Source organism: Phoenix dactylifera, unplaced genomic scaffold, assembly GCF_009389715.1.
Source record: "Phoenix dactylifera cultivar Barhee BC4 unplaced genomic scaffold, palm_55x_up_171113_PBpolish2nd_filt_p 000538F, whole genome shotgun sequence".
NCBI lineage: Eukaryota > Viridiplantae > Streptophyta > Magnoliopsida > Arecales > Arecaceae > Phoenix > Phoenix dactylifera.
Genome location: NW_024067947.1, coordinates 149,440 through 221,528, shown reverse-complemented (window position 1 = coordinate 221,528; position 72,089 = coordinate 149,440). Strand labels below are relative to the sequence as shown.

The window sequence follows — 72,089 nt, the reverse complement described above, 5'->3', positions numbered from 1 at the left end:
TAGTCCTCTATTAAATGCTTAATATCAATACTCTTTCCTTTTTCATCTTTGTCTAGCTTACTAGTAGGATTCATGGAGTGCCTACTCCCTTATATTTTCATTTCCAAACTTCTTTAGTATTTCCTTTGTATACTTAGTTTGATGAATGAAATACCTTCTTTAGTTTGTTTGATTTGTAATCCTAGAAAGAAACTTAGTTCTTCCATCAAACTCATTTCAAATTCTCCATGCATTAAATCAGCAAATTCTTTGCAAAGAGTATCATTTGTGGCACCAAAGATTATGTCATCTACATATATTTGTACCACTAATAGATTTTCGTCCTTTCTTTTGAGAAACAGTGTTTTATCTACATTTCCTCTACTAAAGTCATTATTAAGCAGAAATTTGCTTAATCGATCATACCAAGCCCTAGGTGCTTGCTTCAATCCATATAATGCCTTATGTAATCTAAATACATGATTTGGCAATTCATGATTCTCAAACCAGGAGGTTGCTCTACATATACTTCTTCTTCTATAAAACCATTTAAGAATGCACTTTTTACATCCATTTGATACAATTTGAAATCCATGAAATATGCAAAGCTAGAAGTAATCTAATAGCCTCTAATCTAGCTACAGGAGCAAATGTTTCATCAAAATCTATCCTTCTTCTTGATTGTATCCCTTAGCTACAAGTCTAGCTTTATTTCTTATAACTAACCCATTTTCATCTAATTTATTTCTAAAGATCCATTTTGTTCCAATTACAGAGTTATGCTTTGGTCTTTCAGTTAATGTCCATACATTACTTCTTTTGAATTGATTTAATTCTTCTTGCATAGCATTTATCCAATTGGTATCTTTTTCAGCTTCTTCATAAGTCTTAGTTCTAATGTGAAACAAAAGCAAGATAATCATTTAATTTCTAGAGAGGATCAAGTTCTTACCCTTGAGATGGATCACCAATGATTAAGTCTTTAGGGTGTCCATATGCATACCTCCATTCCTTTGGCAAGTTTTGAGATTGTGGTGGCACGCAATCATCTCCCTTATCTTGAATTGGCACGTCATCAATATTCAACTTTTCAAAGTTAATAATTTCTGTATCATCATCAAGAATATTTTCTTTCCTAGCAGACTCACTATCAGACTCATCAAATATGATATTAACTGACTCTTCGACTACAAGAGTTCTTTTATTGAATACTCTTGTATGCCCTGCTAGATGTGGAGTATCCTAAGAAGATACCTTCATCTGACTGTTGGCATCAAATTTAACTTAAGATCCTCCTTGCCATCGTTTAAATGAAACATCTACATCCAAATACTCTAAGATATTTAGCGGTTGGTTTCTATTTCTTTCAAAGTTCATAAGAGTTTTCTTGGTTATTGGTCATATTAAAACCCGATTTAGAATATAGCAAGCAGTGCTTATTAGCTTCAGCCCAAAAGTACTTTGGAAGATTTTGACTCGAACACATCGTGCGTGCCATTTCTGCCAAGGTCCTGTTTTTCCTTTCAAACAACTCCATTTGTTGAGGCATTCTAGGTGCTTGAAAATTGATTGAGATACCGTTTTATTACAAAATTCTTCAAAGTGTTGATTTTCAAATTCAGTTCCATGATCACTTCGAATTGCTACTAAGGTGAGCTTCTTTTCATTTATGATATAATTATAATGTTTCAAGAATTCTGAAAATGCTTCATTCTTATGTGCCAAAAATAAAACCCATGTATATCTTGAAAATCATCTACTATAACTAGTCCATACTTCTTCCCTCCTAGACTCGCAGTTCTAGTGGGTCCAAATAGATCCATTGTATGAGTTCAAAAGGCCTAGTTGTTGATACTATATTCTTTGATTTGAAGGATGATTTAGTTTATTTTTCTAATGAGCATGGTCCACAAATTTTGTCCTTTTCAAAAATCAATTTTGGCACATCTTTTATTAATTCCTTCTTGACTAATTTTGATATTAATTCCATACTAGCATGTCCTAGTCTACGATGCCAAAGCCAACTTGTTTCATTTTTCTTTTCTTCATTAGTAATTAAGCATAATCCATTTTTCTTGCCTAAATCATGAAGATCTACCATGTAAATATTTCTTTGCCTTTGTCCTACAAGTACAATGCTATTATCTTTAGGATTTGTGATTATGCATACAGATGCTTCAAATGTGACTTTAAATCCTTTATCACAAAATTGACTTATGCTAGTAGGTTATGTTTCAAACCTTAACTAATAAGACATTTTCTATGAAAGTAAATGGAGTAATGAAAATTTTATCCTTTCCAATGATATACCCTTTTCCATTGTCTCCATAGGTTGCTACTCCACCCTTCTTAGATTCCAAGGTGACAAATTGATCTACGTCACCGGTCATGTGTCTGAACAGCCGCTATCTAGATACCATCATTTTTCCACTTTATTAGCTGCAAGACCCCTGCAATAAAGATCAAGAAAGAGCTTTAGGTACCCAAACTATGTTGGGTCCTTTAGGGTTAGTATTGATGTTCCTTTTGGAACCCAAACTTTCTTGAATTTAAGCTTATAATTATTACTCAATTTGTTTTGACTGGACTTTCTATAGTTACATTCATATGCTTTATGTCCTAATTTATTGCAGCAATGACAAGTAATATTTTCATTTTTAGCTTTTACAAAAATGTTCTTTAAGTATTTTTGTATCCTATTTGTTTTATCCTAATCCAGCTTATCATATACAGCTTTTTGACTATTCAAGAATCATATTTAATTTGGTAGAACTAAGTGTAAACTTATCTACTAAGGATTTATATTTTTCAGCATCTTCTTTTAACTTGACATTTTCAGCAATTAGATTCTTGGTTTCATTTGTGAGTTTCCTACTTAATGTTTCATAGTTATGAGATAGTTTTAACTTATCTTTGATAAGAGATTGATTTTCTTCTTTTAGAACTTTATTTTTATTGATTAGTTTTTTTATGTTCTTCCATGAGTTCTAAAAATGCATCATGTAATTCATCAACAGTAAAATCACATTCAAGTTCAGAATCTACCTCATCGTCATTGCCATATGACATATTTGGGCCGTCTCTTGATGATCTTCCTCTTGCCGAACTTGACTCCTCACTTTCACTCCATTCAGCATGAAGTTCTTCTTTTTTAGTTTTCTTGCCATCCACTTTAATTCCGGGCAATCTATCTTATAATGCCGGTTTTGTTACACTCATAACAAATAGGCAGTTTCTTTTTCTTTTCTTTGTCCTTACCCTTTTCTTGCTTGAGCTATCTTTGAAGAAGGGTTTCTTTTTATGAAATCTACTTCTTACCCCTCATGAATTTTCTGAATTTTCTTCCAAGCATAGCCATTCTTTCTTCATCAAATTCATCATCATCATCTGAATCTTCCGGACTCAGTTTGTTGTTTAGGGTGGTAGACTTTAGGGCAATGGTCTTTCTTCTCTTGACCTCATTCTTCTGAATTTTGCCTCATGGGTCAACTCAGGGTCATGAGTGATCCTAGAAGTTCCTCTAATTGCAGTGTGTTGAGGTCCTTTAGCTTCCTGAATTGCAGTTACCTTGGCCTCCCCAAACTCTTGTAGAGATCTGAGAATTTTTCGCACCAATTCAGAGTTAGTATAAGACTTTCCTAAACTCTTAAGCCCATTTATAATTTCAGTTAAAATGAGTAAAACATATCAGTTATGGACTCAGTGGATTCCATTTTAAACAATTCATACTTATGTACTAATAGTTTATTTTGACTCCTTACTTGATTAGTCCCTTCATGAGTGACCTCAAGTTTGTCCCCAAATTTCTTTTGCAAGGGGGGGGGAAGGGGAAGGGATGCATGTAGATATTCATTAAATTCACTTACATCTAATGACAGTAAAGTACATTAATTGCTTTTGCATTTAATTGTGCTAATCTTCTATTACTTTCATTCCAATCCATTTCTGGTTTGGTATGATAGTGCCTCTATATTAAGTGTGGGTGTGTGAGGTCCTCTAGTAATAAGTACCATAATTTATAGTCTAAAGCTTGAATGAATATCCTCATCCTAGCTTCCAGTATGTGTAATTTGTGCCATTAAATAGAGGAGGTCTATTTGTGGATTGCCCTCATCATAGAATATCCCACTTGGGTTGTCATGATCTTTAACTCTTGATGTGAGATCAATAAGTACTATTGTGAGCACCTTACTCTGATACCACTTGTTGCCCAAGGTGACAAGCCAAGAGGGGGGGGGGGAATTGGTTTCTCTAATTTTAACTATCTTACTTATGTTAATTGATGAGTTAGTAGAATTAAATAATGATCACAATACAAACAACAAGAAGTATAGTGGTTCGTGCTTCTCCTAAGCACCTAGTCCACTCCCCAAGCGACCCCTTGGGAATTCATATAATCCCGCAGATTACAGTTGATTGTTTTTCGGGCTCACAATCCCAAAAAACCTTTACACTTTGGTTTTCCGGGTTCACCAAAACTATGTTGGTTTTACGGGGCTCACCAACGAACCTATGTTGGTTTTTGGGCTCACCCAACGAACCTTTACAATTGTGTTTACGGGTTCACCCAATCAACCGTATACCGTTGGTTTTGCGGGCTAAACCAACTAACCTTTACAAGGAGTTTAATAACCAAAGTAAGAAGATTTAAGCTCCTAGATGAGCAGAATTACTAACAAATATAATTACAAAGAAGAGTTTAGAGAATAGTTATCGCTTGATGTGACTTCTCTCTTCTTTGTCAAGGATACTTCACTCTTCAAGGATGATGGAGCTCTTAATGACTCTTTGAATCTGCTCAACCACTTTCTTTTGACTCTTGAAATGAAGCACTTGGATGAAGAAGATTAGGGCACTTTGTCTTTCTTGTGTACTCTTTGATATTTTGCAAAAGGATGTTCTCTCTGAATGAATAGTAACGCACTTTAAATAGTTTCCTTCATCCATTGGACAAGCCCCAATGGTTAGAATTCAAAAACTAGCCGTTACTCACTGTTGGAAGGACAAAAGTACTTCTGCAGAAACTAGCCGTTATGCTTCTGCCCTGTGTTTGGGTCGGCTCAACCTGTCCTTGGGTCGACCCAACTTTCACTTGGGTCGACTCAACCTTTCCTTGGGTCGACCCTCTCAGAACCACAGAAACTTGCATTCAGCCTTCCTTCACTTGGGTCGAGCTCAACATTTCTTTGGGTCGACTCAAGGTTCAGTTGGGGTCGACTCAACTTCCACTTGGGTCGACCCTCTCAGGATTTCCAGAGAACCTTTTCTGTCATGTATTCTGTCATTGCCTTTGGGGTCGACCCTCTCAGTGTTTGGGTCGACTCAAGCTTGGGTCGACTCAACTTCCTCTTGGGCGACCCTCTCAGTGTTTTCAGAGAACTGTTTTCTTGAGTCTTTTGAGAGGCTTGAGGGTTTGGTCGACTCATGCTTTCCTTGGGTCGACCCAACTTACTTGTCATCTGGTGCCATTTTTTGCAGAAGTGTGCCAAATACTTTCTTGATGTGCCAGAGTTGACCCAATCATCCTTGGGATCGACTCAATCCACACTTTGCTGCAACTCAAGGTTAGATTCATCCAAATAAACAATGAAATGCATTTATACAAATATACTGAGAGTAACAGACTTATAAATGAAGTATCGAATTACTTGTAGCCATACTCTTGATTATTGCTTGTTAATCATCAAAATAACACTATCATCCCTCAGAAGCCCTCTCCTCTTCCAACTCGGTGCCACCCTTCTCCCCTCTTGGTTTCAGCCCGCCATCAGCAAAAAGGTGGATAAAGAAGAAGCTTGGCGGCAGCCTCCTCCTCCTCTCTTGGCTTCATTCCAACGCAGGGGAAAGAAAAGGGCTGCAAGGTGCTTTGATTCTTCTTCAAGATCCCTCCTTCTTCTTCCTCCTCCCAAAGCACAATCAAGAGTTGATTGAAAGGGAGGTGATTAGCCATCAAAAACATATCTCTGCAAGGGAGCTAGCTGTTGTCCGGCGCCCGCACCGGAACCCACTCACCACCAGCGCCGCCCACCGACGTCGGACAAGCAAGAGAGATACAAACGGATAAGCACTCTCTCGCTCCCTCGACTCCGGACTCAAGGATCACCCTCTTCGCTCCGCCTTACGAGGGCAAAAGATTACCCCGTGGTATCAGTAGGATAAAACACTTGAGCACCGCAACGGATTATCAAAGATCAAAGGAAGAAGAAGGAAGAAATAGCAAAGCAAACACAAAAATGTAACGAGGTTCGGCTACAAATAGCCTACGTCCTTCCACCGCTCCAAATCTCAATAAGGGATGAACTGATTACAGAGATAGCACACACCCGAACGATCACAAGCGATCGATCTACAAGAGATTCACACAGAATCCCTTTGCACAAGAAGTAGGATCCCAATCCTCTTCTTCTCTAGAACCCTAGCCTCACAAACAAGAGTCTCTCTCAAATATACGGCCAATAATCTTACCCTAGGGCTCTCATGAGTCCTATATATAGTGTCAAGACCTTCAGATGATCATAGCCGTCGAAACGCCACCAAAAACACCAAAAGAAAATCGTCCGTACGATTTTTTGCGAGCCCGAGTCGACTCGGCTGAAGTCCGAGTCGACTCTGGCACGTCTGAACAACTTCCAGTTTAACTGGCACGGATCTCGAGTCGACTCCACTGTTATCTCGAGTCGACTCGATGATGCTCCGAGTCGACTCGACTGTAGTTCGAGTCGACTCTGACAGTCCAGACAGAAACATGGTTTTTGCGGCTTTCTCCTCTCGGGTCGACTCGACAGACCTCGAGTCGACTCGACTGTTCCCGAGTCGACTCGACTGAAGCTCGAGTCGACTCCGACAGTCCGCCAGACAGAAAACTATGCAGAATTGATTTTCCTTCAATTCTCTTCATCACCAAAGGTCTCCACATACCCCAACAATCTCCCACTTGGAGACCTTGGGTATATCCTCTTGTTACTTGGCTCTCCTCTGTGCTCCCACTGAAACTAAATCATCCTAGTGAAATAGGTACGATGCCTCCTCAACGTCTTCAAGCATGAAGACCAGCAGAAGCTGAACAACTCCTCAGCTTCTCCACCGTGACGACCTTCGTCAACATATCTGCAGGATTCTGACTTGTATGAATCTTCTCCAACTTGACGAGTCCCTGCTCGAGCAATGACCTCACGAAGTGGTACCGTATGTCAATATGCTTCGTCCTTGAATGGAAAGCTGAATTCTTTGCCAGATGAATTGCACTTTGACTATCTGAATATAACATGCAATCCTTCTGTTCCTTCCCAAGCTCCTTCATCAAGACTTGAAGCCATATTAGTTCCTTGCACGCCTCTGTGGCTGCCACATACTCCGCCTCCGTAGTCGACAATGCAACAACTGGTTGCAACCTGGAAATCCAACTGACGGCTTCACTGCCCAAGGTGAACAAGTACCCTGTCGTGCTTCTCCTGCCGTCCAAGTCCCCTGCCATGTCTGAGTCCACATAGCCCTGTAACCGGATCTCAGAACCTCCATAGCACAATGACATGTGCTTAGTGCCTTTCAGATACCTCAGTATCCATTTGACTGCGCGCCAATGCTCCAAGCCTGGGCAGCTCATGAAGCGACTCACAACTCCCACTGCTTGAGCAATGTCTGGTCTCGTACACACCATAGCGTACATCAAGCTCCCCACTGCCGATGCATACGGGATTTTTGACATATTGAGCTCCTCCACCCGCGTCTTCGGACTTTGCCCTTTTGAGAGCTTAAAATGGGCACCCAGCGGTGTGCCAACAGGTTTGGCACCCTCCATGCAGAATCTCCTGAGTACTCGGCTGATGTACTCCGCCTGAGATAGTCTGAGGATATGTTTAGACCTATCTCTACTGATCCGCATCCCAAGGATCTGTTTTGCTGCTCCTAGATCCTTCATTGCAAATTTTCTTGACAGCTTCAGCTTCAATTTTGCAATCTCATGCATGCTAGCTCCTGCAACTAACATGTCATCAACATACAATAGCAAGATAATGTAAGATGTACCGAAGTCCCGGAAGTAGCAACAGTGATCTTCCTGACATCTCCTGTATCCTATCTCAAGCATGTAACTATCGAACTTGAGATACCATTGTCTGGGTGCCTGTTTCAAACCATAGAGGCTTTTCTTTAGTTTGCAGACTAAGTCACCCGTGCCAGCTGCAATGTATCCCTCCGGCTACTGCATATATATCTCCTCATCGAGATCTCCGTGGAGAAAGGCCGTCTTCACATCAAGCTGCTCTAAGTGAAGATCCTCTACTGCCACCATGCTCAGCACCGCTCGAATAGTACTCATCTTGACTACAGGAGAAAAGATCTCTGTGAAGTCGATACCTGCTCTCTGCTGAAATCCTTTTACAACCAGCCTGGCCTTGTATCGCTTCTTCCCGCCTTGCTCTTCCTTCAGCCTGTAAACCCATTTGTTTGACAGTGCTTTCTTCCCCTTGGGCAGATCCACCAAATCCCACGTTTGATTCTGCTCCAATGACTTCATCTCATCATCCATGGCTAACTCCCACTCCTTCCTGGTATCAACCTCCAATGCCTCCGTGAAGCATTCAGGTTCGCCATTATCTGTGAGCAGCAAATAACTAAGAGTCCCATCATACCTTTGAGGAGGCTTCCCATGAGTACTACGAGTGGACCTTCTTAGTTGTGGAGGGGGTGCCAATGCTTCAGGTTCTTGCTCTGACTGAGTCTTCTGACCAGAATTTGTAGACTCCTCTTCAGGATCCACAAAACACGGCTCAACAGGTTTTGTTTCTGATTCAGTGCTCTGCTGCATTTTCTCATTGAATACCACATCATTACTACGAATGATCTTCTTGTGTTCGGGATCCCAAAGCCGGTACCCAAACTGTTGACCTCCGTATCCAACGAAAATACACTTCTTTGATTTGGCGTCTAGTTTGCTTCTTTGACTGGAATCAACATGGACATAACTGGTACAACCGAATACTCGTAAGTGCGCCAAATCAATCTTCTTCGCTGTCCATGCTTCCTCAGGAATCCCAAATTCAAGTTTCTTTGATGGCCCTCTGTTGATCAAGTAGGCAGCAGTGTTAACTGCTTCCGCCCAAAACTGCTGTGGCAATCCAGCATGTATCCTCATACTCCTGGCACGCTCATTAATTGTTCTGTTCATCCTTTCAGCAACTCCATTTTGTTGTGGTGTTCCTGGAACTGTCCTTTGCCTGACGATCCCAGCATCTGCACAGTAGTCCTCAAACTCCCTGCTACAATACTCACCACCGTTGTCCGATCTCAGGCATTTCAACCTCTTTCCTGTCTCGAGTTCTACCATCGCCTGCCATCTCCTGAAGAACCCAAATACCTCTGACTTGTGCTTCAAGAAGAACACCCAAAGCTTCCTGGTAGCATCATCAATAAAAGTAACATAGTACTGAGATCCACCAATGGAAGAAACTGGTGCAGGCCCCCACACGTCCGTGTGCACGAGATCTAGCTTTTCTTGCTTCCGAGGTTTACCTTCTTTGTTGAATGAAACACGCTTCTCCTTTCCGAGAACACAATCCTCACAGAAGTCCATCTCAACACTCCTGAGACCCTGCAGCTTTCCCAACTGGTGCATCACCTCCAGTCCCTGATAACTCATGTGCCCAAGTCTACCATGCCATAACTTGGTGTCCACATCTGCTGCAACAACTCCAATAGAGTTCTCCGTGCCGTTGGTGACATAAAGTGTCCCAACCTTCTTGCCACTAGCCACCGTCAACGAACCTCTGGATATCTTCCACTGATCAGCTGTGAAAGTAGCCTTGTACCCCTGGCTCGCCAACTGTCCAACAGAAATCAGATTCCTCTGCAGTTGAGGTACGTGCCGTACGTCCTCAAGCTCAAGTGAAGATCCAGAAACCAACTTCACTTCCGCGCTTCCCCTTCCTTGTATGGTGCAAGGCTCTCCATCCCCTAGGTAGACTTTGCCAAAGTCTCCCTTCTCATATCCTTCAAGAAGCTTCCGTTGGGATGTAGCATGGAAAGACGCGCCCGAGTCTATCACCCAAGACTCGTCACAGATAGACAAAGATAGAACGAGGGCATCCATATCACCGTCTTCAGCAAGATTTGCCAGATCCTTGCTGACTCCTTCGGTGTGGTCGCCTTGCTTCCCTTTAGGAGATTTGCAATCCCTCCTAAAGTGCCCCGTCTTCCCGCAGTTCCAGCACTTCGCTCCCTTGTTCTGAGGTGCTCGAGACCTGCTGGATCTCGACTTCGAGTCGCTTCGAAATCGACCGTCCTTCTTTTGTCTTCCCCGGTCAGAGGTGTTTAGTGCACTTCCAGACGACTCCGTAGCTCCAGAAGATTTCCTTCTTGCTTCTTCACTCAGAAGCACTCCCACAACGTCATCAAAAATCAACTTTCCCGTTGCCGAAGAGTTGCTCACCGCCATCACCAGGCCCTCCCAGCTATCAGGCAATCCGGAGAGGATTAGCAATGCCCGAATCTCATCGTCAAAACTAATCTCCACTGACTCCAACTGGGCCGTGAGTCCATTGAACTCGTTGAGGTATTCTGCTACGCTGCCGCCATTTTTCATACGAAGATTAAACAACCTCTTCATGAGAAATACCTTGTTTGATGCTGAGGGTTTCTCGTACATCCGCGACAATGTTGCCATCAACTCCATCGTCGTCTTCTCGTTTTTGATGTTGAATGCCACTTGGGATGCAAGTGACAATCTGATGGTGCCGAGCGTCTTCCGATCGAGGACCTCCCAGTCTTCATCGGACATCTTCTCTGGTTTCTTTGCTCTACCTCCAAGAGGTAAATAGAGATCCTTCTGGTAAAGGTAATCTTCTATTTGCTTCTTCCAAAACCCGAAGTTCGTGCCATTGAACTTCTCAATTTGCAACTTCCCTTCATCCGCCATTGCAGAATAACCAATAGCTCTGATACCAATTGTTGTCGGCGCCCCGCACCGGAACCCACTCACACCAGCGCCGCCACCGACGTCGGACAAGCAAGAGAGATACAAACGGATAAGCACTCTCTCGCTCCCTCGACTCCGGACTCAAGGATCACCTCTTCGCTCCGCCTACGAAGGGCAAAAGATTACCCCGTGGTATCAGTAGGATAAAACACTTGAGCACCGCAACGGATTATCAAAGATCAAAGAAAGAAGAAGGAAGAAAATAGCAAAGCAAACACAAAAATGTAACGAGGTTCGGCTACAAATAGCCTACGTCCTCCACCGCTCCAAATCTCAATAAGGATGAACTGATTACAGAGATAGCACACACCCGAACGATCACAAGCGATCGATCTACAAGAGATTCACACAGAATTCCCTTTGCACAAGAAGTAGGATCCCAATCCTCTTCTTCTCTAGAACCCTAGCCTCACAAACAAGAGTCTCTCTCAAATATACGGCCAATAATCTTACCCTAGGGCTCTCATGAGTCCTATATATAGTCTCAAGACCTTCAGATGATCATAGCCGTCGAAACGCCACCAAAAACACCAAAAGAAAATCGTCCGTACGATTTTTCGCGAGCCCGAGTCGACTCGGCTGAAGTCCGAGTCGACTCTGGCACGTCTGAACAACTTCCAGTTTAACTGGCACGATCTCGAGTCGACTCCACTGTATCTCGCGTCGACTCGACGATGCTCCGAGTCGACTCGACTGTAGTTCGAGTCGACTCTGACAGTCCAGACAGAAACATGGTTTTTGCGGCTTTCTCCTCTCGGGTCGACTCGACAGACCTCGAGTCGACTCGACTGTTCCCGAGTCGACTCGACTGAAGCTCGAGTCGACTCCGACAGTCCGCCAGACAGAAAACTATGCAGAATTGATTTTCCTTCAATTCTCTTCATCACCAAAGGTCTCCACATACCCCAACACTAGCACCCCGGGGAGATTGGAACGTTTGAATCGGTTCCTGCTTCGTGTGGATACCCGTAGAGGCCGGACACTTGAACGGCTTCAAGCGAACCTTCATCCAAAACCACGATCATTAGTTTGTGGTGATCATCTACCCGCACAAGGTGAAGTCTGATCTTCTAATGTTATTTAAAAGTTTTTAATCCTTATCTATCTACGAACGGTTTTTAAACAACGTTCATGCGATGAACGGTTGATCCCGCGCATGCCTCTTCCGCTGCATCTTTAATTTTTGAAATTTTTCTGCGGCATGGGCGGGTTCCCAACATTATGGACTTAATGAACAGAATATTTAAATCCTTTCTAGATCGATTTGTGGTGGTGTTCATTGATGACATTTTAATTTATTCAAAAGGGAAAGAAGAACATGAGGAACATTTACGAAGTGTACTTCAACTCTTAAGGAGGGAGAAGCTCTATGCTAAATTTAAGAAATGTGAGTTTTGGTTGAATGAGATATCGTTTTTGGGGCATGTCATATCCGGAGATGGGATTTCTGTGGATCCAGCAAAAGTGGAAGCTGTAGTGCAATGGAACAAGCCAACTAATGTTTCTGAGATTCGCAGCTTTCTAGAAATGGCAGGCTATTACAGACGATTTATGGAAGGGTTTTCCTCTATAGCTATACCTTTGACTCGCTTAACTCAAAAAGGGATTAAGTTTGAATGGACTGAAGATTGTGAACGAGGCTTTCAGGAATTAAAGAAGCGATTGGTTACAGCACCTATTCTTACTATACCTACAGGTGATGATGGATTCACAATTTATAGTGATGCTTCAAGGAAGTGACTCGGCTGTGTTTTGATGCAGCACGGTAAAGTAGTAGCCTATGCCTCTAGACAATTAAAATCTTATGAGCAAAATTATCCTACTTATGATTTGGAGTTAGTAGCTGTGATTTTTGCTCTCAAGATTTGGAGACATCATCTTTACGGAGTACGATGCGAGGTGTTTACAGATCACAAGAGTTTGAAATATATATTTACCCAGAAGGAACTAAATTTGAGACAAAGAAGATGGCTGGAATTGTTGAAGGACTATGATCTAACGATTAATTATCACCCTGGAAAAGCTAATGTTGTTGCAGATGCTTTAAGCAGAAAGTCAATAGTAAATATGGCCACTTTGATTACTAGCCAACGATATATTTTGGAAGATGTGAGGAAACTTGAATTAGAGATCCGAGTACTTGGCTCGGGGACTCAATTGGCTTATATGCAGGTTTAGCCGACACTCATAGAGAGGATCAAGACAGCTCAGCGTAATGACCAGCAGTTATTGAAGATTCGGGAGTCAGTAGAAACAGGAGATATATCTGAATTCGGGATACATGAGGATGGATCTTTGAGGTATCGGAATAGAATTTGTGTACCTATGGATTTGGAAATTAAACAGAAAATTCTTAAAGAAGCTCATCAGTCTGGATATACAGTGCACCCGGGAGGAACTAAGATGTATAGAGATTTAAAGGAATTGTATTGGTGGAATAACATGAAAAGGAAATTGCTCAATCGTGGCACAATGTCTAGTATGTGAGCAGGTTAAGGCCGAACACCAAAGACCAGCAGGGCCGCTTCAACCTCTTGACATTCCACTATGGAAGTGGGAACAAATTTCCATGGACTTTGTAACAGGAATGCCAAAGACTCCCAGTTCTAACGATGCCGTGTGGGTGATAGTGGATAGGCTAACCAAATCGGCACACTTTTTACCTATCAAAGTTAGGTTCGGTCTGGAAAGGCCAGCTAAATTATACATTAAAGAGATTGTGAGACTACACGGTATTCCAGTATCCATTGTGTCTGATTGAGATACTAGATTTGTATCACAATTTTGGAAAAGCTTGGATAAGGCTTTGGGAACAAAGTTATGTTTTAGTACTGCCTTTCACCCTCAGACCGATGGCCAGTCTGAGAGGACCATTCAGATACTCGAGGACATGTTGAGAGCTTGCGTCATAGATATGAAGGGTTCTTGGGATGAGCATCTACCTCTGATAGAATTTGCATATAATAACAGTTATCAGAGTAGCATACAGATGGCGCCATATGAAGCTTTATATGGAAGAAAATGTCGTTCGCCAATTTGTTGGGATGATATTGGTGAACGAAGATTGTTGGGCCCTGAACTTGTACAACAGATAGTTGAGAAAATTCAGCTAATCAGAGATCGCCTTCGGACTGCACAAAGTAGACAGAAGAGTTATGCGGATAATAGAAGACGAGAATTAGAATTTCAAGTTGGTGACCATGTATTTCTTAAAATATCACCTACAAAGGGAGTTGCAAGATTCGGTATTCGAGGAAAATTGAATCCCAGATTTGTTGGTCCGTTCGAGATCTTAGAAAGAATTGGTAAGGTGGCTTATAGACTTGCCTTGCCGCCTTCTCTGGCTGGTGTACCCGATGTTTTCCATGTCTCAATGTTGAAGAAATATATACCAGACCCAAGTAGTGTCATGAAGCTTGAGTCGTTACAAGTTAGAGAAGATCTATCATATAAGGAACATCCAGTGCGGATAGTAGACAGAAAAGATCAAGTTTTGAGACACCGTGTTATACCTTATGTCAAGGTGCAGTGGAGCCATCATACAAAAAGAGAAGCTACCTGGAAACTGGAAGATGAGATGAAGCAGAAATACCCTCAACTTTTTAAAACTGCAGGTACGAAAATTTCGGGGATGAAATTTTCTTTTTAGAAGGGTAGGATGTAAGAACCCGGAACTGGGCCCGGTCCACTCGACCGGCCCAGTCCCAAACCTTGGCCTCACGTGCAACGCACGTGAGGCAGCGGGATGGATCCTCCATCCCGAAGAAGAAGGAGGAGCCCTATTTTAGGGCTTCCTTCTCCTTCCTCTCCTCCTTTGAGCCCACCGAAAGAGAGAGCCGCCGCACGCAGGGGGGTTCTTCTTCGTGTTGCCACCGAGAGAGAGGGAGAGAGAGAGAGAGAGAGAGAAAAGCCACGGCACCGGGTGGTCTTCTTCTTCCTTGCCGCCGGAGAAGAGAGGCGCCGGATCTTTGTCGGGGCTAAGGTAAACTTCTCCTTCTCCTTGCTTGGTGATTAGTCATGGTGAGTGGTGATTTTGAGCCGGCCGATCGTCGGATTTTGGCCCAAAAAAAAAAGAAAAAAAAAGGGGATGCTTTGCTTCAGCTTGATGCGTTAGCCGCCGGCGTGCTCGCCGCCGCCTGCTGCCGGGGGTGGTCGGGCTTGTTCCGCCGCCTCCTGCCGCCGTCGGGGCCGGCCACCATGGCCGCCCCAGAGTCCGACCGAGAGGGAAGAAGAAGAAGAAGGGGGGGTCACGGGACCCCTGTTTCACCGAAGGAGAAGAGGGGGAGTCTGGGAGAGAAAAGAAGAAAGGAAAGAAAAAAAAAAGAAGGAAAAAGAAAAAGAAAAAAAAATGAATAAGAGAGGGGGTGGTTTACGGGTATGAACCCGCACTCGGGGTGCTAGGCACTCCTGCAGGGCCACCCATGGGAGGATATTAAAAATTTAAGTCTTTGTATATATATATTGTGATAAATTTTAAAAGAAGAAAATGGTTTTTGAATATTAGGTTCTGCGAGGAATTTGCGGAATTAATTAGATTTATTGTGGATCGCATTCGCAAGGTAAGTGATGTAACCTCTTTTCTAGATTTATCAGCAAACTATAGGTATGTTTTACGAATCGAATTATTTGTGATTTCGAATTTGATGCATGGATTATATGTATATTTTTAGAATATTGTATGACTCTGATTGAACGTATTTGCTTCTAATTTGAATTGTGTTTAATTGCTCTGACATTGTACTTTTCGGCTTGGAACACTGAACATAATGTAAAAAGGGATAAAGACGTGAAATAGATTCATACTTGCAGTCGGGCTATGTTGAGGACCCTGTCAATGGGGGCTAATACATTGGTACCGCAAGAAGAATAGTCGGTGATATGACCCTGCCACAGGAAACATGTGGCCATAGTTCCTGGCTGTTGAGTTGAATCTGATAAATTGAAATAACATAAGATATGAACAATATTTGGTTTTGACACTGCATGTTTTCATGACTAAATTATAAAATAGAGAACTAATTGAACTTCGACCTGGCTATGTTGAGGACCCCGCCAATGGGGGCAGATACGTTGGCAATTGATTATCCTGAAGGACTCACCGCAAGAAAATTAGTCGGTGTTGATGACCCTGCCACAGAGAACATGTGGTCATAGTCCAGGATCAACAAGATGAATTGAATATGTGAAAAAATCTCGAAACCGTGAAAAGAATCTTATGAATTTAAGACATATTTGACTTGTACTTTGGAACTGCATTTATATTTATTTTTCATATATTACTGCTTGATTTATCTAGTTAGAGTGTTCATTACTTACTGGGCTGTCTAGCTCATCATACCATCTCTTGTTGTTTTACAGATTCCGAGAACTAGACTATTGGGGATTCAAAATGGGAGAGCGACTAGAAGAATTATGGCCCAAATTATCTTAGATTAGGGTTATTTAAGTTGAATTGATTATTATGGACATTTATCATGATTATTGGACTTTGCAAGGTTTTGTCATTTTAAGAATTAGGTTTCTGCATGTTGGTCAATTATTGTTCCGCTGCATATTTAGAACTGTGAGACCTTACGACTTGAATCAGTCAATGGAATAAGATTGCATTTATTCAGTTAAATTAATTTAGATTTATAAAATTGAGATGTTTGGTGAAGACGCCTTGCATGCTCGTGGGAAGAGTTTCCTACGAGTGTGTGGCGGTTGGCGCGACCCCCGGTTCGCAATCTCGGGTCGGGGGCGTGACACCATGCTTTCATATCCTTCTTTGGTGACATCCCAAACCATCCAAAGTACATGTTGGTGTCTATTTTGAAAGCAAAAAATCTTTTCTGCTAAAAAGTTGAAGAATTTCAAAATACAAAAGGGTTTTATCATACATGTTGTTCAGTCCGGTTCCCGTCTTCTTCTTGGGTTTTCAAATAGTGAGGGGCGCTGATAGCAACCGGCAGCTGGCAGGATGTTTGATATAATCATGTTTGCGGCCTAAAACTTACTCCAATGTGTCAATGATAATTCTACATGTGCTTGCACATGTTTTGCATATATTAAAGTTATATTTCTACTATGTATTTCATTGCATCATAATTTGTAAATGTCAAATAGTCATTAGTTGTTGTCAGGTGGAAATTTGGAGTCTTATTCTATAAATGGCCATTACTTGTTGTCAACGTTATATTTCCCCACCTCCTCCTAGCCTCTCTTCCATTCTTCCCTTTCTGATGGACACTAATTTATACGTGAACAGTGAATGCAAATGATCTAAACAGAACTATATTACCCAGTGAAAACTCCCGGACCATGGGATGCCTTGAGAAATGAAACAATCGGTTTAAGGAGGTGTTTTAAGGTTGGAGAGACGCTATTGAACAGCAGAGATAAGATAAAAAACACCATTTTAACCGGATGTTTTATCTGACCAATAATGGGATTGTGAGTCTATTTGCCTCCCACGATCCCCTAAACTTGTCTTCTTGATCATGCCATCTTTGCGGCAGAATTTTAAAAGGAGGTGGATCACTTGCAGATCTTATCACTGCATAACATCATCCAGCATCCAAAGAGTCCATGAGATATCACATACCTTTTGTTTCCTTGCATTTCAGTTGTGCAAGTAAGGTTATTGGTTGGAATGATATGCAGAGAAGCATGTTGGCAGTATGATGATCTATAAAGCCAAGGATCTATGGGGAAATATGGGTGTCATGCAAGAATGCAAGGGGAAACATGGGCGTCACCATAACTTATGGTGACTATCAAATATCTGGTAATGAATTAATCTTTTAGAAACATTGTATGATTAAAATGGCCAAAGTGATACACGTTGGATGCTCTATTGAGTAGATCGAAGTATTCTCTTCTTTTTTCTCCACATTTCATATATTGTAATGGTTTATGATGGCTCTGATGACCATAGCTTTGTTTGAATAATGAGTCTTTGGCTCTTGTAGTAGTACATCTATAAAATTATAAGCATATATTCATTTGATAAATCAAAGTCAAATTTTAAGTTATGACATGTTTCGAGTTGGACAAGTATATCAAGATAAAATTTCAATTATCATGATAATCCTTTAATTAAATAGTTGTTTGATTACTTTTACTCAAATATATCAGAATATATCCTTTATGTGTTTCCAGAGAGATTAAAAATATGTGGTAATTGAAATTTTTAATCCTTTATGACATCATTTCTACGTATGGGTGTTCAGGCAAAAAATTATTGCACAAAAGTTGGCATAAATTACATATCATTTTATGCTTGGCCTCCATATAGCAAATGGCTTAGGACCCAAAACCTCTAGAATGTATGAATATGGTGACTCGAGTTGTCTGGTGATATGGAAATCAAAACATCTGATATTTTGCCAAATTTTCTTATATGTTCAATCCAAAAAACAATTAAGTATAAATTTTTGACTGATCCAATCCAGCTCTGTGGAGTTTTGACTTGGATTGAAAATTAGAGATCTCATGCTTATAACTAAGAGTGAGCGTTTGTGATGTCTGGTCCACAGGTCTTAAACTCAAGTACCGATAATTCGAAGAAAAAAAAAAGAGTGAGGAGGAAATCTAATGATGAATATGTCATTTTCTATGAGAAACTTGTCTGAGTCAAAAATAAAAGAGGGCATAAATATCTTATTAATCTTTTAGTTAACTAAAGTGGACGCTTAAGAAACTTGATGAAACTAAAGAAAATGCTGGTCTCTAGCTAGTTGGCACTTGGGGTGCATTTGTGTTGGGAATAAGAAAAGTGCAGGGAAAAAATTTTTGTTTCACAAGCTATGCTTATTTTTGGTTGGCCAAAATTTCTGAAATTATAGTAAGCTGAGGGTGTTTTTATCCGTAAAAGGGAGATAGAAATAAAAGAAAGCTTTTCAACCTGAACAATCATTTCTCATGAATGCCTTTTTTTGAACTTGTTTAGCAGACACAAGGCTTATTCTAATCCTTAGTTCTGCTTTATTAATTAGGAACCATATACCATCATAGAGAAAACATGGGCAAATTGATCAATATTGAAGTTGAATTAGGTTGCATTTGGTTTGGGAATGAGAAAAAGAGAAATAGAGATATTCATTATTAGGATTATTTATTTCATAAGATTTTCCCTATTTTCATTTGGCTGCACTTTTTGAAAAAACTTTAGGTTGAATGTGCTTTCAAAAAGAGAAGAAAGATGTGTGTTTTTATCATTAAAAAAAAGGATGAAAATTTAAAAAAAATGTCATTAATTCCATAAATAAGTTATATTTTTTTTTATGAGAAGAATATTCTGGCTTCTTTCCAAACCTCCAAGCCCCATAGGATGGCTTGAGAAAGAGAGAGCGTTAGAAATCACAAAAATGGCTCTTAGGAGTTCATGTTCATCCATTTTTGTCATCCAATTTTTGGAAATCACTTCTTGGTTCTTTTTAATTTCAGGCGATGTTTGGAGGGTTCACATTCACTTCCCATGTATGTGCTATAGAGGAGCACCTGTTAGAAAAAGGCTTCTTGGATCCAAGGGTTAAGGGCCGGTATACCACATGAATATAGAGACACAAGTAAGCCTGATTACTTCATAAAATCTTAGACTTCGAAAGCATATTCCAAAATATGTTGACATATGGAGATAAAAGATTCTCTATCAAATAATTTTATCCATCCAATATTTAGGTTAATCAATCTAGATTAATAATTTCATTGCTCTGTGGTGAAATTAAGTACTTGAAATAAGAAAGCAAAAAAGAGGTAAGAGACTTAATATGCTATCCTGATCTTCATTTTTCTTGCTAGAATGTGCTGAAGAGAGTAGTTTTTTGAAAAACTACTAAGGATATTTTATTTGGAAAGAAACTAGAGATGATTATGCCAAAACTTAAAACTTTCATGTTTTGATATATTAGAGATATCATATACTCTTTTGTAAAATGGTTCTCATTCTGCATTGTAGTTTTCTTATAAAGAAGTCATTTTAGTTTTACAAAAATTACTCAAAAAGGAAATTTAACATAATTTATTATTCAAGTCCATATTTTTTGTGAGTACTACCTAATACATCTACCAGGATCTAAATGATTTTATTGTTATCTTTGTTATCAACAAAAGAGAGGAGGATGAGTAGAATTTATAGAAAGCTGCACATACTTGTAATAAATCTCTACACAAGCCTGTAATGATTCCCCATATGACCATGTAAAGCAATTAATTTATCTTTTAAAGAGATGCAAGGCAAATAAAATTAATGATGCAACATTAAAAGATTTAGAAACTATAATAGACTTCCTTTGTTCAATCTAGCTAGTTTAGAACTTGCAAAGAGCTTGCACGAGCTAAAAAAATAACTAACAATCGTAAGGTTGTCCCTTGGCCTAAACAGACATAGACGAACTCATAATATAAGGCACAAGCCACTAGGACAACAGTATGAACAAGCATAGATAGACACAACCCTAACTAGACATATACTACCCAAGATGTTGTTTATAATAACTTACTCATCTGACTTGAATTTCTTCTTTGGGATGAAATATCGGGCCCAAAGGTGCTTCCCTTTCGTCATGAACTTCACTTTAACATTACCATTTAGGATACGTAGTACTGTGTCCAATGAGTGGAATGACACATGAGCATAAAGAGGTGGTCTATCTTCTTTCGGTTCTTCCATAGAAATCAACTCCACATCTCCATAGTGTCTACCAATTGCAAGAAACAAAATAATCAATAAGCAATTGCTATGGAATGTTTTTTTAAAAAATTAAATGTATTGATATAAATAGTATTGGAAGAAAGTATGCTTTACTTTTTCCCTTTTTTATAGCTGTACCAATATTATGAATCCTATAAAGTGTGGACAGAAAGTCACATCTAAGTTGATTGCTTTTATTTCCATTTTTAAATTAAAATAAGCATTCCTTAAAATCAAGAAATGTAAATTACTTTTCAAAATGAAATAATGTTGCTTATATAAAAATGCAGATGCATAACTAATAAAGTAGAGAATTGTTCTACAAGATAATTTTGAATGCAAGGCTATTCTTAAAGCATTGAAACTAAAAACCACATAATGTTCATTCTTTTCTATAGGAACCTATTCATATCCGGATGAACATCTAGCAAGTTCTACTTCTTCATAAATAGAGTATCAAAATCTACAAGTAATATTTTCCAAAACCAAGAAAAGCATAAATCATATATAATAAACTACCTCTCCATCAATGCATAAAATGCATATCTTGCAAACATATTACATTACTTTAAATCACACTTTAAAAACCAATAGGAATATAATTAGAATCAAACAATCACCTAAAAGAAAAAAATGCCAATTACCTAAACATGGAAGCTAGAAAAATCAAACAACATCAAACTCTTTGGCCATAGAAATCTTTGTTCCATTCAAAAATGATGTTACATGAGGAATATTGTTCTTTTAACTTGAATAGTTCTTATTTTTAAAATCCATATTAGTTTATATGAAATGTCTAAATAGAAATCCATCTTTTACATAAAAATAAGGAAAAAAAAAATCAAAGATTAAACTTCTTTTAATGATTCATTAGTGTACTTCACTTGATGATAGTTATACTTAGCTTGTATTTAATCTGTTGATTTAAACAAAATTAATTCATCTAGTTTCTTGCAAATCTAAATAAATTTTTCTTTCTTTATGATCTCTCTCTCTCTCTATCATTACAACAATAATAGAAGAAAAGTTACTCTCTCTTTGTACATGAATGTGTGTATCCCTATCTTTTCGAAACATAACTAGTACTATGATATATATTTGCCTTTTCTTTCTCATGAAATTAAGTTTTATGTTGCTTGTTTTACTAGAACTTGGAAATGTTAGGAAATGCCTTTGCTTAGATAGGGCAAGTAATAAACCAACTGATTAAACACAAGGAAGTGGTTTTCTAGTTATTAGCTAGTCAACTTTGCCCACTTGCTTAAATATTATTAGCTCTCTATCTAGGTCTCTTCTATAGCCATGAACTAGTTACTTGAGGATGGACACTCACTCTTGTCTTTCTAATGTGTTTTCACTGGAAACAATGCTTCAGTCTATGAAAAGCCTTAATTGCTTGCTCACATCTTTCTCTTCTTCATCAAATATTTCTCTGTCTTTTATTTTCTTTTCTTTTTCTTTGTTTGAGATAAGGGTTAAGCATCAAAGGATTCTATGTCACTCTTAAGGTTTAGCCTTGATCGAGGGATGATCCTTCTCCATTGTTGGTCATAGAAATTGTTCTTTCCTTTGACCGGATAAGTGGGAATTGATATACAACTAGAGGGCAAGCTAAGAAAGTGAGTCTTCTCCTCGTAACAAAATACTTGAGTGAAATATTTCCATAGAAGGTCCTTTTTCAATTGTGGTGGATAATAGATTTTCTGACTCTACTTTTAGTCGTAGTTATAGAATTTGTGACTTAATTTGGAAGCAGAAAAACTCTAAACCCTACCCTAATACTATATTTCATTAAACCAAGTTTTTTCTTTTCTTACGACTCTAACATGAAGTAAAATTTCTATACATATAGTGTAGCACCTACCCGCTAGGCTCACTATCAAGATAGTCCTAGAACTCCAAGGCATCTTGGAATCTTTTCTCCAAGATGATCGTCTGGGTCCATCACTTCCTCCATCACTCGAATGGTGATGGCCAGAATTTAATCCGCTGAAGAACCTATAAAATAGAATCTCAAGGCACCCTACAATATTCTAAATCACATAGACAGAACTTATTAGGCAAAAGAAGAATTGATTTTGATCAAATCAAATAGCAAAGTTTAGAGTTTTTTGTTGTGGGGCATTTCTTGTACAAAGATTCATTTAATTGATATGAATAGCTGAAGTGGATTTTCCAAAGAGAGGATGGATTATGGGAGTGTGTGACCTAAACTTTTAAGTATGTAATGTTTACTAAAATTAGAGCATCAACAATACAATTCAACTTATCTTAGGTAGATAATGATATATTAAAATACCATAAAGAAGAATTAGATTGTTCCTAATTAATTAGAATTAGATAATAACTAACCAAAATTACAAACAAAATGCTTCATTATATAAAAATATTTATTTTATATCCAATTTATTTTATCACGCATCCTGAGCTTTTTCTATATTCATATATATTTCTACTACTTAGAGATACTTGGAACAAGAAATGCTTTAGTTTGTAATTTTAAGTTTTAATTTGTTGAAATATGTTGTCTGCTTACAAGAATTAACAAAACTGAAACAATACCTCTCATTCTATCTTTGAAAAATGAATAGTCTATCAATTTAATGTCAATAATAGGTTCTTAAATATTGTCTTGTGAAATAAAATGTATTTTAAGGGCCTCCATGTTTTGAAGTGAAAAGAAAGTCGCATAAATTTCATAGGTCAAAGAACGTCTTATCGGGCTCCAAGGGCATGGTATAATATAACAACAAGTCTCTATTTTCTTGTTTGAAAATATACAAGAACGATGGATAGTTTCCCTTCCCTTTCCTTCTATTTTAAAAAAGGAAAATAGACACAAACAAAGGATCTTGTATATTGAATTTAATATAATAATCCATAATAAATTGGATGCTATATAGGGATATTTTATATCATTTTGCATTTTTACAATCCATTTTTTTATACTAAATGTAGAGCATCAATAATTTAATGCTCCTTAGCTATCGATGGACAATGATCCATTGTAACACGAAAAGAACCTAATAGTATGATATTTCAAAAGTCCTTATAAAGAAGAATTATATGATTCCAAAATGAATAGAATAAGATAATAACTAACCACAATTACAAATGAAATGACATATTACATAAAATGAATATTTGTTTACTATTTGAGTATATTTTATCAGGCATCCAAGCTTGTCTAATTTTTATAGCTACAACATCTAGATATACTTGGTACTTGTAACTAGTTTTTCAAGGTTACAATATATATTAAAAATGTTCAAAAAAAAAGGTATATTCTGAACTTTGATTTGTTGAGAATCAAAGTCTTCATTTCTACCATTGTGATTGAATGGATCAAAATTGTTAAAGCAAAATTTCCATACTAATAGATACTATTAGAAAAAACTTTATAACATATAACAAATGAAAATTTAATTGAAAGGTGAGACATGTAACTAAATTTACCTCATGAAAAAATTGTGCAGATCATCTTCAGTCAATGGATACCCATTGGAGAAGGTTACAAATAATGTCCTCTCATCTCGTGGAATATTGGGTTGTGGCTGAGAGCATGATCCCATAGATCTTGAGCTTGATTCAGGTCTTGCAGGATTGTATTGCAGTAAGGCATTTTTTTCCATATTCACAAGGTGATCATTAGGAACTACTTTTTGGTGTGGGTCAAAGGAGGCCCCAACAATTGGTACACCACCACTATGATTTTCCAATTGGAGTTGTGGATTTCCCATATAATTTTCAAATTGTATATGAAATGGATAATCAATGAGGGTTGTCTTTTTTGTGTCCATTAGGTTTGGATGGAACCAACTTCCATGCATATGAGAACCCTTATGATCGCCCTTTCTTCCAAATCCACTCCTACTGGTGCCCTCCCCATGAGGCACAAAAAAATGGCCAATAGGAGAATTTTTCATCTTTAAATCATGGTTCTCTAAAGAAATAAAGTTAGAAAATCTCACCGCATCATCCCTGAATGGATTGATTGTGTCTCCATCACTCTTGAATCGCCTATGTGGACTTTTGCAATCAAGATAGACCTGGCTCATTTGTTGGACCAATGCTTTCATCTTGCAAATCTCGGCCTCCTCAGATTTTCTTCGAATATCATCAAAAGTCTTATAGCAAATATTAGTAAGATAGTAGTTGATCCCACAAATAGCATTCTGACGGAATTTGTGGTTGGATTGGACATTAATAGAGGAGTCATCAACACTTGATTGATGATTTAGACAAAGGGAATCCACAAAATTCAAGGCAACCAAAGCAACCTTAAGCACAGTATCATCATCAAAGGAGCAGATTCGACGGATAATATTAACATGACCATCTTCCTCAACCCATAACCAAAAAGCCATCACCTCCATAGCACGAGTTGGATCCAATCCAAGGGTGAAGACCATGCGAGAATAGAGTTCACGCTCCTTGGTATGGTAGGAATGGATGGCATCGATCGAGATAGATATGGATTCCATGGATCAAGAGATTGCAAAGGGGAAGGAAAGAGGAAAGCAATAGCTTAGTTCATTGATTTTTAGAGTGGGGAAAGGAAGGACACATAGATGGTGGTTCACTACTTTTATGGTCTGGCTAATGCATTGAAGGCAGAATACTTGATGGGTTGGCATTCAGACTAGAAACAACGGTTGGCAACATTTGAGTGGAAGAGGAGAGAAAGACAAGAATAACGGTTAGTATAGTCATTTATTCTATTTGTATAGTAGAAAGCACCATTTAGGTCCACCATAGATCAAAAGCTAAGTATCCATCTCAGTCCCACTTATAGTACATGATGGACTTTGAGATTTGTACATCTCATGGTTCACAGTTTTTAATGTCCTGCTAAGTTTGTAGTGGTCTACATGAATTTCAAAATCCATTTTGTCTTATAAGGGAGCGTGCAACTTTTAAGAAGATTCAAAAAAACTTTTAGCAAATTATTGTATACTCAAAAAAACTTATGAGAAATTAAAAATTCACATTCTAAAAGGATATGGTTTAGTTTTTTTTTTATAAATCACTGAACATTATATGTCCAGTATGGGGCTATGATAATTATATATAAAGCTCCCAAATCACCTACATTCATGCACATATTTAAGTCAAGTTGAGTGCAACTTCAGCTAGCATCCTTCCATAAATTTTTTGATATAGAATTATAGAAAGAAATAAATGCATGTATTTATGAAAATACATAACTATTGTGTATGTATGTGTGTTATACATGCATGCCAACGGATGCATGTATATATTGCAATTTTTTCTCCAAATTTTTCTATTAAAAATCATATCATACCAAAAAGGTAGTTTCTTTATTTAAAATATTATATTTCAATTTTTTGTATATGATGTTAAAATATATTTGATATATGAGTTAAAATGCATAAAAAATATTACTTTAGTTTTTCTATGTTTATAAATATTATATTATATATCATTGTAGATTAATTAGATTGGGGATTGTCTATACACATCCTTTATAATGCGGATTACTTGTAAGATGTTATCAACAAATAAACTTAGTAGAGCATATCAATTCACACAAAACAAATCTAACAAATTTATTAGCATGCAACTCCTCTTGTTAGATCATTAAGAAGAAAAGAAAATATTAGTAGGGTTTATGAAAATTAACTTTTGGTATTCAGTTGGACCAGACTTATTATCGTTTTCTAATTCATGCAGGATTTAAGGCTTGAAATCACTACTCTCAAATTATTTAAATTCCTTTATACCATATCCCCATCAAGTGGCCAAGAAAAAATTTATTGATATATCATCCAAGTCCTACTAATACTATGTCTCTCACAAGAAGGTTTTATTTTTTCTCGTCGTTCCTATGGGCATAAATAGCCCAAATACAATTAATGTTGTTAAAATTTTGTATTGTTATAAATTTTATCTATCTTTTTATTTATCTTTTAAAATAAATATTATAAATAGATTTATATAGTGGTTGTGTTGGTAGAAATGGCTCAAATTGGAGTATTTAATTGATAATTTTTAAGAACAATAGTTGATGACATTGATCAGGGACATAATTAAGTACTCCATTGCAGCTTTATTTCGCATTACCTTTGGGGGCCAACAAGCACTTCTTGGAGGATCGGAAGCTCTTTTAGATGATTTGAGATATTTTGTGTTGACCCTAAAGGGTTGATTTTGATGATGCAAAAATTGAGTCAAAAGTTGACTAATCCATTTGCTTTGAGTTTAAGTAAAAATTTTAAAAAGCAAAGAAGAAAGCCTTCAACATTCTCAAAAGAAGATCATCCATCTGAAGCTCTACATCAAGAAGCTAACTTTAAAATGGCTATAAAATTTTTTTTGGAAGCTCACACACATGGAAAAAAATTTATTCTGAGCTACCTCAAGAGTTGACCCCAAGCTTGCAACAAGTGGACCCCAGCACACTATCACTAATTGATGCACCTTCACGAGTGGACTCCAACAGATCACGAGTTCATCCTAGAATAGTATCAAAGAATAGACAGAGAGCCAAAAAATTCATTACATTGACGAGTTGACCCATGAAGTACTCGAGCCGACTCCAATGTAGCATGAGTTGACCCTACAAACAAGCGAGTCGACCCCAAAATTGTCACAGAGAAAAGATAGAGAGCTGAGAAAATCATCGCATTTCTAGTCGACCTATTGAATTCACGAGCTAACTTTAGTCAAGCTAGAGTCGTCCTTAGAAAAAGTTGAGTCGATCCCAAAATGGCCATAGTGGAAAGATAGAAGGAACGAAAGATAGTCTTTTGAAGAGTTGACTTCTGAAAGCAATGTGTTGACTCCCAAAAATCTCAAGTCGACCTCTGAATTAAGAGAGCCAACTCGACAAGTACCATAGACGAAAGACAAAGCTAGGGTAGGAGAAGCAGAAGCAAACTTGAGCCTACTCTTGAAAATCACAAGTTGACTTTTGAAAATTTTGAGTCAACCCTAAAAATGGCGAGTCGACCCCTCTGAGTCTGGCAACTGTAACGAGCAATTTTTCTACAAGACTAAATGGTTGTTTTCATCTCACAACATCTCTATTAACTATCTAATGACTAGAAAAGTATTCAACCTTCTCCAAAGAGTGCATGGAAATACAAAAAAAAGAAGAAGAGGTTAAACAACACAAATATAAATCCACTAGAGCAAAAAAGAGAAAATAAAAAGAGAGAGCTTTAAAGAGAAGATCGTTTAGGAGCTTTCATTATTTTATTCTCAGATGATATTGGAAGGTTTTGCAGTCATTGTGGAAACTCCATTCTTGTTGTGATTAGTATCTTCTCTCTAATTTAACGATCACATTTTCAATATTTGAGAAGCTGGTGAAGTGCCTTCAAGAGCAATCAAAGCCAACCACCATAGTCAAGCTCCTTTTATTATTTACATTTTTAATATTTAGGAGCTATACTATTTGTGCTTAAATTCTTTTATACTTTGCTGGGACAAATTTCAAGGATTGAAACTTGGGTGAAAGGTCCGTCTAAACCTTAATTTGGATTGTGTTGAGCCTAGAGGCTTGAAGAAAGATTTCGGTTGATCGCCTAAAAAATTAACTGGGTTAATTGTGAATCTAAAAAACAATCGGTTTAAAATTTTGGTTGATTGACCTAAGAAAATCAACTTGGTTTTGTTGTGAACCTAAAAAACAACTGGGCTATAATCTATGTTATAGATTATTATAAAATTTCCAAGAAGGAAGTCTTGGGGAGTGCATATTAGTGCAAGATTGGCACCAAACCACTATAATTTTTTTATGTTTGCCTTGATTATTTTATTGCTTTGATTTCTTGCATATTTAGTTAGTGGTTATTTGCTGAAATCAATATTCATCAATTAAGTATTTTATTGTGCTGCATTGTTAAATAAAGTTTTCAAAAAATCGAATTCACTTTTCCCCTCTTGGGCTGCATAGCTAGGCAACAAGTGGTATCAGAGCCTGGTACTCAAGCCACTCATTGACCTAACCATCAAGAGTTAAAGATCTATGGAAGGCCCTATTGGTACCTCTCTCCTCGAGGGTCAGTCCACGAATAGATCTTCTCTATTTAATGATACCAAATACACCTTTAGGAAAGCTCGCATGCACATCTTTATTCAAGCACTTGTGGTGGGGACACCAATGAGCCAGCATCACTTTGGCTTGACTGCTAGTCCACATTTCTTGAGTCGTCCAGTTTTTTTTTTTTCTAGTTATTTATTTAAGTCAGTTCCATCAGTGCATGTCAGTCCAATCACCCAATTTGAGTCAAGTCCAAAAGTCCAAGTCTACATATGAAGTTGATTCCCGAAAAAAAAAAGAAAAAAAAAAAAAGAGGAACCGGTCATCTTCCCAACCGGTTCCTTCTCAAAACAACCATCAGCTCCCCTATTTTTTCCAAAGCACCGTACTCATCTTCCCACACAACCGGTTCCAAGGAGGCTTCTTCCCAAGGCATTTCAAGCTCCAAGTCTTCTCCCCAGGTGGCTCTTCCCAAAGTCAGCCACGTCTTCATTGAAATCCCATCACAAGATGTGCAACCGGCTTCTTCCCAAGGTATTCTTCCCACAGGTGGTTCTTCCCAACACTTCAAAGCATTGATTCCTCCCCACAGTCGGCTCTTCCCAGCCACTTTGTTGACCCCCTAATGGATTTTGATGAATACAAAACACTAGAGTATAATTCCATTTATCTTAACAATTTAATTGAGGAATTCATGTGATTAATTGAGAATATTGTTAAGAAATGTCTAGGCAAGTTTCCATAATTTTTATGAATTTATTGAAGAATACTTTGAGTTAAAGAAAACAGATCAGGGACAGCCGAGACGTCTCCGGATAGTTTCAGAGACGTCTCTGGCACAAACAGGAAGAACTGGGACACTTGGAGACGTCCCCGGCACCTGCCGAGTCGTTCCCGCGCTAGCGGAGTCGACTCTCTCAGTAGCGGAGTCGACTCTCTCAGTGGCGGCAGAAAGGCAATTTTCAAGAGATATGCGCGAGACGTCCCCACTGTACGCGGAGTCGTCCCCGCAAGTAAAAAGGAGACTTCCCGAGTCGTCCCCAAGATAGCGGAGACGGCTCTCTCAGGGTTTTCCAGAGAATGTTTTTTTTCGGTGATAAGGAAGCGGAGTCGACCCTGAGACAGCGGAGTCGTCCCCATGCATAAAGTGCAGACAACCCGAGACGTCCCCTGAAGGAGCGGAGTCGACTCTCTCAGGAAATACCAGAGGACATGTTCTTCGGAGATAAAGAAGCGGAGTCGTCCCCAGATCAGCGGAGTCGTCCCCATTCAAAAAGTGCAAACAAGCCGAGACGTCCCCTGAAAGTGCCGAGTCGACCCCAGACAACGGAAAAAGTAAAATCTTGTAGCCGAGACGTCTCCCGTTGAAGCGGAGACGTCCCCGGAGCGCCTGGGACGCGACTGACAGCTTTTCAGGTTTGGTTTGAATTTCAAATCCTTTTTACTTTGTCTCTAACGGCTATATTTGCTTTTTTGGGCTATAAAAGGGACCTCTTAAGTGCTTCTCAACAACTCTTTACCAACCCAAAGCTAGATCATTCAAGAGAGAAGTAAGAAAGAAAAGTTCAAGGGAGTGAGTGCATTCAAGTGAAGAAATCAAGTGTTTTCAAGCTTCCCAAGTGATTTCAAGCTCAATCACTCTCGTGCGCTTGGGATTCAAAGCTCACACTCAATCCTACGCGCTCCACATCGGAAGAATCAATATCTCCCACGCTTCCAACGGCAAAAGGATTCTTCCGGGTTCTATTGTTCATAATTGCAATATTTGCTTTTTAGAGCTTTTCCTTTCTTTTGTAAACTCTTTCGTTGTGGTGCTTGTTCCAGTCAAGGGACTTGGAACAAGGGAAAGGCGTCCCAAGCCTAAGTGAAATTGGGGGTTTTAGGGTTTGTTGTGAGCCCGGTGTAAAACAACGAGTTGGGTAGTGAACTCGCAAAACTACCGTACTGTAATCGTGGATTATAGTGGAAATTTCCAAAGGTGATTTGGGGAGTGGATGTAGGAGCAGTGGAAGCTCCGAACCACTATAAAACCTTGTGTTTGCGATTGACCTTTCTCATTCCTCCTTCTTTACCTTAGTGCATATATTCGTGTGTTTTATTTTAATTAGTCAAAAGTTTTTAAAACACCCAATTCACCCCCCTCTTGGGTGACCATCTCTGGGCAACAAGTGGTATCAGAGCAGGTGCTCTGTGTATTTCTTGAAAGACCTAACCGTCTTAGCCAAAGATCTAGATGGCAACACCCTTTAACAATGTTCCTGCCGAGGGGCAAGCAACCAATAGACCTCCACTCTTCAATGGGACAAATTATACCTATTGGAAGACTAGAATGAGAATCTTCATTCAAGCACAAGACTATGCCTTGTGGAGAGTTATAGTCAAGGGACCACAAGAACCATCACATGTGGTTAATGGCATTCGAGTTCCCAAACCTGAGGAGGATTGGGATGAGAATGATGATAGGATGGCTCAACTCAATTCTAGAGCCATGAACTCACTATTTTGTTCTTTAGATGTAAATGAGTTCAATAGAGTCTCTACATGTAGTTCCGCTAAGGAAGTATGGGATAGGCTTGAAGTTACCCACGAGGGTACAAATCAAGTCAAAGAGTCCAAAGTGAACATTCTAGTTCACAAATATGAATTGTTTAAGATGGAACCTAATGAAACCATCACATGCATGTTTACACGTTTTACCGAAATTATTAATGGCCTAAAAAGCTTGGGCAAATCTTACACTAACCCCGAACTTGTGAGTAAAATTCTCAGGTCACTGCCAAAAGCATGGAAAGCAAAGGTCACGGCGATTGTAGAAGCCAAAGACCTCAACACTTTGGGGCTAGAACAACTCTTGGGCTCATTGATGACGCATGAGCTCACGATGAAGCAGCATGAAGAAGAGTTGCCAAAGAAAAAGACAATCGCACTCAAGGCTACCTCAAGTGTATGTGAAGAAGAGAGCAGTGAGAGTGAAGAAGAAAGTCAAGATGAGGACTTGGGTTTGATAGTAAGGAAGTTTAAAAAATTCATGAGAAGAAAGAAACCCTTCCCAAGAAAGAAATTTGGAGGGAGAAATGATTGGGAAAAAGAAAAGGAAAAAGAAAGAGACCCAATCGTATGCTATGATTGCAAGAGACCGGGACACATTTGTTCCGAATGCCCTCAACAAAAGAAGTATTTTGGAAAGAAGAAGAAGAAGGCATTGAAGGCAACGTGGGATGATAGTGACACATCATCCTCCGAGGAAGAGAAGGAAGAGACCGCCAATCTATGCTTCATGGCGTTCGAAGACGACGAGGTATGTCAAAACCCAACCATAAATTTTACTTTAGAAGAATTATATGAGGCTTTTCAAGAACTTATGGGTGATTGTAGTATGTTAGGAGCAAAGAATAAAGAATTAAAAGCCTCCAATCAAAAACTAAAGGAAAATATTGAAAACTTATTAATTGAAAAGGAGAGCATTAAAAATATTAACACTACTAACCTAGAAATCAAAAATTCAAAACTGAGCATTGAAAATGAAAAGGCAAAAACACTAATTAAGGAATTAAATCTAAAAGTAAAATCCCTACTCGATAATAATACCTCACTTGCACAAAATGTTGAATCTCTTAAAAAGAATAAGGAAGAACTAGTCAAAGAAAATTTGAATCTTAAGAATGAGGTACATAAATACAAACCAATTGTTAAAAAATTTACACAAAGCTCTGAAAAATTAAATCTTATTCTTTCAAATCAAAGAGCTGTTTTTAATAAAGCCGGATTAGGATATAAAACTAATAAGCAACAAAAATATCTAAAGAATTTTTTTGTAAAAGCAAAAGACGTAAAAACTGAAAAACCAACATGCTTTCTTTGTGGAAAGAATGGACATAAAGCCTACTCTTGTATTCAAAGAAAAATCCAAACTAACAAGAGTACATTTGTAAAAGCTAAAAACATAACTAAAGTATGGGTGTCTAAGGGAACCAACTACACTAACCACGAAGGACCCAAGAAAACTTGGGTACCTAAGAGCTTCACATGATCATTTTGCAGGTATGCCTTGCAGCCGGAAATAAAAAGAGAATGTGGTATCTTGATAGTGGTTGCTCAAGGCATATGACCGGTGACAAGAGTCTCTTCGTCACCTTGGAATCAAAAGAAGGAGGAGTAGTCACATTTGGAGACAATGCTAAAGGCCGAATTATTGGTGTTGGTAAAATCTCCATATCACCCTCCTCATTTATTGACAATGTATTATTAGTTAATGGACTAAAACATAATTTGTTAAGTATAAGTCAATTTTGTGACAAGGGCTTTAAAGTATCATTTGAATCATCACTATGCATAATTAGTAGTCCATTTGACAATGAGATCATACTCACAGGACATAGGCATGGAAATGTTTACATGGTAGATCTTGATGATCTCACCATGAAGGATGGCCAATGTCTTGTAGCCATGAATCCCAAAGTCAATGAGACTAGTTGGTTATGGCATCGTAGGTTAGGGCATGCTAGCATGGATTTAATCTCAAAATTAATTACAAAGGATCTAGTCAAAGGACTACCAAAAATAGACTTTGAAAAGAATAAAATTTGTGCTGCATGTCAATTAGGAAAACAAACAAGAAGTTCTTTCAAGTCTAAGAATATAGTTTCAACATCAAAACCCTTAGAACTAATTCACATGGATTTGTTTGGACCCACTAGAACTGCTAGTCTAGGGGGTAAGAAATTTGGTCTTGTAATTGTTGATGATTTTTCACGTTTTACATGGGTTTCATTTCTTGCACACAAAGATGAGTCCTTTTCCGCTTTTATCAAGTTTCATAATAGGGTTTCAAATGAACTCAATCTTAAACTAAAAGCAATTAGGAGTGATCATGGTACCGAGTTTGAAAATCAGTATTTTGAAAAATTTTGTGAAGAAAATGGTATCAATCACAACTTCTCGGCACCTAGGACACCTCAACAAAATGGGGTGGTAGAAAGGAAGAATCGCACACTAGCAGATATGGCTCGTACCATGTTGTGCGAATCGGATCTACCAAAGTATTTTTGGGCTGAAGCAATAAATACTTCATGTTATATCTTAAATCGTGCTTTAGTTAGATCCATCTTAAAGAAAACACCGTATGAGTTGATAAAAGGTAAGAAACCAAATATAAGTTATTTTCATGTTTTCGGTTGTCGATGCTTTATTTTGAACAATGGAAAGGACAATCTCAGTAAATTTAGTGCTAAATCAGATGAGGGGATCTTCTTAGGTTACTCCTCATCTAGTAGAGCATACAGGGTCTTCAACAAGAGAACTCTCGTTGTTGAAGAATCCATTCATGTTGTTTTTGATGAAACTAATGGAGATTCTTCTAGAAAAGAAGAAGATGGTGATGTAGGTATACTTGAAGACCAAATGAAGGAACTCTCCACTCAAGACAAACAATATGAGGATGAGATCAAAGAAGATCAACCTCCATCAAGAAATCAAGATCTTCCTAAAGAATGGAGGTATGCACATGGTCATCCAAAGGATCTAATCCTTGGTGATCCTTCACAAGGTATAAGAACTAGATCCTCTTTAAGAAACACTAGTAATTATCTTGCCTTCGTTTCGCAAATAGAGCCTAAATCACTAGAAGAAGCTGAAAAAGATGATAATTGGATGAATGCTATGCAAGAGGAATTAAACCAATTCGAAAGAAATGAAGTTTGGACTCTAATGAAAAGACCCCCTAATGTTTCAATTATAGGCACCAAGTGGGTGTATAGAAATAAACTAGATGAAGATGGAATAGTAATAAGAAACAAAGCTAGGCTAGTGGCCAAAGGATATAATCAGGAGGAAGGAATAGATTTTGATGAAACTTTTGCTCCTGTTGCTAGGTTAGAGGCTATTAGACTACTTTTAGCATATGCATGCTTCATGGATTTTAAACTCTATCAAATGGATGTAAAAAGTGCATTCTTAAATGGCTATATAATGGAGGAAGTTTATGTAGGACAACCTCCAGGTTTTGAAAATCACTTACATCCAGATTATGTGTATAAATTGCATAAAGCATTGTATGGACTTAAGCAAGCTCCTAGGGCATGGTATGAAAGATTAAGCAATTTCCTAATTGAGAACAAATTTAAGAGAGGAAAAGTAGACAAAACCCTCTTTATTAAAAGAAAAGGAAATGACTTATTGCTTGTACAAATTTATGTGGATGATATAATTTTTGGTGCTACTAATGATAGTCTTTGTCAAGAGTTTGCCAAGCTTATGCAGGGAGAATTTGAAATGAGCATGATGGGTGAGCTCAACTTCTTCCTTGGGCTACAAATAAAATAATCAGAGGAAGGCATCTTCATCAGTCAGTCCAAATACATCAAGGAAATGCTGGAAAAATTCAAGATGAAGGATGCAAAAGAAATCAGCACACCCATGGGCTCAAGTTGCAAGCTTGACAAAGATGAAAAAGGTAAAAGTATAGACTGCAAATTGTACAGAGGTATGATAGGCTCTCTACTTTACCTTACTGCTAGTAGACCAGATATATTATTCAGTGTTTGTATGTGTGCTAGATACCAAGCATGTCCTAAGGAATCACACTTGCAAGCTGTTAAAAGAATATTTAGATATCTAGTAGGGACATCTAATGTAGGTTTATGGTATTCTAAACAATCTGACATAAACTTAATTGCTTATTCTGATGCTGATTTTGCCGGGTGCAAGCTCGACAGAAAAAGCACAAGTGGCACATGTCAACTCTTGGGTGCCAATTTGGTTTCTTGGTTTAGCAAGAAACAAAATTCAGTTGCCTTGTCCACAGTTGAGGCTGAGTACATTGCAGCTGGAAGCTGTTGTGCCCAAGTTCTTTGGATTAAGCAACAACTTGAAGACTTCGGTATCAAAATGGATAATATACCAATTAAATGTGATAATACAAGTGCAATTAACTTAACAAAAAATCCTGTCCAACACTCTAAGTCAAAGCATATAGAGATTAGGCATCATTTTATTAGGGATCATGTGCTGAAAAATGATGTGATGATTGAATATGTATGTACTGAAAATCAATTAGCTGATATCTTTACAAAGCCCCTTTGTAAAGAAAGATTCAATTTCTTAAGGAATGCCTTGAGCTTGTATGATCCTAGCAAATGAGTTGAATTTGTATTGCATTGCTTTGCTACTCAAACTAATAATCAACCTCAAGGTAAACATAAGTGAAAACATGAATTCATCTAAGCTAAATGACGAACTGTTTGACTTTCCGGAGGATGGTTACCCTCCCTTGGACTCTTCATGGAGATATTTTCAGAGCCTATTTCATAGGTATTCGAAGTTTGGTCAAACACTCCTCATTTCAATATTAATAATTCAAAAATCACTATCAAATTATTATAGGATGTATCATTAAGGGGGAGGATCACAAACAAATTCACTCTAAGTTTATCAAAAAAAAATCATGTTGATTAGAGTGATTAAACAAAAATTGGGAGAAGATAGAATTCAGTCTGAAATTTTTCAGTGCCGGAGACGTCTCTGGCAAATCGCAGAGACGTCCCCCCAGGGGAGACGTCTCGCCTTAGTCGCGAAGACGTCTCGGGGACCGAATGAGGGCTTTTTAAATAGGTCGAAATCGCTCGAGCTGACCCGAGCTTCCTCCTTCATCCCCAACCAAAACGAAAAACCCTAGCCTCCATTTGCTCTCCACCTCAAACCCTAGCCTCCGTTTGCTCTACATCACAAACCCTAGCATCCATGGCACCAAAGAAGGCTAGGACGACCCGTGGAAGGCGACCTAGGGTAGCGGCCGACGGTGAGAAACGACGGGAAGAACCCTCCGCGCCGTCTCCTCCGGTTGCTCCGCCAACCACGACTATTTCCTGTGCAAATCGCACAGTCACGACCGGAAGGTACATAGATTTCTCATTTTTAGATCATGAGGGGTTCTCTATTGGAGAGAGACTCCGAGCCCAAGGGTGGGAGCACCTTTGTACTCTAAATACCTTGACCTACCCCGGCCTAGTTAGAGAACTTTTTAGCAATATGGCCTTAGGGGACCAAGGGTACACTGGATATGTCCAAGGGACATTAGTAGAAGTCAATGAAGATGTCCTATCCACTGTCTTACAAATTCCTAGGGACGGTGAGGCTCCAACCTCACATCCCCAAAGGGAGTCAGCCCTAAATTTACTTTTAGGAAGAGAGGACTGCGGCCCTCTTGATGTTGTCAATTCCCAGGACCTAAATGCAGAGATGAGACTTCTCTTAAGTATTGTCAACCGGGTCCTATTTCCTAAAACCGGTCGCTTCGATTTTGTTTCGGAGCGAGACTTAGTTATAATGCACCACATCCTACTAGGGATCCCTCTAAACCTCCCTAGACTCATGCTAAATTACATTGCCCTATGTCATAGGTATTCTAGGTTTAGTTTACCCTACGGCATGATCTTTACCTTAGTTTTCAAACACTTCAAAGTTCCCATTCCAACAAATGAACCTGCAAAGCCCTTGAGAAACACCGACTATTATAATGAGGGCACAATGAGAAGAATGGAATTTCATAAGATAGATGGGTCGTGGGTGAAGGTACCAAAGAGAAAAGCCCAAATTCTAGAGCCCGAGAACCCACATCATGAGTCTGACCATCACTCTCCTCCACCTAGCCACTTGGATATCCCTGATATACCCTCCAGCTCAGCTGGACCTTCCACATCCATGCCACCACCTCCTCCAGTTAGTGGGCCCTCCTTCCCGTCAGAGGATCAGATGCGCACCTTAGCATCTGCCATTTACCAGCAGATGAGGGAGGAGATGAGATCCATGATTTCTACAGAGTTGGCCCCCATCAGAGCTTCACATGAAGGGCTTCTACAAGAGATGAAGGATATTAGAAGTCAAATTGAAGCTACAACACAAGAAATAATGGGTGTGGGTGCCACCCAAACCATCAGATCAATAGAGCTCAAGGACAGCTTGAGGAGCATTTCCAAGAGTCTCAAAGAGCTGACAAAACCAGATGGCAACGTGGGCACCTTGGTTGCCCAACTCAGAGGGAGAATTGAAATGGCAACCATAGAGTTTGAAGCACTTGTGGCAGGTTTCCACAAGTCACAGGGAGATCAATTTAAGACCCTCATGGATTCCATCAATGCATTCATAGATGCAGCTTGTAAGGCTTATGAACAAAATACAGCTGGTAGGGCCCATGAGCAACGTCGCCGATGAGGGACATTTTGCAGGCTCTTCTTTTTGTAAATCCTAGGCTGTTTTGAAACACTTTTTGTATTAGAAATCAATACTTGTAATGATTTCTTCTTTTGACTATGTACTGACTTCGAAGATTTACAATGACATATGAATGACATACAATTTCTTTTGCAACCCTTTGTACATTTCCAACTCTGTATATGTAAATATGAATGTGCCTCTTGATGTGTCATAAGAATCTCATAACATACATTATGTATTCAAATTTGGCACAACTTATCAAAGCATATGAAACAGGGGGAGCACAACCTGAATATCAAAGGGGGAGTAAAATGAATGCTGAACTCTTTAATAAAGATAACTTGAATATCCTTGAGTGGTTAATTATATTATACTATGAATTGAGTTTTAAGCACCTAATGATAATTTGTCCCCTTCATTGTTGATGACAAAAAGGGGGAGTAGATATTGAATGTGGAGATATTGAAAGGGGGAGTAGATATAATTGAAAGGGGGAGTAGATATATAGAAAGAACCAATATGGATATTGAATATGGAATGCAAAATCTATAATCATACTCCAAAGTTGATTTAGAAAAGATAAAATTGAAGAATATTGACTTGATTCAAATTCAGCATCAATATTTCATTTTAACTTGATTCAAATTCAGTTGATATGCTAAAATTGCTTAAGAGCTATAAAGTTCAATCCCATGCAATTATGCACACTGTATCTAGCTCTAATCAAAACATTATACTTGTACATCTGATCAAATACTGTGTATATGTTTAAACTTCAAATTTTTGCATATACTCAGTGTTTTGTCATCATCAAAAAGGGGGAGATTGTTGACCCCCTAATGGATTTTGATGAATACAAAACACTAGAGTATAATTCCATTTATCTTAACAATTTAATTGAGGAATTCATGTGATTAATTGAGAATATTGTTAAGAAATGTCTAGGCAAGTTCCCATAATTTTTATGAATTTATTGAAGAATACTTTGAGTTAAAGAAAACAGATCAAGGACAGCCGAGACGTCTCCGGATAGTTTCAGAGACGTCTCTGGCACAAACAGGAAGAACTGGGACACTTGGAGACGTCCCCGGCACCTGCCGAGTCGTCCCCGCGCTAGCGGAGTCGACTCTCTCAGTAGCGGAGTCGACTCTCTCAGTGGCGGCAGAAAGGCAATTTTCAAGAGATATGCGCGAGATGTCCCCACTGTACGCGGAGTCGTCCCCGCAAGTAAAAAGGAGACTTCCCGAGTCGTCCCCAAGATAGCGGAGACGGCTCTCTCAGGGTTTTCCAGAGAATGTTTTTTTTCGGTGATAAGGAAGCGGAGTCGACCCTGAGACAGCGGAGTCGTCCCCATGCATAAAGTGCAGACAACCCGAGACGTCCCCTGAAGGAGCGGAGTCGACTCTCTCAGGAAATACCAGAGGACATGTTCTTCGGAGATAAAGAAGCGGAGTCGTCCCCAGATCAGCGGAGTCGTCCCCATTCAAAAAGTGCAAACAAGCCGAGACGTCCCCTGAAAGTGCCGAGTCGACCCCAGACAACGGAAAAAGTAAAATCTTGTAGCCGAGACGTCTCCCGTTGAAGCGGAGACGTCCCCGGAGCGCCTGGGACGCGACTGACAGCTTTTCAGGTTTGGTTTGAATTTCAAATCCTTTTTACTTTGTCTCTAACGGCTATATTTGCTTTTTTGGGCTATAAAAGGGACCTCTTAAGTGCTTCTCAACAACTCTTTACCAACCCAAAGCTAGATCATTCAAGAGAGAAGTAAAAAAGAAAAGTTCAAGGGAGTGAGTGCATTCAAGTGAAGAAATCAAGTGTTTTCAAGCTTCCCAAGTGATTTCAAGCTCAATCACTCTCGTGCGCTTGGGATTCAAAGCTCACACTCAATCCTACGCGCTCCACATCGGAAGAATCAATATCTCCCACGCTTCCAACGGCAAAAGGATTCTTCCGGGTTCTATTGTTCATAATTGCAATATTTGCTTTTTAGAGCTTTTCCTTTCTTTTGTAAACTCTTTCGTTGTGGTGCTTGTTCCAGTCAAGGGACTTGGAACAAGAGAAAGGCGTCCCAAGCCTAAGTGAAATTGGGGGTTTTAGGGTTTGTTGTGAGCCCGGTGTAAAACAACGAGTTGGGTAGTGAACTCGCAAAACTACCGTACTGTAATCGTGGATTATAGTGGAAATTCCCAAAGGTGATTTGGGGAGTGGATGTAGGAGCAGTGGAAGCTCCGAACCACTATAAAACCTTGTGTTTGCGATTGACCTTTCTCATTCCTCCTTCTTTACCTTAGTGCATATATTCGTGTGTTTTATTTTAATTAGTCAAAAGTTTTTAAAACACCCAATTCACCCCCCTCTTGGGTGACCATCTCTGGGCAACACACTTCTTCTTTGAAATCCCAATCGAAGAAGCCAGCAGCCGTTTCCTCCTTTCCAAGGCGTCCACTGGTTCTCCATCAGCAAGTTCTCCACTTCCTCAAAGTCTCCATCGTGGCTTACCTCCTCCCGAAGCAGCAAACCAGCTGAAGGAAGTTTCATGATCTTCTTCCTTTCCAATGCCATCCTGCGATTTCTTGGAAACTGCCCACAGGTCCACCTCTTTCCAAAGATTTCCAAGGTTCCAACATCAAAGAACTCCCAAGCAAGCTGATTCCAAGGACTACTCTTCCCCTTTCCGAGGCACTTCCAGCAAGTCACCCATCCCCATTGAGTTCTCCCATGCAACGCTGCCAACTGTGCTTTGAAAACCAAAGAGTAATCTAGGAATTGAATCCCGAATGAATGCTGTAAAAATCAAGAATGAGTCCTTGTAATGCCTATAAAAAGTTATTATGAATGAAGCACAGAAGCTGTTTGACAAATTGCCTGAGAGAGTTTGGTTTCCAAACCCAAGAACCTACCTTCCTTCCTTCTCTAAAATCTTTCTCTTCTAAGTGAACGCGGCCTCCCCTGACTTCCGCGATTTCCTCCAGCGCAGGCGGCGCTCATCATCCGGCTCCCCGTTCTCTCTTCCAGACTCCTTCCCGATCCGACGATTCGTCGTCCGGATTATTTATCCTTTAAATAGATTATCCTTTTTTTTCCCTTACATCCTACCGCCTCAATTAACCCAGGTCTTCTATTTCAGATCCTGTCGATTTCCTCCATCCATCTCAACGAAGGACGACCCGTCAGCGAACTAGGACCCTGGACTTGCCTCCCTCTTTCAGGACCTTTCTCAAGCATCGTGTCCGTGTGATCCTTCCACCAAAATTCTGAGTAAGTCGTTATTGGGTTCAGTTTAAGTTCCCAAATTTTTATGCTTAACACAGGAAATTAAAAGTAGATCAACGTGCCCTAATCACGTGTTGATTTCCTAATCAACACCGATCCTTCTTTAAAAATTATTAAAGGAACTGATCAATCGTCGGTAGTTTCTTTCAGTCAATTCGATTTTAATATAATCATCTGATAGCTGTTAGATTTGAGTTTGCTAATAGTTTATGAATTGGATTGCTAAAATCTAATTAAAAAAAGAAATTTTTAGATCGCATGCATTGATCCTGTTCCGCATCAACTTGGTATCAGAGCAAGTTTACTAGGGCACCAGTTTTAATCTTTCTGCATCCTTTCTAAGTATAGTTTATTTGGGCATCGTCATACCTTAGCATTCTGCATTCCGCATTACATTAAGAATAGGCCTGCATCTTAGTTCACATTTCGGCAATTCATCAAGCATTCAGCCTGCTATATTTAGCTCTGCATCATCCTCCTAGTTTCATTAATTCCCGTACCTAGTAGTGTCAAAAAAATTCTAAAAAAAAAAGGACTCGTTTCTAGACCTCCGTGGGACATACGATACAAAATTTCAGTACCGTCGGAGATCGTTTGATCTCCAAAAGAATTCCTGAAACAGGTTTGCACGTCCAGCCCTGTTCTGCAACAGCCCGCGTAAACACCCCTTCAGTGTTTTATCCATTACTGCGTCCACAAGGCTTGAAAAATTCTGAAAAACCTAGGGATAGCTTACCGACTTAGTTAGAAAGTGTGGGTCTAAATTTCATTAAAATCGGAGACTGTTTGGTCCCTGAGAAAAATCTCCGAATCACCCTACACGTCACCCTGCTCCTGAATTCCAGTATACATACCACTGTTCAAAATAAATTTCCCCGTCCCTAGGAATTGCCAAAAATCTCAAATTTGGGCAACTCTGAAACTAGACTAAAAGGGGGTATTCAACCACAAAGGGAGATTTGGAAATCAATCTCGAAGTATTTCCAAATTTTCGGTTAACTACGAGGTCCTATTCTGAAAAAAAAAGTTCAAAGAAAAGCTACTCAAACCCCATGACTACTAGATCCGGAGCTAGTTATCATCCAGACGAGCCTGAGTCCAGTCGTGTGATGGACCCTGACATCAGCTCAGTCCTCAGAGAAATTAATGAGAAGCTAGGAAGGTTATGTACCCGAGCCGATGCCTTAGAAGAATATCAAGATAGGGGTAGCCCTTCCCTAGCCAATAACCTAAGAGAAAGAAATGACCACCCACCCTTTGATCGGAACCACCAACATATCAATGACTATCCCAGGAATAGGCAAAACTTTGACAGAAATCACAATTGTCCACTAGATGACTATCTCAGAGAAAGACCCCATCACAATGAAAGAGGTCGTGATCCTATAAATCAACCTCTTAATGATCACCGTGACATCGATGACCGTATACTTCGAAGTGTCAGGGTTGAGGCACCCAGCTTCGTAGGCCGCATGGATCCTCATGAGTATCTTGACTGGGAGTCAGATATGAATCATTATTTCGAATGGTACGACATGTCTGAAGAGCGAAAAATTCGATTTGCAAAAATGAGGCTTCTCGGTCAAGCCAAATATTATTGGCAGAATGTCGAACGTCTGATCCTAAATAGAAGACAAGAACTCATCCGAACATGGGATGAAATGAAAGATAAACTCAGGGAAAAATACCTTCCCACCTCTTATCAACAACGACTCCTTGACCAATGGCAAACCCTGACCCAGGGAAACAAGTCAGTCATTGATTACATCGCTAAATTTGATGAATTCCTCATGCGGTGTCATGTCGATGAAGATCCCTCTGTCACCCTTTCCCGATTTCGTGCCGGGTTAAGAAGTGATATCCAACGAGAGCTTTTCATGCGAGAGGTCTATAGTCTAGAGCAGGCATATCAATTAGCTCAGGATTATGAAAGATTCCCAAGAATGCCAATCACTCGACCAAGTGAACCTAGAAACTCGAGTATACTAGGTCCTAGACCCGAGCCACACCAAGTCCCCAGAACTAATCCAAATCCTACCCCAACCACTAGACCTCCATTAGTTACTCCTCCACCCAGGAAAGAAGACCGAGGCAAAGGCACCCTGAATGAAGGACGTAAGGAGGGTAGCTCAAGGGGTAGATGCTTCAACTGTCATGGAATTGGACATTTTGCAAACCAGTGCCCCTCCCGTTCCCTACATATTGGAGAGATCTAAGAGGAACACCCTGAGGAAACTGTAGAAGACGAAGAAATTCACATAACTGATCCTGAATTAGCCGAGGGATTCGATGAACCAAATTTCACTGAAGAAACTGAACCTGAAGTTAGGATAAATGTACTAAGATGTACCCTAACACAACCAAAGGAATGTGAAGATTGGCGAAGAACTACAATTTTTCACACCTACATAAGCAATGGGAACAAGGTCTGTAAAATTATCATTGATAGTGGAAGTTGCATCAACGCAGTTTCCACTGATACAATTTCCAAGCTTGGACTAACACCCATCGACCACCCCAGTCCCTACAAGGTCGCCTGGTTAGACACTTCATCCATACCTGTTAGATACCGCTGCAAGATACCCATTAAGTTTCAATCTTACCAGGAAGAAATTTGGTGCGACGTTCTTCCTATGGACGTCGGAAGCATAATTTTAGGACGACTTTGGTTATTCGATCAAGATGCCATGCTTTTTGGTCGGACAAATACTTGCTCATTCATGCACAAAGGCAAGAAAATCACACTATACCCTTCACCACCAAAAAAGCCAAAGGATAGTAACCCAATAAAACCAAAAGAGGAAAAGCAACCCAAGGGATTACACTTGATCAACGCAAAAGAGCTAGAAAGAGACATCAAAGAAAGCCCTTCTGTGTGGGTTTTAGCTGTTAAAGAAGTTAGTCTGAAAGAAACAAGCCTAATTCCAGAAGAAATGACTAGTCTTCTTAAAGAATTTGAGGATATCACCCCAGAGGATCTTTCTGATCAACTACCACCTATGAGGAACATACAACACGCAATAGACCTAGTCCCAGGAGCGACCCTACCAAATTCCCCTCACTATCGGCTCAACCCTATCGAACATGCCGAGTTGAAACGTCAAGTTGAAGAACTCCTAAGAAAAGGATTCATTATAGAAAGTTTAAGCCCATGTGCCGTACCTGCCCTTTTAACTCCTAAAAAGGATGGAACTTGGAGAATGTGCATTGATAGTCGGGCAATCAACAAGATCACAATACGATATCGATTTTCGATTCTCCGACTAGACGACATGCTAGATATGATCTCTAGATCAAATATATTCTCTAAAATTGATCTTAAGAGTGGCTACCATCAGGTTAGAATCAGACCAGGAGACGAGTGGAAGACCGCATTTAAAACAAAGGATGGTCTATATGAGTGGTTAGTAATGCCATTCGGTCTGTCAAATGCTCCCAGCACTTTCATGAGACTAATGACTCAAATACTATGACCTTTCATGGGAACATTTGTTGTTGTCTACTTTGACGACATCCTTATTTACAGCAAAACAAAGGAGGAACATCTAGACCACCTCCGGCAAGTTTTCCAGACGCTTAGATCCGAAAGCCTATTTATCAACCTTAAGATATGTGAGTTTATGACTACATGTGTTACATTCTTAGGATTTGTTGTGACTCCAGACGGACTATCTGTAGATCCTGAAAAGGTGAGCGCAATCAAGAATTGGTCCACACCCCAGAATGTGCATGAAGTAAGAAGTTTTCATGGGTTAGCCACTTTTTATCGTCGATTTATTAAGGGTTTCAGCACAATCATGGCACCAATTACAGACTGTATTCGTAAGGGAGCCTTTGAGTGGACTAAGGCTAGTAATCGTGCTTTTGAGGAGATAAAGACTTTAATGACCAGTGCACCTGTGTTACGACTTCCTGATTTCTCTAAAGTCTTTGAAGTCGCATGTGACGCATCAGGTGTAGGAATTGGTGGAGTCCTAAGTCAAGACAAACACCCTGTGGCCTATTTAGTGAAAAACTAAATGAAACCATGCGCAAATACTCCACCTACGATAAGGAATTTTATGCCATAATCCAAACTCTTAAATTCTGGAGGCACTACTTACTACCACAAGAATTCATCTTATATTCAGACCATGAAGCCCTTAGATTCCTTAGTTCATAAAAGAAATTAAATTCTAGACATGGCAAGTGGGTTGAATTTTTACAATCATACACTTTTGTATTAAAACATCGTTCCGGTGTAGACAATCGAGCTGCTGATGCATTATCTCGAAAGACAAATCTGTTGTTAGTAGTCAGTATTCAAGTCACTGGATTTGAGAAATTAAAAGAAGAATATGATAACTGTCCTGATTTTGGAAAAATCATGTCTGCACTCAAACAAGGAACTTCGAAAGAGATAGATAAGTATTCCCTTCAAGAGGGGTACCTTTTCCTGAATAATAAATTATGTGTCACGCATACGTCTGTTCGAGACTTTTTAATTTGGGAATTACACGCGGGAGGATTGTCTGGTCATTTTGGAAAGACCAAAACCATTGAAGCCGTAGAACATCAATTCTACTGGCCCAGTCTGAAGCGCGACGTTGCCAAAATTGTGGGTCAGTGCCGAATCTACGCTGTTGCCAAACAGCAAAGACAGAATACGGGATTATATACTCCACTACCAATACCCGAATATCCATGGAAAGATGTCAGTATGGATTTTGTTCTAGGATTACCATGGACTGCCAAGGGACATGATTCCATCTTTGTGGTTGTAGATAGATTTTCAAAAATGGCTCATTTCCTGCCCTGTTCTAAAACCTTCGATGCCTCTCAAGTTGTCCGGATATATTTTAACGAAATCGTTCGTCTACATGGGTTACCCGAATCCATTGTATCAGACCGAGATGTCAAGTTTGTCAGTTATTTTTGGAAAACTTTATGGCATCTAATGGGGATAAAATTAAAATTTTCATCTGCATATCATCCTCAGACTGACGGTCAAACCGAAGTCGTAAATAGAAGTCTGGGTAATTTACTTCGGTGTTTAGTGGGTGAAAATATGAAAACTTGGGATCTTTTACTACCTCGAGCCGAATTCGCATATAATAGTTTCATCAATAGAACCATTGGCATGAGTCCATTTGAGGTTGTTTACGGTCAGCATCCTAGAAAACCTGTTGATCTCATTCCATTACCCATGCATTCCAGGACATCCGAGTCAGCTGAGTCATTTGCACAACATATTAGGGATCTACATAAAGATATTATAGAAAAACTAAATATCAGCAATCAAATTTATAAATAATTAGCAGATTCACATCGCCGGACATCTGATTTAGCTGAAGGTGATTATGTTATGATACGAATTAGACCAGAACGATTTCCTTCTGGAACTGTTAAGAATTGCATGCACGAGGAGCAGGTCCTTTTAAAATTTTAAAGAAGATCGGATCAAATGCATTTGTGGTAGATTTACCACCGGATTTTGGCATTAGCTCTACCTTTAATATCTCTGATTTGGTTAAGTATAAAAAGCCAATATCGATACCCAGTGAGCCATTTGAGCCTAATCCTTCCTTTGAGAGTGAACCCTTACCTAAGTGTCCACGGCCAAAATTTTCCAAGAAACACGATCGCATTGAGAGGATCCTAGACGAGCAGATTATTTCTACTAGGAGGAAAGGCTACCAGAGATACCTAGTTCGTTGGCATGGTCGGCCAGAGTCTGATGACACATGGATAACCCGAGAGGAACTGCAACAGATTGATCCAGACATTCTTGAGCACTATCAGAGCCAGACACAACTTCCTTCAACGGAGTTGAATTTTCTCCAGTCCGGGAGAATTGGTGGGGACACCAATGAGCCAGCATCACTTTGGCTTGACTGCTAGTCCACATTTCTTGAGTCGTCCAGTTTTTTTTTTTCTAGTTATTTATTTAAGTCAGTTCCATCAGTGCATGTCAGTCCAATCACCCAATTTGAGTCAAGTCCAAAAGTCCAAGTCTACATATGAAGTTGATTCCCGAAAAAAAAAAAAAAAAAGAGGAACCGGTCATCTTCCCAACCGGTTCCTTCTCAAAACAACCATCAGCTCCCCCGTTTTTTCCAAAGCACCGTACTCATCTTCCCACACAACCGGTTCCAAGGAGGCTTCTTCTCAAGGCATTTCAAGCTCCAGTCTTCTCCCCAGGTGGCTCTTCCCATAGTCAGCCACGTCTTCATTGAAATCCCATCACAAGATGTGCAACCGGCTTCTTCCCAAGGTATTCTTCCCACAGGTGGTTCTTCCCAACACTTCAAAGCATTGATTCCTCCCCACAGCCGGCTCTTCCCAGCCACTTCTTCTTTGAAATCCCAATCGAAGAAGCCAGCAGCCGTTTCCTCCTTTCCAAGGCATCCACCGGTTCTCCATCAGCAAGTTCTCCACTTCCTCAAAGTCTCCATCGTGGCTCACCTCCTCCCGAAGCAGCAAACCAGCTGAAGGAAGTTTCCTGATCTTCTTCCTTTCCGATGCCATCCTGCGATCTCTTGGAAACTGCCCACAGGTCCACCTCTTTCCAAAGATTTCCAAGGTTCCAACATCAAAGAACTCCCAAGCAAGCTGATTCCAAGGACTACTCTTCCCCTTTCCGAGGCACTTCCAGCAAGTCACCCATCCCCACTAAGTTCTCCCATGCAACGCTGCCAACTGTGCTTTGAAAACCAAAGAGTAATCTAGGAATTGAATCCCGAATGAATGATGTAAAAATCAAGAATGAGTCCTTGTAATGCCTATAAAAAGGGCTTGATATTATGAATGAAGCACAGAAACTGTTTGACAAATTGCCTGAGAGAGTTTGGTTTCCAAACCCAAGAACCTACCTTCCTTCCTTCTCTAAAATCTTTCTCTTCTAAGTGAACGCGGCCTCCCCTGACTTCCGCGATTTCCTCCAGTGCAGGCGGCGCTCATCATCTGGCTCCCCGTTCTCTCTTCCGGACTCCTTCCCGATCCGACGATTCGTCGTCCGGATTATTTATCCTTTAAATAGATTATCCTTTTTTTCCCTTACATCCTACCACCTCAATTAACCCAGGTCTTCTGTTTCAGATCCTGTCGGTTTCCTCCATCCATCTCAACGAAGGACGTCCCGTTAGCGAACCAGGACCCTGGACTTGCCTCCCTCTTTCAGGACCTTTCTCAAGCATCGTGTCCGTATGATCCTTCCACCAAAATTCTGAGTAAGTCGTTATTGGGTTCAGTTTAAGTTCCCAATTTTTTATGCTTAACACAGGAAATTAAAAGTAGATCAACGTGCCCTAATCACGTGTTGATTTCCTAATCAACACCGATCCTTCTTTAAAAATTATTAAAGGAACTGATCAATCGTCGGTAGTTTCTTTCAGTCAATTCAATTTTAATATAATCATCTGATAGCTGTTAGATTTGAGTTTGCTAATAGTTTATGAATTGGATTGCTGAAATCTAATTAAAAAAAGAAATTTTTAGATCGCATGCATTGATCCTGTTCCGCATCAACTTGACTATGACATGTGGAATGGCATAGTAAATGGTCCTCACATACCTACGAAAGTCATTGATGGTGTGTCTCTTTCTAAACTCGAAGAAGATTAGGATGAAATAGATAAGAAGATAGCACAACTGAATGCTAAAGCCATAAATGTTTTATATTGCTCCTTAGATACTAATGAATTTAACCACATTTATTCTTGCTCCTTTGCTAAAGAAATTTGGGATAGGTTGGAAATGACTCAGAAGGCACTAACCAAATTAAGGAGTCTAAAATTAATATGCTTGTACATAATTATGAACCATTTAAAATGGAGTCCAATGAGTCTATTTCTAATATGTTCGCCCATTTTACAAATTTTATTAATAGTCTTAATTGTCTTGGTAAATTATATTCTAACATTGAATTAGTGAGAAAGATTTTTAGGCCTTTGTCGAGAACATGGGAGGCAAAGGTTATTGCCATTCAAGAAGCAAAGAAACTCAATGCTATCCCTCTAGAAGAATGTTGGGTTTGCTGATAACTCACGAGTTATCTATAAGGCAAAACCTTAAAGAAGAGGAATCAAAGAAAAGAAGAACCATCACTCTCAAATCAAATGCTCAAGAAGAAGATAAGAGCAAGAAATCTAACGCTGCAGAAGGTGATGAGGAGATGGCTTTAATAACAAGGAAGTTCAGAAAGTTTATAAGAAAAAAATGGCAAGAAAGAAGACCTCTGGCTAAAGGAGAGCCGAGCAAAGAGAAAGATAAAGAGAAGCCGTTGGTGTGCTATGACTATAAGAAATTAAGACATTTCAGAGTGGACTGCCCACTATTGAAGAAAACCCAGAGAAAGCCAAAGAACAAAGCCATGGTCGCTATTTGGAGTCACAGCGACAAATCAAGCTTGAAGAATTTCGAATGGTGAAAGAGAAGATGAAAGAAATTCAGAACAGAGAACAAGGATATTTGAGCAAGGAACTCCTTTTTTTTTCTTGTGTATTCCATTAATGAACTTAGTGTGTATTTATACATATATACTTTAACTGAATGGAGCTAACTGTTAACTAAATAATAGAAGGAATAACCACCTTAACAAATTTTGGGATAAGCTAACTGACCAAACTAACTAAACCAACTAAATGAACTAACTATGAAACTTAGTATTCATCTGAATATCTGAATGTTAACACTCTCTCTCAAGATGGAGTGTGCAAATTGTGAACACCCATCTTGCGAAGTAAAGTATGGAATCTAGCAACTCCATGACTTTTAGTCAGCAAGCTGCATAGTGCCGGTATCATGCAAAGTTCTAATCATTTCGGACTAAATTTTGGCTCTCATAATGTGGCAGTCAATTTCGATGTGTTTGGTCCTCTCATGAAACACTGGATTAGCAGCGATATGTAGTGCTGCTTTATTGTCACAAAATAACAAAGCTGCTCTTGTGTGTGAAACATTGAGATCATTAAGAAGGCTTATCAACCAAGTGAGCTCACAGCAAGTGGATGCCATGGACCGGTACTTTGCTTCTGCTGAATAACGTGATATAGTGTGTTGTTTCTTTGATTTCCATGATATAAGTGAATTTCCAAGAAAGATACAAAAGCTTGTGATAGAATGTCGAGTGTTAGAATATGCTCCCCAATCCGCATCATAAAATGCCTTCAAATGTAGCTCAAAGTTAGAAGAAAAAAACAATCCTTGTCCTAGTGTAGCCTTTAGAAATCTTAAGACATGATAAATTGCATCAAGATGAGGCTGCTTGGGAGAGTCTAGGAACTGACTTAAGACTTGTACATAGTAAGTTGACTCAGGTCTTGCTATAGTGAGGTAAAGTAACCTTCCTACAAGCCTTATGTAGACCGTAGGATCAGGAATGGGATCTCCTTCATTCAACATGGAACATTTTGCAGCTCTTACACCAAGATACCCAACATCATTCAATACCTCTAGAGCATATTTCTGCTGAGAAATAGAAATTTCTTTTGAGCTTCTGCCCACTTCAAGACCAAAGAGTTCCTAGATCCTTAAGTTGAAATTGCAGATCCAGAGTTTTATTGAATTGATTGATGTAGAATATATCATTGTCAGCAATGATTATGTCATCAACATAAACTAGTATAGCTGTGTAAGAGCAACCATTCTTCATTGTGAATAGAGAATAGTCAGCCTTAGATTGAGTGAAATCATGAAAAATAAGACTCTTGAGCCTTCCTAATGTAGGTGCCTCTCCTTCATCACATTCTAATAGGGTTGAGGCTCTTAGGACCATTCTAGATAGAGAATCTGAGAGTCCTCTAGAGGAGGTGTCCGCCAATCAGTTAAACGCTGAGACGCGGCTCCTTCTAAGCATCATTGATAGAGTCATTTTTTTTTCAAAACTGGTCGTTTCGACTTCATCTCTGAGAGAGACCTTGTTGTTATGTATTACATCATTAAGGAGCTTCCTCTAAACCTCTCTCAACTCGTCTTTCTTCATATTTGTGAAGCCCTCAACAAAGCTAGGACCAGTCTCCCTTACGGGATGGTCTTCACCTTAATTTTTAGGGAGTTTAGGGTACCTATTTTTGAGGGGGAGTCCTCTCGCCTACTCCATTTTATGGATTTCGTAGACGAGAGAACCCTTCATAGGATGGATTTTCATCGGGTCGAGGGTGCTTGGATTAGGAGACCCATAGACGCTGCTGCTTCCCCTTCTAATCCACATCCTGATATTCCCCCTACCTCCTTAGAGATGCCTTCTGCTCCTACTAATATTCCCTCTGATTCCACACAAATCCTATCTTCATCTACCTGTGCTCCACCACCATCCACTGCTTCTGCTTCTACTTCTTTCAAATTGAATGAAGATCTGATAAGGAGCTCAGTGAGCAGAGTTGCAGATGAAGTGGCTTCAAGAAACCAAGCTGAATTCACAAGATTATCTGAGCAAATCTCTTAGCTACAGGAGAGACAGATTGCTCAGGAGAGAGCTTTGGTGGAGGAGCTTCAAAGCATTCATCGGAGGCTCACTGAGTTAGATAGCCGGATAGATATCTCAGAGTTTTCCAAAGAGGATGCACTGCTCAGAGGTAGAATAGAAAGATCAACTGAGCAGATCATAAATTCCATGAGTGATCTTCACCAACTTTAGAAGAACAAGTTTTTCTCCATGATTACTTTTTTGGAGCATATCACACTTGTTTTGGAGCGTTAGCTTAGTGGTCATTCATCTTCATCTAGACCACCCACCAGAGGATGCTGCTCCACTCACCATCATGAGACCTCCTTTGATTCATCTTCGGAGTGATTGTGATTATGTACTAAATTGACCTAAATTTTGATGTATTTTTGCTATTGATGTACTTGTACTCAATGTAATCTTTTTGTTATACATTACAACTCTTCTGTAATACATATATAATGCAATGAAATTTTCTTTGAGCAACTCAATTTTTGTTTTCCCTTATGCACTACATTTCTATCATTCTTCTTTTTGCTGATGACAAAAAGGGGGAGACGAATTATGCAATGAAAAAGTAAGAATTAAGAGAAGAATTAAGTATGTGGAGATGAATAAAAACATTGGGGTCATGCATTAATTAAAACTTAAAAATTGTTATGCTCTGATACATTGGATGATTGTAGCTCTAATGCATTGACTGAATCTAGCTCTGATATATTGAATGAATGATGAATTAAAGCATAAATTCAGATTGACAAGCTTTTAATAGTAAAGAATGAAAAGAATCGAAGAAAATTGAAACCCTATAGAGAAACACTACAAGAAAATACATATTCAGCGACTAAGATTCGAGTCGCCGAATAACCATATTTGGTCGCCGAAACCTTTTCACGACTAGAATACGCTTCGTCGCCGAACCCTAGTCACTGAAAGGTTTTGGCGACCAATATTGTGTGGTCACCTAAGGTACACCAACAACGACCAACGTTTGGTTGCCGAAGCAACTTTTCAGCGACCAAATTTGTTGTCGCTAATTCCCACGCCGACCAAATAGTTGGTCGTGGAATGTTTGTCTTCCGCTACCAAAAATATGGTCACTGAATGTCTATCTTCCCCCACCAATAGTTTGGTCGTAGAATGTATTGGAATGCATTGGCAACAAACATTTTTTGGTGGCAGAAAGTATTAACCTGTATTTAATTAATAATTCAAATTATAAGCTTAATATTTATTTTTGGGCTCGTTCCAAATCCTGTACAACCAACACAGCCTATCCATTATCCATATTGCACAATACATTTGCTCATCGAAATAGAAGTATACACAATGTTGGAGAATCCATAATCATTCATTATAAATATCATCATCTATAAGTCTAAAGTCAAGCAAACCTATTAACCATTCATCAAAATGTTTCATCCATACCATATGTTAAGGTGATAATCATCACCAAACACATCAAAATGTAAATTAAAAATCCCAAAATATCTGATCTTGCAATTCATCCAAACAACCATCATGTAGATAAAAATATGAATAAACAAAAAACTGATTTCTGCTTGTAGACAACTCCACCATGACCATCTGAACAAAAGCTATCCATGTACCAAAAACTAGATTCACATGCTCATAACTCCACCATGTATCTGAGAAAGCAAAAAAGAATACACAATCAATAACCACATGTGAAAAATAATAAACTAAAATTCAAGTATAAGTTCACAATGATATTTCGCTTAATTTGGTCCAAATCTCTAAATAACCTACGTAATATAAATGAGAATACATACCAACGAGTATTTGTGCCACCAGTTGATGACATGGCCCCATCATGATGGATAGACGACTTATGCGTTTGAGTCTTTTCCTTTAAAAACTCTGTCACCAAACTTGTAAGATGTGCAATTTGCTTCTGTTCTTCCTATCGCTCTTTCTTTTCCTCCTCACGCTCTCTCCTCTCCTGTTCCAATTGCCTCCGCAGCTCCTCACGCTCCATCTTCATCTCCTCCATCTCAGCTTTAAGTTTCTGTAACTCCCCAACATGGTCTTGTGACACACGACTAGGTGTGGAAGAAGATGAAGAGGGCTTCGGCCCATCCCCAAATCCAAGAATATATCTCTTCCTTTTTCCAAGTGCCTGCCTAGACATCTCCTCTGATGTTAATTGCACACCGGATTGGGAAAATTCTTCTCGCAAGCTCAACATCTTTGACTGTCAATGCAAAGGTAACAACAGAATTAAATGTATATATAATTTTGCAAAAGCATAAAGTGATTTAAATTATTATTGAGATTTTAGATACCTACATGTTTCACGGCGCAAATAGGATCAATCTACTCTTTGTTCTTCTTGGTATGAGTTTTCTTATAGAATTCTGGAAATTCAAGATTTTCAGAACCATTAAACTCCGGCTGCAAAGTGTAATTTAGATTAGCATATAGCCACTATATAATAAAAAAATAGAATAACTGTCAGATCTACTTGCATAAATGATTCCAAAAATATACATGCAGCAAACTAGAATAAAAAATCTACTTGCAGCAAATTATCTATTTTACAATAGCCAAAACTATCCCATAGACTGTTTCACAGGCAATTCACTAAAAATATAGCCAGTACATACTCAAAAATTTATTACCTGTATAGTCATTGTTGCAACAAATGACCGAGATCCTGAACAATGATTGTACTCCAGCTTTTTCCTATTCTTTTTGCCAGCTTTTGATCTCACCTTCAAAAAAAATACAAATTAAAAATCTAAAGAAAACATTATGATCAAATATTTTACTTATAAACTCTGAAGCACTAAATTTGTAAGTTACCTTGTGTTCTTTGCTTTTCCACACATCATCAATTAAGTGGCGCCAATCCTCTTGAGTCACATGTTCGTATGGATGACTATAAGGATCCACATGTAAGACGTTCTTAACATGCTTGTAATGCAATTTCATATTGTGCCTCCAATTTCTGTGAATATTGTAGCATTTCCTGTGGACAGCTTGCTGAGCTACTAGATTGCCATGATAATCATCCAAGATTTTGAACTTGTCCTAAAAACGTAAGTAAAATCATTATGTAGTATGATCAATGCAACTATTACAAGTATGTAAAAAAATATTATGCAATAAATAATTACAAGGACAGATTGTATGATAGCAGATTGAGTAGCCTCGTCTACATGCCGCCACGTCGGTATGCCCTTAATTGGACACATTCTCCTAATATACACCCCTAACAGACTGGCGAGATTCCTTTCAACATTAAATGAATCTTGACAACTTGAATGCTTTGTTTTTTGTCATTCATGCACTCGACACAAGGACACCAAATATCATTTGCTGAGCCTAAATTTGCCACCGCAAATTCAATAAAGGACTTCACCCCTTCTCTATCCTCTTTACTCTTCATTCTATTTTTTATTGTCATCCAACTCTTGTCCATTTTGACTGACCTACAAAGTACTTCATCAAGTTAGATTGATTAGTTTATAAATTTATTTTTGTATCCTGCAAAAAAAAGTTGCAGCAGAAAATCAGAGACGGCCCAATACATTTGGAGGCCTAAGACAAATTCAGTGAATGAGACATTTTCTTTTTTTATTATTATAATAATAATAAATTTTAATAAGTACAAAATAGAAAATGATATGAAAATAGATAGCTGTCAAGTATACTATTTCAACAAAGATGCATGAATCTAACAAAGATAAAAAAGCCTCTTCAGTTTAATATAATTCTTGAATAGGAGCATGAAAATATATTTAGTTTTAAAAAAATTCCATCTCCCATCTCCCATTCGATACCACAGCACGGCAACCATTCAACCCAAATAGAAATGGGAATAAAAAATTAAAAAAATCTCCACCCTCTGAGAAGTCCATCTCCAATCCCCCTATCTTTCTTCCCGATGGCCCAGCTGGATCGGAGTAACGTGAGGGAAGGAAAACCAAGACCAAAACATCCTCTGCTTCTCTCCACCCAAAACAAAACCACCGTCCCCAAATCCCTCCTCGCTCTCTCTCCCTGCCGGCCCAAGAAAAGGACCTCGCCCCAAATCTCCTCCCCGGTGGCGGCGAAGGAGGAGAAGCCCTCCGCGGTGGATGCGGCGGCGGCGAAGGAGGAGAACCCCCGGCCACCGCTCCCTCTCCCTCTCCCTCTCCCTCCCGGCCTCTGCAAAATAAAAGGGTTTCTTCTTCTCTCGGCTCGCCTCCACTGGTTCCCGACGACCCCCGACGACCCCCGGCCACCTCTCCCTCTCCCTCTCCCTCCCGGCCTCTGTTTCTCTCCCAGCTTATCAAATCCTCTCCCGGCTGGCCTCCTAATTTCCCGACGACCTCCGGCCACCTCTCCCTCTCCCTCTCCCTCTCCCTCCCGGCCTCTGCTAAATTAAAATCGAGAAGAGAACGTACCTTGGGACTCCGACGCCGAAGGGATGACCGAACGGGCGAACCGGCGAACGGGCGATGCCGACGTGCAGACGTGCGGGTGAAGGCAGGGTGAAGGCGGGATGAAGGCGACGTGCGGGTGAAAAGGAGAAGAATGGAATTAGGTTTTTTTTTATTTGGTTTCCCTGCATTCATACTTTTCGCGACTAAATTGGATTAGTCGCTACAGATGAACCTTTAGGAACCAAAATTTAGTCGCCAAAATTTTTACCTCTAGCCCGCGCGAAATACTGGACTCGCGCCAACTTGGTTTTGATTTTCTACGATCAAATATGCATTTAATTAATGTAAAACAATCATTCAGTAACTAAAAAGGATGCGTGCAAATTTATTTCGGAGCGGATTTTCGATCCTGCCCGTAGGATGTCCACGAATTCTATATATTTTTAAGCAAATTTTCGTTCCTGCCACGTCCGCATGTCGCGTATCCTGTCGATCCATATATTTATTTGATAAGGAGTCAAGCATCGAGCTCGAGCTTTTAAAATTATATAATAATAATAATAATAAAAAGAATTTAAGTATGAAGAAAAGTTGTGGGATTGAGATTTAGCCGAAGAGACAAGAATATGCATGCCTAAGTGAATTAAGATGTCAAATAGCACCGTTTGAAAATAAGCAGTTTTTTCTTTTTTTGAACTTAGAAATTAGCATTTTACAGGGGCTAGCACAACATCGTTAGTTTTACCTCCAGCCCGCGCGAAATATTGGACTCGTGCCAACTTAGTTTTGCTTTTCCGCGACTAAATATGCATTTCGTCGGTGTAGGATATTTATTCCGTCACTAACAAGGATGTTGGTCGCAGATAGCCTTCTTTTCCGTGACCAAACGTTAGTCGCCCAAAGTTTTACCGCCACCCGCCAACTTGGTTTTGCTTTTCCGCGACCAAATATGCAGTTCGTTGGTGTAGGATAATTATTCCGTAACTAACAAGGATGGTGGTCGCAGATAGCCTTATTATCCGCGACCAAACGTTAGTCGCCAAACTTTTACCTCCACCCCGCCAACTTGGTTTTGCTTTTCCGCGACCAAATATCCATTTCGTTGGTGTAGGACAATCATTCAGTAACTAATAAGGATGTTGGTCGCAAATAGCCTTATTTGCCGCGACCACGATTCATGTAGTCGCTGAAAGTGGTCGCTGAAAGTGTATTTTCTTGTAGTGAAAAGAGTACAAGTATATGTATAAAAGCAATTCATTAAGTGTGTATAAGCAAAATAATTGATTGCATATTATGAATGCTTATACAATTTCAAGTAAAAGGGGGAGCCTTAAGTTTAAAATTTATTGTTCATACCTTTCAACTTTTGGATAAACCAAATTATCAGACATTGAAATCATTTTAATTCCTTTGACTCAATTCTTAGTATGTGTAAATTAAGTTGCATACACTCAGTGTTTTGTCATCATCAAAAAGAAGGAGATTGTTGAGTGATTGTTGTTCCCTTATTTGATTTTGATGAGCCCAAAACACTTGAGTATATTTTAGATTATACTAATGAATTCAAATAAGTGTTTCAGGGAATATATTATTAAATGTGTTAGAATGCCTTAGAAAATGGTTCAGGGATTTTAAGTCTAGTTTTTACAATGTTTGGAACCATTTTAGTCTTTGCCCTGCACTCGAGTCGACTTCGAGGATTCTTGAGTCAACTCTTGCATAAAGGCTGCTATCTGGCACGCCCTTAAGGTGTCTCCCAACTTGGGCGAGTCGACTCCTAACGGATTGGTAGAGAGCAGAATTTCTGAGTGCAGAGTGCGAGTCGACTCCAACTGAGATCGACTCGACTGAGGCAGAGCAAAGACAGAGAAGTATTTTTTGAGGCACAGTGCGTGAGTCGACTCCAACTGTGGGCGAGTCGACTCCTACGAAAAGATAGAAGACCCGCTTTCAAGCCAACTGATGCCGAGTCGACTCCAGTTGTGGGTGAGTCGACTCTGACAAAAAAGTTAGAGAAGTGTTTTCTGCGGCACTGAGGCTGAGTCGACTCCCGTTGATGCCGAGTCGAATCCGAGGACTAAGTCAGAGATTGAGTTTTCAAAGCTTTTGAGGCCGAGTCAACTACGGCTGTGGGCGAGTCGACTCCAATGAGAAAAGTCAGAAAGTCAGTTTCTAATACACTGAGGCCGAGTCGACACCAACAGGGCACAAGCCATCTTCCGCTTTTGGCAAGTCGACTTCGGAATGTCGCAAGCCGTCTCCTGGAAGAACGTCTATCCCGTAATTCTAAAGATGCCGTGAGCGAGTCGTCTCTCGAAGAATGCGAGTTGTCTCCAATTTCAGCCAAGCCATCTCCAAGTCATGCAGTCGACTCTGATCCTAACGATCACATTGACAAACTACACAGTCATGTCAGAATGGCTCTTTCACTCCTTCCAACAGCTATATTTCGAGGAGTAAAGCTCTGAAAAAAGTTAGTAGTCTAGAAGAGACAAGAACAAAAACTCCAATTGTTGCCCAATAGACAACCTGATGAGAGCACAAAAGTGCGATCTAATTACCAATTAACTTAGCCTACTGCTAGCAAAATAATGATAAATGATAGGTGTTAATATTTGCATGATTAAATATTTTATCCTTAGCACTTATTATAATTTTTATCATTATTTTATATAAATTCATTTCTTCCTAGCTGCAGAACAGAGCCCAGCTCTTCTTCAGCCCGCCTCACGCGTCCAAACCTCATCCGTCCGTGTCCCCGCTTCCTCCCAGCCATCTGCAAAGCAATGATTCCGCGATGCAGCCATCTACGACTTCATCCCACGTGTTCGCCCGAAGCATCCGCGTCTCAGCTCCCATGCTTCAGGATCCACGATCAGATCCCCCAGGCGATCGCAGTTTTTCGGATTCGTGATCCACCCAGCATCCCGCATCTTCCTCCTTCCTCGTTTCAAAGGCTTCTGGAGTTCATAATTCATTCATCCCAGCTGTCCGTGGCGCTTCTTCCACGAGTCCAAAGCCCTGCTACCAGCTCCCGTCCGAGTCCAATTCTCCCGCGAGCCCACGCATCCCAGATTCCGGATCACGATCGTCCCAGCATCCCGTATCTCAGCATCCAACGCGTCCAAGCCCCAATCTCGTCCGAATTTCCAGCCTTCTCCCTGCGTCCCGACTTCATCCAGTGATCACATCCAAGATTCCAGCATCCCCACAATCTTCAGCCTTCCCCAGATCCCGCAGGCGTCCGTGATCCGCCTTCCAGATCTCAGATTCCCGCATCCAAGGCACTGGGATCTTTCCATGCGTCCACCTCTCCCGGATTTGCAATCATCCGAGTCCGAGATCTCAGGTTTCCGCATCCAATTTTCCCGCATCCACAGCCTCATCCAGTCGGCCGCGTCCATCATCTTCTCCGGAGGATTCATCTCGGCCAATGGTGGTCTCCACCGCGTGCGAGAAGGGGGGGAGAAGGCTAGCTTGATATACCTCTCGGCTGGGAAGGGTTTAGGGGAGTGCTCATTCGAAAAAACAGAGAGGGGATACTCTGTTTGGGAGCTCTCATTTGAAAACAAAAGAAAAAAAACAAAGGAAAAAAAAAGAAAGGGAAACAGGGGATGCCCTGTTTCCGAAAAGAAAAAGAAAAAAAAGAAAGAAAAGGGGGACTAATGTTTAAAATGAGTGGCTGATTTCTTAGAAAGGGTGATGGAAGAACCTTTGATGTATTGCTCTTTGAAGTAAACTCTAAACTTTTGCTTTGAATGACTTATATTTATTGATATGTTCTTGATCCATGCATAGTTATTTCGTAGATAGCTCTTTAATGGATTATGATTATTGATATATGGATTGCTTTAGTATTTGATTCGTCGTAGACGTAGAAAGCACGATGAATGCTTAGAAATTAAGTTCATATGTTCATGAAACATATACCATGATTAGATCTATCCTACAGTTAATCTTTAATCAAGAACCATAGAGTTTGTTTCTTGGATGCAATATCATCAAGGGGGATTCCAGATCCCTACCATCTTTATTTCATAGAACTTTGTTTATTGATATATTATTCTCTGCTTTTAATTTCTGAAAATCAAAATATCATTTAGTCCACAAATTTATTGAATTAATTAATCTGAAATTATACTAAATAATTTCATATATATTTCGTTCCCTGAGGATTCGACCTCGGACTCCCGAGAATTTACTACTTGTGCGATTCTCCTATACTTGGAAGATTAGTTTCGCGAAAGCAATTTTGCGAGCGTAACAAGTTTTTGGCGCCGTTGCCGGAGAACGGCTTAGTTATTAGTATAATTTTAGATTTAATTAGTACCTTAGTAGTTAGGTTGAAAAAAAAAAATCTTTACTGCTGTTTTTTTTTCCCTGCACAGTCTGCATCAAACTCTGATATCAGAGTAATTAACCGTCTGATTGGACTCAAATTTGGTCGTCTGGTGAAGGACCTGTGTTTATTGCATCTGAACGGTCTGATTGACATTCGTAGACTTTTAATACCATTAAATTAATATAAAACTTTGCTGCTGTCTGTTTTGAATTTTCTGTGTTTAAATTATTTTTTTCTTAGAATCAGAATTTTATTATCATCATATCTCATTAACCCTTGTTGCTAATTGAAAATTGATAAGAACTTTAAGAAAAGATCAAGGGTGATCATTAAAAAAATAAATAAATAAACTCTGAAATTTTGTATGCTAGGTTAGAATAGGGACAACACTAGGCGTCTGAATCGACAAACTTTTGACAATTCCTTAGATCATATTATTGAAACTCTTTCGCAAAATCTTAGATCTTGTGAGATGGCTGATGACGATGTAGGAAGTCACCATTGTAATGAAGGTAGACCCCTAGTTATGACACTTCGACAATACTTACACGCTACTAGGACTAGTCAACCTTCATGCATGATTAATCCTGAAAACGTAGAACACTTTGAAATCAAACCAGAAGTAATTCAATTGCTGCCCAAGTATCGTGGGATGGAATCCGAGAACCCTTATCTTCACCTTAAGGATTTTGAGAAAATTAGCATCACATTTAGAGTGCCAAATGTATCGGAAGATGTCCTTAAATTGACCTTATTTCCTTTTTTCTTAAAGGACAAAGCCAAAACATGGCTGAACTCCTTGAGACCTAGATCGTTAGGAACATGGCATGATATGCAAAGAGAATTCTTGAAAAAATCTTTCCCGCACAAAGGACTAACTTTTTGAAAAGGCATATTAGTAATTTCCAACAAAAAGACCATGAAACATTTTATGAATGCTGGGAGAGATTTAAAGAATTGCTTCTCTCTTGTCCTCATCACGGGTTTGAAACATGGAGAACCATTAGTTTCTTTTACGAAGGATTGTCTCCACAGTTAAAACAATTTATAGAGACCATGTGCAATGGTCTATTTTTGGAAAAGCAACCCGATGAGGCTTGGGACTATTTAGACTCTCTCGCAGAGACTGCACAATTATGGGATACAGGGGATAGAGTGAATAAACCTTTGCCTAAGCCTACTAGCATTGGACACGGGGGCCTTTACAACCTTAATACTCAGGATGATATTCATGCTAAAATGGCAGCCCTTACTAGGAAGGTAGAGGAAATTAAACTTAGAAGGATTGAACCCATCAAGACCATAGAACATAACAACGAGTGTTGTAGGATTTGTGAGATGCCTGGCCACCTCACCACTGATTGCCCCACAATACCTGCATTTAAGGAAGTCTTGCACGATCAGGCCAATGTTCTGAATACATATCAAAAATCTTTTAATAATCCTTTTTTCGGGTACTTACAACCCTGGATGAAAGAACCATCCAAATTTCAGGTGGAGGAATGACCAACCTCAACAAGTATATAACCCAACTCCTCCACCTCCGCAACCTCATTATGCACATGCACCCCCTCAAAAAACCAGTCTCGAAGAAACTTTGCAATCTTTCATGCAAGGTCAAGCTAAAATCAATGATGAAATAAGAAATCAACTGACAATGCTGACCACTGCTTTAAGTTCTCAAGAGAAGGATAAGCTACCAGCTCAACCACAACCTAACCCTCAAGTCTACGGTGGTAGCAATGCATCATCTTCAACTTCGCATAAAGAACAAGCGAAGAGTATAATAACTTTGCGAGTGGAAAGGTTATTGACCGACCAGTCCCAGAACAAACACAAGTCATACCTGATTCTGACCCTCCAAAGACAAAAGAAAAGGATAACGAAGATACTGAAGCACCAACATCTACTGAAAAAATCAAATGTCCTTTTCCAGCACCATTTCTACAAAGATTAAAGCCCTTGCAAAAGCTTGAACCAAACTCTGAAATTCTTGAGCTTTTTAAGCAAGTAAAAATCAATGTACCTCTTCTTGATGCAATCAAACAAGTGCCTTCATATGCAAAATTTTTGAAGGATTTGTGCACTGTCAAACGTCGATTAAATGTCAAGAAGAAGGTATTTCTGGCTGAAAATGTGAGTGCAATTTTACAGCATAACATTCTCCCTAAATATAAGGATCCAGGTTGCCCAACTATCTCGTGCATCATTGGCAATTTTAGGATTGAGCGAGCATTGCTAGATTTGGGAGCGAGTGTGAACTTGTTACCATATACGGTATATAAGCAACTCGGTTTGGGTGAGTTGAAGCCAACAACTATCACCTTACAATTAGCTGACAGGTCAGTGAAGGTTCCTAGAGAGATTATCGAAGATGTGTTGGTCCAAGTAGACAAGTTCTATTTTTCTGTTGACTTTATCGTACTGGACACACATCCGGCTTCCAATTCACCATCTCAGATTCCGGTCATCTTAAGACGTCCATTCCTTGCAACTTCTAATGCATTGATCAATTGTAGGAATGGTATCATGAAGCTTTCTTTTGGCAATATGACCTTAGAACTGAACATCTTTAGTATAGGCAAACAACCCAATGATCATGAAGAAAGTAAAGAGGTTGAATGGGTTGAAACCATTGCGGAAGAATATCTGTTAAAAGAAACATTTACTGAATCGGCTGACAACAGTTTTAATAGATTGGTGTTCTGAAGGTACTGCTGATGATGTGGTCCCACCTATTTTAGATAATTCGGATGTCATGATGGTCAATGGGTGGAGACCGAGAATAGAGGAATTTGAACAGTTGCCACCTCGAGAAGCAAAGATAGTACCATCCTATGAACAAGCACCTAAGCTCGAGTTGAAATCTTTACCGAAGGAACTCAAGTATGCCTTTCTTGGACCCGAGGATACTTTTCCTATAATCATCTCATCTGATCTTGATCATGCCCAAGAAAGAAAATTACTTGGTGTTCTAAAGAATCATAAAGGAGCTTTAGGGTGGTCTATTGCCGACTTGAAGGGGATTAGCCCTTTAATTTGCACGCACCGGATATATTTGGAGGACAATGCCAAAACCACAAGGCAAATGCAACGCAGGTTGAATCCTACGATGAGAGATGTGGTTAAAGCAGAAGTCCTCAAGTTGCTTGACGTGGGTTTTATTTACCCAATTTCCGACAGCAAGTGGGTAAGTCCTACTCAAGTCGTTCCTAAGAAGTCGGGTTTGACGGTAGTCAAAAATGAGCAGGATGAACTAGTCCCGACTTGCGTTCCGACGAGTTGGCGCATGTGTGTTGACTACCGAAAATTGAATTTGGTCACTAGGAAAGATCACTTTCCCTACCCTTACTAGACCAAGTTTTGGAAAGAGTTGCAGGACACAAATTCTATTATTTTCTTGACGGCTATTCCGGATACTACCAAATCGAGATTTCACCAGAAAATCAAGAGAAGACTACCTTCACTTGTCCTTTTAGCACATTCGCTTTCCGTCGGATGCCATTCGGGTTGTGTAATGCACCTGCAACATTCCAAAGATGCATGCTCAGTATTTTTGAAGATATGAACGAGAAGTTTTTGAAAGTGTTTATGGATGATTTTTCTATTTTTGGTAATTTTTTTGATGATTGTTTATTACATTTACAAGCTGTCTTAGTTCGGTGTATAGAAAAGAATCTGATACTGAATTGGAAGAAATGCCACTTCATGGTGCCAAAGGGAATTGTCCTAGGACATATTGTTTCATCGAAAGGTATGGAAGTTGATAGAGCTAAGATTGACTTAATCGCCAAGCTACCTGCACCCAAGACGGTTAGAGATATTAGATCATTTTTGGGTCATGCCGGATTTTATAGGAGGTTCATCAAGAACTTTAGTGTCATAGCTCGACCATTATGTAACCTCTTATCCCTTAATACACCGTTCAATTGGACTGAAACTTGTCAAGAGGCATTCGAAAAGTTGAAGTCTATGCTTAGCACTGCACCCATCGTGCGACCACCTGATTGGTCATTACCTTTTGAGATCATGTGCGATGCTAGCGACTATGCGATAGGAGCTGTCCTAGGACAATGCAAGGATAATAAGCCATATGTCATTTTACTATGCAAGCAAAACCTTAAACGATGCTCAAATAAATTACACCACCACCGAGAAGGAATTGCTTGCAGTAGTATTTGCATTAGACAAATTTCACTCTATATCCTTGGTGCTCCTATTGTTATCTTCACGGACCATGCAGCGCTAAAATATTTGCTAGATAAGAAAGAGGCCAAACCACGCTTAATACGATGGATACTTCTACTCGAAGAATTTGACATCACTATCAAAGATAAAAAGGGAGTAGAGAATGTGGTTGCTGACCATCTATCACGGCTAGTTGTTCATGATTTGGTGCCACAGTTGCCCATCAAGGACTCGTTCCCTGAAGAGCAATTGTTTACACTTTCTACTATGCCATGGTATGCTGATATGGTAAACTTTCTTGTCACGAACCGGATGCCGGAGCATTGGGGATCGAATGATAAGAATAATTTCTTGCGTGAAGTAAGGAGTTATTATTATGATGCTCCCTATTTGTGCAAGTATTGCAATGATCAAATCTTTAGAAGATGCATACCGGATCATGAGATGTAAAGTGTACTCTCTTTTTGTCATGCCAGTGTTTGCGAAGGTCACTTTGCATCTAAGAAAACGGCAGTTAAGGTGTTACAATGTGGTTTTTATTGGCCTACACTATTTAAAGATGCCCACGAGTTCTGTAGGACATGTGACCAATGTCAACGTGTTGGGAGTCTAACTCGTAGGCAAATGATGCCTCTTCAACCCATTACTGCTATTGAAATTTTTGACATGTGGGGCATCGATTTTATGGGCCCATTTCTACCATCTTTCTGATATGAGTACATTTTAGTTGGTGTTGAGTATGTGTCCAAATAGGTAGAAGCTGTGCCTTGTCGAACAAATGACCACAAACCAGTTTTAAAATTTCTTAAAGAAAACATATTTTCTAGGTTTGGGATGCCCAAGGTTATAATTAGTGATGGGGAAAAATATTTTTGTAATAAGCCTTTTGAGATCCTATTACGAAAGTACGGTATCATCCATAGAATTGCAACCCCTTATCACCCGCAGACTAGTGGCCAAGTAGAGTTAGCCAATCGGAAAATTAAACGAATTTTAGAGAAAACGGTGAATCCATCACGCAAAGACTGGTCTTTAAAACTTTCTGACATATTGTGGGCTTACCGTACTGCTTATAAAACTATTCTTGGTATGTCCCCGTATCGGCTAGTCTATAAAAAAACATGTCATCTACCTGTTGAAATAGAGCATAAATCGTATTGGGCCATTAGAAAATTAAACTTTGAATTGTCAGATGCTGTTTTAGCTAGAAAATTACAACTAAGTGAGTTGAATGAAATTCGTTGGGATGCGTATGACAACGCTAGACTTTATAAAGAACGAATGAAAATTAGGCACGATAAATCAATTCTAAGAAAATCTTTTGAACCTTCACAAAAATTTCTTTGTTATGACTCTCGCTTACATCTGTTTCCCGAAAAGTTGCGATCAAGATGGATAGGTATTTTCATTGTAAAAACTGTTTTTCCACATGGGGCAGTTGAGATTGAGAATCCACAGGATGGAAAAATTTTTAAAATAAATGGACACAGATTAAAATCTTTTCTTGAGAATTTTGCAGATGAAGAGGATTCTTTTCCTTTAGGAGAATCTTCTTATGACTGAGCATGATGGCAAAGGTATGTGTATATTAGTTAGAATTATTTTTTTTCTTTTATTTCTAGTTTTCTTCTTATTTTGTAGGTCTTCTTTTCTGGATATCAACAGCTCAAGGTATTCTTCTTCTCTCCAATATTATTTTCTTTATTGTCTCTCATATATAGTTTCTTGTATCTTTTACATTGAGGACAATGCAATGTTTAAGTTGGGGGGAGGAAAATATTTTGCAAAAAAAAAAAAACTTGTTTTTGCATTTGATTTATTCTATTACTTTCTTTTCTGAGCAAATGCATGTGTATTTTCATATTAAGCTTGTGCAACTATTAAGGCAAGGAACACATGCATACTATGACTGATCAGAGACCTATTATTAGATCCCCACACGTGTACTTAGTGACAATAGGAAAGCCTCAGGAGTTCACATTTGTTAACTGCATTTTTGTTAGCTTTATCCGTAAAAGAAGTACGAGTATCCTTGTTCGTACCATAAGTTTCATGATTTGGTTTTCATATAAAGATAGAGGTTGAATATCCCAGTTAGATTACTTAGGTGCCTTATGATCCGACCTTGGTTGACCTATAGTCACGATGCAGTCACATATATAATAAAAATATATATATGGTTCAGTCTACCATCTCTTTTCTTGCATGATATAAAAAAAAAATCCTTATGATGACAAGTCTGGCCTTGTGGCGTAGTCTGGTTCGAGTCAATTAAGTCCGAGGGGTGTTTCACCTAATGTCTTGAGCCAACTAGATCGGGGGTCATTGACTGAAAGCTCGCTACATGGGCCTTATAGAGCCTAATAGGGTTGGACTATATGTAATCGTCCATATGTGTTTAAAAATAAAAATAAGCAATGAATAGGGTTGGTCGGACTGAACCTAGTGACATGTAGTAATGACTGGTTGGGACTCCATTGTGTTGGACCTCTGTGTCCCGGGTGTTAGTTGGGGATTGATAGCTCTTTCTTTACATGCGAACCATTCTTGACAAATTTAGACAACATGTGATATTCTGAAAATTTGATGGATCAGGTTCTAACAAATTGGCATAGAAAATACTTGTGAACTTGAGTAGTGCACCTAAAACTCAGACGGTGCCCGGTTGTGGTGGAGGTATTAGTTACTCTGAGAAAATCATACGATTTCATGCACACTACATGATCATTTTTTTCCTTGCTTTAATAGTTTGCCATGCTTAAAATATATATCAATTAATTACATGTTGTATTAGCTTAGGAATTTATTTCACATTTTTATTAGGATCTCATGTCATGTCATATCATTCATGATGGTTTGTGGGTCAGCATCCCTGAAAACCCTCACGAGATAATACTCGTCCACTTAGGGTAACCTAGGGGTTTAACGACTTGTTGCACGTGCTAAGTGCAATCGTGGATTCCTACGATAAGTGAGTACTTATCTTAATTTTATGCAATTAGTTCTAATAAAACATCAAAAGGACCAAGCCACTCTCATGTTATTGTTTACTCTGAATTGCTAGAGACTAGCAATAAGCTAGTTGGGGGTATGATGAGACGCACAAAAGTGCAATCTAAGTACCAATTAACTTAGCCTAATGCTAGCAAAATAATGATAAATGATAGGTGTTAACATTTGCATGATTAAATATTTTATCCTTAGCACTTATTATAATTTTTATTATTCTTTATATAAATTTATTTTTTCCAGCCTGCAGAATAGAGCCAGATCTTCTTCAGCCCGCCTCACGCATCCAAACCTCATCCGTCCGTATCCCCGTTCCTCCCAGCCGTCTACGAAGCAATGATTCCGCGATGCAGCCATCTACGACTTCATCCCACGCGTCCGCCCGAAGCATCCGCGTCTCAGCTCCCATGCTTAGGATCCACGATCAGATCCCCCAGGCGATCGCAGTTTCCGGATTCGTGATCCACCCAGCATCCCGCATCTTCCTCCTTCCTTATTTCAAAGGCTTCTGGAGTTCATAATTCATTCATCCCAGCTATCTGTGGCGCTTCTTCCATGAGTCCAAAGCCCTGCTACCAGCTCCCGTCCGAGTCCAATTCTCTCGCGAGCCCACGCATCCCAGATTCCGGATCACGATCGTCCAGCATCCCGTATCTCAGCATCCAACGCATCCAAGCCCCAATCTCGTCCGCATTTCCAGCCTTCTCCCTGCGTCCCGACTTCATCCAGTGATCACATCCAAGATTCCAGCATCCCCACAATCTTCAGCCTTCCCCAGATCCCCGCAGGCGTCCGTGATCCGCCTTCCAGATCTCAGATTCCCCGCAATCCAAGGCACTGGGATCTTTCCGTGCATCCACCTCTCCCGGATTCGCAATCATCTGAGTCCCAGATCTTAGGTTTCCGCATCCGATTTTCGCCGCATCCACAGCCTCATCCAGCCGTCCGCGTGCATCATCCTTCTCCGGAGGATTCATCCTCGGCCAATGGTGTCTCCACCGCATGCGAGAAGGGGGGGAGAAGCTAGCGTTGATATAGGCCTCTCGGCTGGGAAGGGTTTAGGGGAGTGCTCATATCGAAAAAATAGAGAGAGGGGATACTCTGTTTGGGAGAATCTCATTTGAAAACAAAAGAAAAAAAATAGAGGAAAAAAAAAGAAAGGGAAACAGGGGATGCCCTGTTTCCGAAAAGAAAAAAAAAAAGGAAAGAAAAGGGGGACTAATGTTTAAAATGAGTGGCTGATTTCTTAGGGAGGGTGATGGAAGAACTTTTGATGTATTGCTCTTTGAAGTAAACTCTAAACTTTTGCTTTGAATGACTTATATTTACTGATATGTTCTTGATCCATGCGTAGTTATTTCGTAATAGCTCTTTAATGGATTATGATTATTGATATATGGATTGCTTTAGTATTTGATTCATCGTAGACGTAGAAAGCACGATGAATGCTTAGAAATTGAGTTCATATGTTCATGAACATATACCATGATTAGATCTATCCTACAGTTAATCTTTAATCAAGAACCATAGAGTTTATTTCTTACATGCAATATCATCAAGGGGAATTCCAGATCCCTACCATCTTTATTTCATAGAACTTTGTTTATTGATATATTATTCTCTGCTTTTAATTTCTGAAAATCAAACATCATCTTATCCACAAATTTATTGAATTAATTAACCTGAAATTATACTAAATAATCTCATATATATTTCGTTCCCTGAGGATTCGACCTCGGACTTCCGAGAATTTACTACTTGTGCGATTCTCCTATACTTGGGAGATTAGTTTCGCGAAAGCAATTTTGCGAGCGCGTCACAACCCAAGAGGGGGGATGAATTAGGTACTAATAAAACTTTGGTATTTTTTTTTGAGTAATCTAATGAGAAGTGTGAAAGCTTTCTTGATTTTAATCTAAAAGGATAAATCAACCTATTAATAAAGCAATAAGGAAAAGATGCTTAAAGAACCACGACACAAACATACGGAATTTTATAGTGGTTCGGAACCAACTCTACTCCTACGTCCACTCCCAAGCCTCATTTGAGAGTTCATTATGATCCCTAAGATTACACCCGGTTGTTTTACAAGCTCACAACCTAACTTGTTGTTTTCATGAGATTACAATGAACTTGGTCGGTTTTCACAGGCTCACCAACTAGAACCAAGCCGATTATTTTTTCGGGCTCACAATCCAACCCAGTTAGTTTTCCTCAGCTCACCAACTACAACCTTAACAACGTTGATTTTACACTGTCTCAACAACAAACCATAATCCGTTGATTCAATCTCCTAATTGAATCAAGAAACAAAATCAGAATATATGAGTTACAGCACAATATAAACAATATAAAAAGGTAGAAACTCTCAAACAGATTTTATGCTGAAGGAAGATGTGGCTTCTTCTTTTCTGGATCCTCTCTTGAATATGCCGGTGGTTGAAAATCAGATAATCGAGCCTTGAATGTGAGGAGTACTTCTGAAATCAATGTAAGTATAGTTACTCCTCTTTTTTTTAAAAAAGGCTCTAATCTTTCTTTTGGAAAGATGTAAACTTGAATGTCCTTCAATGGATACTTTGTTCTTATCTTCCCTCTCCTTTTAAATACTTTTCAAAGCTCTTCTTTTTGAAAAATAGCTGATAGAGGGAGTAAGAGAGCTGTTATGACATTACTTGTGCAGCCTGACAGTATGACCGTTGAGATTGGAGTCGACTCGCGCGACTAGAAGATGGCTTGGCTGAACTGGAGACAACTCATGTTCTTCAGGAGACAACTCGCTCACTATATCTCTAATAGTACAGCCCAGGTGTTTCTTCTAGGAGAGGCTCGCGACATTTAGGAGTCAACTCGCCAAAAGCGGAAGATAGCTCGCGACCTTCAGGTGTCGACTCGGTCTCAATGTATCAGAAACTGATTTTTGTCTTCCCTCATTGGAGTCAACTCGATCTCAGTGTATTAAAACTGACTTTCTATCTTTCTTGTTGGAGTCGGCTAGTCCATAGTTGGAGTCGACTCGGTATCAAAGCTTTAAAAACATGATCTCTGACTTGGTCCTTAGAATCGACTCGGCCTTCGTTGGAGTCGACTCGATCTCAGTGCCGAAGAAAACATTCTTCTGTCATTCTTGTCGGAGTCGACTTGTCCATAGCTGGAGTTGACTCGGTATCAGTTGGCTTAAAAATGAGTCTTCTATCTTTTCGCAGGAGTCGACTCAGTATCAGTTGGAGACGACTTGTATCAGTTGGTTTGAAACTGGTCTTCTATCTTTTCGCAGGAGTCGACTCACCCACAGTTCGAGTCGACTCGCCCACAATTCGAGTCGACTCGGGCACTATACCTTAGAAAATTCTTCTCTGTCTTTGCTCTTAGAGTCAGCTTGGTCTCAGTCGGAGTCGACTTGCGCTCTGCACTCAGAAATTCTGCTTTCTGCCAATCCATCAAAGTCAACTCGCCCAGGCTGGGAGTCGGCTCGAGAGCATGCCAGCTAGTAGCCTTTGTGCCAGAGTCGACTCGAGAATCGTCGGAGTCGACTCGAATGCAGGGCGAAGATTGAAATGGTTTCAAACATAGTAAAGGTTGAACTTAAAATCCCTGAACCATTTTTTAAGTCAATCTAGCATGTTCAACAATATATTTTCTGAAACACTCATTTGAATTCATTAGTATAATATAAATATACTCAAGTATTTTGGGCTCATCAAAATTAAATAGGAGAACAACAATCACTCAACAATCTTCCCCATTTTAATGATGACAAAACACTGAGTATATGCAAATTAATTTACACATACCTAAGAGTTAAGTCAAAAGATTAGAATGAATTCAATATCTGATAATTTAGTTTATCCAAAAGTTGAAAGGTATGAACAATAAACATCAAACTTAAGGCTCCCTCTTTCACTTGGAATTGTATAAGCATTCATAATATGCAAACTATTGTTTTGCTTATATTTTACTTAATAAATTGCCTTTTGTCATATACTTGTAGTCTGTCTTTTTTATTCTTTACTTATCAAAGGCTCTTCAGTCTGAATTGATGCTTTAATTCATTATTCATTCAATATATCATAGCTAGATTCAATCAAATGCATTAAAGTTATAATTATCCAATGTTGTATCAGAGATCCAATATTTAATTCATTGCATAATACTGTTGGAAAATGTATCCTAAATGCCAATCGTCAGCATGTTGATGATTGAATTTTTAATGAATTGATAAATTAATAAGTGTTATTTGGCATTATTCATCATTTCATTGTACATCTTCAAATGAACTCTATATGATAAAGTTCTTAGGACTTATTTTATGTTAAAGGAGGATTTATCTTCGAGTCCTTAAACCTGTTCGCGATCAAATGATATGTTGTTACTAGGACGACAGCATTATCGAGATTAGGTTGTTGTGTAATATATACGTTGTTATCCTCTTAAGCAAGGAGTGTGGAGATACTGATATGTCACACAGGTGAAGTGTAGGAGTACATTTCACTGACGTGACCAATTTCGAAATGCTCTACAGTCAAGAGATATTCCGAGTGGATATGGTATAAGTATCCCTTAGACCTGAGATCACCACAGTGATTAGCAAGCAACTCATTGTACTTTGGTACCGAACTAG

General features: G+C 39.4%; 3 protein-coding genes across 4 annotated transcripts; 2 read left to right on the top strand and 1 right to left on the bottom strand.

Annotated features, from left to right (window-relative positions):
- Positions 1 to 12,181: 12,181 nt before the first annotated feature.
- LOC120106370 (uncharacterized mitochondrial protein AtMg00860-like) lies at positions 12,182 to 12,691 on the top strand. Its single transcript, XM_039119374.1, has one exon. It carries the CDS (start codon positions 12,182 to 12,184, stop codon positions 12,689 to 12,691), a length of 510 nt encoding a protein of 169 aa, XP_038975302.1.
- Positions 12,692 to 42,224: 29,533 nt separating this feature from the next.
- Positions 42,225 to 46,995, top strand: LOC103717641. Its single transcript, XM_039119372.1, has 6 exons — positions 42,225 to 43,251; positions 43,357 to 44,518; positions 44,642 to 44,804; positions 44,898 to 45,069; positions 46,416 to 46,525; positions 46,630 to 46,995. Exons 1-6 carry the CDS (start codon positions 42,225 to 42,227, stop codon positions 46,993 to 46,995), a joined length of 3,000 nt encoding a protein of 999 aa, XP_038975300.1.
- Positions 46,996 to 53,147: 6,152 nt separating this feature from the next.
- LOC120106369 lies at positions 53,148 to 55,115 on the bottom strand. Of its 2 annotated transcripts, XR_005508538.1 has the most exons (6): positions 54,679 to 55,115; positions 54,365 to 54,592; positions 54,181 to 54,273; positions 53,849 to 53,953; positions 53,332 to 53,753; positions 53,148 to 53,187 (listed from the first exon to the last, which is right to left on the bottom strand). XR_005508538.1 is itself a non-coding variant. In XM_039119371.1 (5 exons), the coding sequence occupies exons 1-4, from the start codon at positions 54,754 to 54,756 to the stop codon at positions 53,876 to 53,878; spliced, it is 477 nt and encodes a 158-aa protein (XP_038975299.1). In that variant the 5' UTR covers positions 54,757 to 55,115; the 3' UTR covers positions 53,196 to 53,753; positions 53,849 to 53,875. The 2 variants fall into 2 exon arrangements, 1 of the variants encoding a protein (XP_038975299.1); XM_039119371.1 differs by lacking the exon at positions 53,148 to 53,187 and having other exon boundaries at positions 53,196 to 53,753.
- Between the last annotated feature and the right edge of the window lie 16,974 nt (positions 55,116 to 72,089).

Excerpts from the sequence above, each read along its gene's own strand:
- LOC120106370 (XM_039119374.1), top strand. The coding sequence starts at position 12,182 with ATGAACAGAATATTTAAATCCTTTCTAGATCGATTTGTGGTGGTGTTC.
- LOC103717641 (XM_039119372.1), top strand. The coding sequence starts at position 42,225 with ATGGACCCTGACATCAGCTCAGTCCTCAGAGAAATTAATGAGAAGCTA. Across the intron at positions 44,805-44,897 it reads TATCTGTAGATCCTGAAAAG|GGTTTCAGCACAATCATGGC; the intron begins GTGAGCGCAATC and ends CGATTTATTAAG. Across the intron at positions 45,070-46,415 it reads AGTCGCATGTGACGCATCAG|ATTCACATCGCCGGACATCT; the intron begins GTGTAGGAATTG and ends AATAATTAGCAG.
- LOC120106369 (XM_039119371.1), bottom strand. The coding sequence starts at position 54,756 with ATGTGTCCAATTAAGGGCATACCGACGTGGCGGCATGTAGACGAGGCT. Across the intron at positions 54,593-54,678 it reads CTATCATACAATCTGTCCTT|GACAAGTTCAAAATCTTGGA; the intron begins GTAATTATTTAT and ends TTACGTTTTTAG. Across the intron at positions 53,954-54,180 it reads TTGCAACAATGACTATACAG|CCGGAGTTTAATGGTTCTGA; the intron begins GTAATAAATTTT and ends TACACTTTGCAG.